The 72089-nt window shown below is 43.5% G+C and overlaps 2 protein-coding genes across 5 annotated transcripts; both read right to left on the reverse strand.

The window, feature by feature from the left end:
- Positions 1-4527: 4527 nt before the first annotated feature.
- Positions 4528-43757, reverse strand: GNAI3 (G protein subunit alpha i3). The gene is made up of 9 exons (XM_025996378.2): positions 43089-43757; positions 22163-22205; positions 21908-22049; positions 17609-17766; positions 14353-14481; positions 11130-11259; positions 10578-10731; positions 5780-5993; positions 4528-5690 (listed from the first exon to the last, which is right to left on the reverse strand). Exons 1-8 carry the CDS (start codon positions 43204-43206, stop codon positions 5803-5805), a joined length of 1065 nt encoding a protein of 354 aa, XP_025852163.1. The 5' UTR covers positions 43207-43757; the 3' UTR covers positions 4528-5690; positions 5780-5802.
- A 1233-nt stretch (positions 43758-44990) lies between these two features.
- On the reverse strand, positions 44991-56320 carry GPR61 (G protein-coupled receptor 61). 4 transcript variants are annotated; one of them, XM_072754395.1, is made up of 5 exons: positions 55816-56312; positions 49998-50110; positions 49555-49641; positions 47074-49315; positions 44991-46415 (listed from the first exon to the last, which is right to left on the reverse strand). In XM_072754395.1, exon 4 carries the CDS (start codon positions 48683-48685, stop codon positions 47330-47332), a length of 1356 nt encoding a protein of 451 aa, XP_072610496.1. In that variant the 5' UTR covers positions 48686-49315; positions 49555-49641; positions 49998-50110; positions 55816-56312; the 3' UTR covers positions 44991-46415; positions 47074-47329. The 4 variants fall into 4 exon arrangements, with proteins under 4 accessions (XP_072610496.1, XP_025852162.1, XP_072610495.1 ...); XM_025996377.2 differs by lacking the exon at positions 49998-50110 and having other exon boundaries at positions 55816-56320; XM_072754394.1 differs by lacking the exons at positions 49998-50110; positions 55816-56312 and adding an exon at positions 52475-52799.
- Between the last annotated feature and the right edge of the window lie 15769 nt (positions 56321-72089).

The following is a 72089-nucleotide window of genomic DNA, read 5'->3' on the forward strand; positions in this document are numbered from 1 at the left end:
TGGTGAAGGGTGAAGAGCTCTTACCTCCCACTGCCCTCTCTACCCGGCACAGCCCCCGGAGCACAGATTCCAGTAGGACTTCAGTGTTGGCCCAGAGACTGCAAGTGTGCCACAGCCACTGGTGTTCCTGCTAGGTAAAAGGATGAGGACATTTCTGTGAGGTCAAACAGACACAGTGCAGACTGCAGATGGGAAAGTTTCTGCCTTTTGGTCAAACGAGAAAGTAAGCACTGGTATGAACAGAAATAACTGGATTTAAACACAAAACAAAGCAAAGACCTTTCTTTTCACCCAGCTTGACAAAATTTAGAGCCACTTATAGTTAAACTTCATTTCAGGTATTCAAAATGAATATGGGAAAAGTGATGCTGAGAACACAGCCCCCTACGATGAATACATCTCCTGGTATTATCTTAAAAGATGACTTGTTTTGCTGTAAAGTATAATCTTGAGTATCATAAAGGATATCTACAAAGCACTTTTAAATGTTATTTCAATCGGATCAGAACCAAAGCACATCATAGCTGGAAGGAATAATTTAGTGCACCTCTAGGTAACAGATGAGGATTTTAGAAGACAAAGATTTCATAGCTGTTTGGAAGCAAGGAAAAGACGAGAACTAGGTGTGACAACTAGCTCTCCATAAGATTCTAAAAGGTCTCAGGACCTTTATACCCCACGAGCAAAGATGAAGAGTTAAAAAGAACAGGTAATTTCTTGTGTTTTGTTACGTCTGCTAGGAATCACTCTTATATTTAAACCAGCCTCTACGTAAAAAATGTTTGGATAATCCAAAGAGATATGGGGGCAAGAGCCAGGTAGTAGAGAATAGGAGATAGATAAACCACATTGTACAGAATTTAATATTCCATCTGTCAAAGATCTTAAATCTGGATGCTAAAACATTGAGATGGTGTATCCCAACAGCGTATTTACTAGTACTGGATTATTTCTGCTACTACCTTGTTGATTCCCACTAAATTTCAGGAAAACATTAGCAGAGAGCACACAAAGATTTTTCTATTCAACTCCTCATTTGCCTTCCATACCCCTTCCCAAGCCTTTTCTCAAAAAGACTTCCCAGTCTGCTCTTTACCCACCAACTGTAAATGAATATTCATATTATTACATATATATAGTTAGACCTCTGTCACAGGATTTTATCTTTACTTTGATGTATCTTTCAATTTTCACTGAATAAATGCAGTAACACAAATGAACCAAATGTTTGGAAACTCTAAGTTCTTGTTTTGTCTTAATTTATATAAAAACTAAATACTCTGTATCAGAAGTGTAGGAATGTTCTTTGACTAAACAGTTCTCATACTAATTTTTTTGGTGAAAGGCACTCTAAGGTCACATACAAAAGATGCTTCTTCTTTATTGGTAAATAAAATATGCCTCATTTACTAGTGACTTTATGGTTACATGTCTGTGTTGATCTTTTTTCTCTCAAAGATTTATTTACTTATTTATTTATTTTCATTTATTTATTAAGGGGGGGGGGGAGTATGAGTGGGAGGAGCAAAGGGGGTGAGAGAATCTCAGGCAGACTGAGAAGGGCTCAATCTCTGGACCCTGAGACCATGACCTGAGCTGAAACCAAGAGTCAGACACTTAAGACTGAGCCACCCAGGCACCCCTATTTGTGTTGATTTTTAACGCTAGGTCCTATTCAGTCATCTGCAAATGTTGGCCCAGGTTGGCTTCATCAGAACCACATAGGGAATTTATCTAAAATACATGTTCCCAGGATCTGTCTTCAACATCTCCATTTAGGAGATCTATACATGTTAATCTTGCACCTCAGGTCTCTGCTGTTATTATAACATTCTGTATTCTCTCTCATTTCTAAGAAAACTTCAGTCAAGCCAGGTAGGTAAGCCTGACACAGTATCAGAAAAAAAACTGTCCTGTCCTAACTTTTCTGGAGTATGTTCTCCTAGCAGAGGTAACTCATATAAGTTATGAGGAAATGGGGGGGAGGATAGTTAAAAACTAACCAAAGGTAAAGGAACAAAGATCACGGACCATCCAGTCTGTTCCCCAGTGCCTCACCTACACCTTTTACTTCCTGATAGATGACAGTAAAACTAACTTTCAAATTTCAGGCCTCAATGCAGCCTGGTGTTCTCTTGTGCTTAGATGACAATACAGCTATGTGGAGAGCCATGACTGGTCCAGGTGAGAACTCTGGCTTGTACTATGAAGCATGAAGAACACAAAGATGACCTGGTAGTACTGGAAAACTGAAGTTACTTTGTTCTTAAAATCGGTATAAGATATGAAAGATTTCACAAGCAGTAAGAATGAAGAAAATCTGTGCTTTGCTAGGTATGTTTAAATGAGTAGAAGATTGGTTTTTTGAACATCTGGAAAGGGAAAAAGATCAACCAAAGGGATGTTTTTAATTGGACTGAAAGACTAACTTTACCTTATATGTAGCAGCCAATACAGCAACTAGCTCTGCAAAAGGACACTCCAGAACTATGCTAAACAAATGTGTATATATATATATATGAAGTAACTACTCACGCTAGGCAAGCAATGTTCAAATAGAGTCACAGCTACAAATCAGAGAACAGTGGCCAGGATATAAGAATATAAGGTGGGCAAATAAATTAGAAGAACCAGCAGTTATTTTTAAATGCTCTAAAATGTGCATGTAGTAAAACACAAATAGAAGAACACATAAGAGTAAGAAACAAGGCAAGAAGATAGTTTTTTAAATTTGGTCCATCTATTCTTAGAATGCAGCACCTTGTAAAAAATAACAATCCATTACTGGAAATAATAATAAAATGATACACTGAACTAAAGATTTAGAATTCAAACTATCCAAAAGGAAATGTCACCCCAAAATCCACTATATAAGAATAACTGTAAAAGTCCTTGGAATTTTCATACCAGGAGGTGAAATCTGTTGCAAGTCTTGAACTTATATGCATAGTTGAGGAAGACTGGCTATTAAGAATACTTCCTCTTTACCTTCAGCCTAATGAATGGTATTTTTTTACGGCCCAAGATTTTAATCAGGTGAAGATGTGACTGTCAACAAAATAAAGCTATTGCTGCAGTCCTTCATACTGGGGTCTATTTACTGTTCTTTATTCATTAAAATTTAATTTTCTTATATATGCTGGTTTCTTAGATGGTCCAGAGCCTGGCCACATGAATACTGAAATGTGGTCCATCACAAACCTCCAGCATTCTCCACAGAAAACACACACAAGGCAAGTTTTAATTTCTTTGATTACAAATATCAATCCTTTTTCTCCAGGCTAGTACATGTTTCTTTACCCCCGCACGCTGACTCGCCTATTAGAAAACATCTTTTATTTCAAAATACAACAGTGATTTGCAAAGCCGATAACCAGAATCACTTTTTAAAAATTATAGATCACTAGCCCACCAACCAAGAGTTAATCGCTGAGATGGATCCTGATGATTTTGACTTAAGGCATATTTGAAAACCACTGGCTTGAATTGTGTTCCTGTATCCTCAAAGACTGTGCATTTAAATAAGTTATATGGACTGTAGGGTAGAGGGTGATCTTCATGTAAATATAGAACAAAGGTAAATGGTATAAAGGCAGAATAGTGGAGAACTATTTTTCATTAACATTAAAAGCTAAAAAATGAACATATCAGACAGATGTATTCAAATGAAATTACAAAGTACATTTCAAAGTATAATTAACTTACTTAGATTATTTGTTATTTTGGATTATCAAAACACCATCCTATTAGCCCTGACTATATAAAGACTATGATTAAAACAATATTCCACTAGTTCTCATTTCCAGATGATCTTCTATGACAGGATACAGTAGGAAAAGATATATTCAAAGTGAACAGGAACTATCAACTTATGTGTGCATAAGTTAATCACCAATTGGAGCTGATCATTTTTAGATCCAATTTTCCCAACCCTAAAAAAAGAGAACTGTTTAGATAATAACAGTTATACCATCTACATAGTTATACTTTCCCAAAAAAGAATAAAAATTCCAATAAAGGCACTGAACTGCTGTGGCTTGCTTTCTGAACCAGCTTTGATGATCAACTTTTTTTTTTTTTTTTTTTTTTAAACTAGTAAAAGGTCACTCAAAGATGACACAGAATCCAATCCAAAAAGACTGGACCCCAAAAGGCACTGCTCAAACTGCTGATCTGGAATGTTCAAAATACATTCTCTTCATCTGCCTTCCCCCAAAGGCCCATTCAATATTTAAGGACATTTGCTGTACATTATACAAAAGGCTGATGTGAATAAAGCTCTACACAAAACCAAAATGTAAACCTGGAAAATGGATTATGACTACATGTCACTTACACAGATGGGACATAAGACCCTCAGTCAGGCCATGATTCAACAATACTATTACACCAAAGACTAGCCTCGCCCTTCAGGGAACCCTCCACCTACACCCATTCTGAGACAAAGGCCAAAGCACATTTAGCAGGGACAAAAAGAAAGAAGAAAATATTTCCAGAAAGGACTAGTTACAAACAGGAACAAACCTGGACTCTTTACTCACCATTTTAATACTGCTGCCAACTATAACAGATTCAAATCTGTACACACAACATAGTGGAAAAAGTCCCAAAATGCAATCATTTCGGCAAAAGAAGGTACTAAGGATTACTACAATTAACATTGCTACAATAAAAACAATGGCAAACAGGGATTTGGCACCACATTTACAAAGTAAAAGCATGCACTGTTAATACACTTTAGATGTTTCCCAACAAAAAAGGCCATGGAAGATGGAAAACAAGGGGCATCTTTTACAGAACTCCCTATGACTGAGACAAACAAGCAAGAACCAAAGTGGTCAATTTAGTAGATCTGTAGCAGCAAAGTCACTGTTTCTGTTTGGAATTTAGCAATTTGCATTTCTAATCAACAGCTGCCCCGTGTGTCTGTATCCAAGAAGCTAACTTTACATACTACATCAGCATTTACCTAGTAATTTGGTAATCAGCATAAACCAGGTTAACCTTAAACCATAAGCTTAAACAAAACTTAGCTAGAATCTTATTATAGAACTCTCCAATGTGATTACCATTTAGAAAACATAATGGTACTTTGAGCAGGAGAGTAACATAAATTTCATCCAAAAAAGCTATAATCATAGCCCCAATAACCATAAAGAATTAATTATGGAAGTATTATGTTCTGACCATACCAAAGTTAGAAACAAAGAGTTCCTACTAAGAGGAATATTTTCAAGATGATCTGGCCACATCATGTGCATAGTTAAGGTTGTGTTTTAATAAAGATTCTTTTGCAAACAAAGAAATAAAATTTAGTCACATTATTCTCTTGGATGAAAAAAAAAAAACCTTTAAAAATGAACTACTGGTGGTTTGTTAAGAAGGAAAAAAAGAGTAAGCTACATATTAAAGTTCTGGAATGCAGCACCTCAACTTCACATCGGCCCTAAACATTTGAGATTATGAAATCCAAGTGATGTCTTGATGATCGAATCATACTTTACAGTTGCTCCAATTCCAATGTCTGACTTTAGCATCTCATGTCAATTAAGAGTTCCCTAATACAGAAGATTGTGCTAAAGAGTGCTAAGATTCTGCATGCTGCTGCCATTCCCTGGTCCCGTTCATGCTTGTAGCTGCCCATTGAGACAGCAAAAGAAGTCTGGTCTCAACACTCCACACTGTAATAACTAGAAAAGAAGAACATTCTTAATTAGAAAAGCTTACAATGTCAAGAGACATCACTATAGCACTAGAACTAAACTGTCTCAAGTTTTACCTTTTATTAACATCCAACCCTCTTCAGTAAAGTCCACATTCCTTTAAGTTGTTTTTAATGATGACATCTGTAACAGCATCAAAAACAAACTGCACATTCTTGGTGTCTGTGGCACAGGTGAAGTGGGTATAGATCTCCTTGGTATCTTTTCTTCTGTTCAGATCTTCAAACTGGCACTGAATATAAGCAGCTGCTTCTTCATATGTATTAGAACCTGAAGCAGACAACCAATATTCTCAGTTCAAATCCTAACAGCTGCCTGAATTCAACTAAGTCAGGCCATCACCTAAGGGAATATAACCCAAATGAATATAAGACAGATTTCTTTATTTCTGTAATCATTAGGTTATTCTACAATCATCAGACTTTTCTTGAGAGCGGACTAAGTAAAACAAAATTATCACAAAAAAAGATCTTGGGAAACAAAACCTTTTCTTTTCCTCCTTTCATTTAGATTTTTCAGCTAAAAAACCTAGAATGCATAAAGGAGACTAGGGAAGTAGCAGGACACATTGCTAGAACACAATTGTTTAAAAGGTCAGAGAGCCCGTGCTCCTCCGAGCGATCTTCAAACAATTCAAAACAGTTAATCACGCTTCTTTTCAAAATCATACCAGTTTTAAGGGGGCTTTAAAAAAGGGGGCCAGGGCTTAGCTTCAGAGTCTTTCAGCAATAACTCCAATGAAAGGTAAACCAGTACATGTAAAAGCGAAAGGGGCCTGAATTTACACACTTTAAAATGTATTTTTGTGACATATAAGTTACATCTCAATAAAGCTATTATTTTTTTTATAAAGGGGGGAGAGACTCAAAAGTAAACCTTATTTTCAACATTTGTAATTAACGCTCATTACCACATGCTTCCTACACCATCTCATCTACCTGTGAACCTTTAGAATAGCCCTAGAAACTGACTAGAACAGGAAACCTCAACAAAGAAAATACAAGTCTTCACTCCTGTAAACTAGAGGCTGTTTTCAACAAATAACATCTATGAAATTAAGTGACATTAAGCATGACAACAAATGCCAAAAACGGAGTGTTTAAAAAAAGACTAAACAAAGAAAAGCTTAAGAAAGAAAGGAGTGTTATTTAAACAGAATACTTAGAGAAACAATGGAAGATAGGTTGGTAGGTGCTTGAAATAGGTTTCTTGAAATGAGCAGAACTTCTGTAAATTCAAGGAAAGACAGCACTGAGAAGTGAATTCTGTCTGGCAGGAACAGACAGTGATCCTTGGGCAATGAGGACTGTTAAGACTTCTTAAAAGAAAAATGAAGTCAATGGAAAACAGTCTTGGAAGGTCGCCCCCTCTACTCCAAAAAAGGATATGACACTGAGGGCTCTTTGCTTTGTGGAAGATTCTCAGTCAGAACACTGGCAATCCTCTTACTTAAAGTAAGATTTCTCTCCGCTTTAAAACTTGGCTACTTTCTATGAACTCCCCTAATTCTCCCCTCCCTCCAGATTCTGGCCACACTGCCAACTTCCCTGAGAAAACAAGGGCCAGGGGCTTAAACTATACCTCGACTCTTGAGCCGACCACCTCACTTAGAAGTCACCTATATCCCCACATATTTCTACCTTTGGTCTTACAGTGGTCTTCCTTCCAGTTCTAAATTTAACTCCTCTACCAAGATTCTTTTAAGCTGAGGTGAAATTAATATAACATACAATTTTAACATGTACAATACAGTGGCATTTAGTGTATTCACAATGTTCTGCAACCACTACCTTTCTCTAGTTTCAAAACTTTTTCACCAACCCAGAAAAACACTCCATTCCCATTAAGTAATCATTCTTCATTCCTCTCATTCTATGCTCCCCCATCTCCCGCTAACCACCAACCAATCTGCTTTGTCTCTATGGATTTGCCTATTTGAGATATATCATATAAAAGGAATCACATAAATGTGACCTTTTGTGTTTGGCTTCTTTTCACTTGGCATAACATTTATGAGGTTCATACAAGTAAGTGCATGTATCAGTACTTTATTCCTTTTTATCATTCTATTGTATGGAATTCCACCTACTTACAAATCTTGCTCCATTAATTACATCTACTTTTTACAACTTCTCTTGTTATAAAATCTTACCTCTAAGCATATGAACATTCTTTTCTTTTCTTTTTTTTTTATTCATAGAGACAGAGACAAAGAGAGAGAGAGGCAGAGGGAGAAGCAGGCATCATACAGAGAGCCTGACGTGGGACTCGATCCGGGGTCTCCAGGATCATGCCCTGGGCTGCAGGTGGCACTAAACCGCTGCGCCACCGGGGCTGCCCACATATGAACATTCTTAAATCTTTCCTTCTCCTGTAATCCAAGCTGCTCAAGAGTAGGCTACACCTGTCTTCATTTCTTTACTTCCTACTCAAAAACTCACTGCCCTGGCTCTGCTCTCACTGACACTGCTCTCAATAACACTCACCATCTCCTGGACCACTAACTTCAGAGGGCATTTTTCAATGTGTATCTTACTTTGTCTGCACTAAACATTACTGACCACACTTCGCTTCTTAGTTTCTCAGTTTTTTATAATTTGGCTCTCCTGGTTCTTCTCTTTGTATCCAATATAAACCTTTCTTTCTCTCCTGCCAATAGTCTGGTATTCTCATTCTATCCATGGTCTTTTCTGTCCTCATTCTATATCATCACCCCATGTCATCTCATCCATTTCTATGTTGTAGTTATACATGATCTCCAATCAATATATCTAACCCCCAATCTCTCATAAAAGCTCCAAGGCCACGTATGTATCTACCTATTAGATACCCCCATCTGGATTTTCCACAGATGCTTCAAAATCAAGATTCCTAAATATCAATTCAGATCATAGCACCAGCAGCCAATCAAGGCAGAATTCTACGAGTACTCTTCCCACTTCCTTACCCTAATGACACTCTTCTACTTCATTACAGAAAGCCTTTACAGGGTCTGCTCAGCCAACATATGTTCTTCTTCCCTGAAAATACCCAACTCTGATCTAAAGGTTATAGTGGTGCAGCCCTGGCATTCATATTTGTATCCTTAACTTTAATTGAATGACTGGGCTAAGGATTTTTGCCTAAATTAATACTGGCCAGAATCTCTCTCCTAGGAATTTGAACTTGGGGCCAGCCACTATCAGTGTACCCTGGTCTTCTTTTTTTTTTTCTTTTTAAGATTTTATTTCCACATAATCTCTACACTCAATGTGCAGGGCTCAAAGTTACAACATGAGACCAAGAGTCGCATGCTCTACTGATTAAGCCAGCCAAGTGCCCCTAACCTGGTGTTTTGAATACAGGAGAGATACTGTGGCAGGGCCATCTTGTATTACATAAAGTGAGTAGCACAGAAGGCTGGTAAACAGAGAGAAGAATAAAGATACACAGAGAGAAGGAGAAAAAAAGAGACAGGGAAAAGGTGCTTCCAGAGTCCTTGACAGCTTTCTATTTCTTAGTTCTAAATGCATTCCTCTTTTTTTTTTTTTTTTCATTCCTCTTTTTTAAAGGAAGAACTCCCTTTAAAAAAAATTTTTTTTTCACTTATTTGAGAGAGAGAACACACAGGAATAAGGGACAGGGGCAGAGGGAGGAGCAGCCTCCCCACTGAACAGGGAGCCCAAAATTGGGCTCAATCCCAGAATCCTGGAATCATGATCTGAGCTGAAGGCAGACACTTAACCAACTGAACTGCCCAGGTGCCCTCTAAATGTTTTGTTGTTTTTTGTTTTAACATTTTATTTACTTATTCATGAAAGACACAGAGAGACAGAGAGGCAGAGACACAGGCAGAGGGAGAAGCAGGCTCCATGCAGGGAGCCCGATGTGGGACTCGATCCCAGGACTCCAGGATTACACCCTGGGCCGAAGGCAGGTGCTAACCCGCTGAGCCACCCAGGCATGCCCCTCTAAATGTATTCTTTTTTTTTTTTTTTTCTCCTAAATGCAGTCTTAAGATATGTCTGCATTCTTGCCCTTGGCTTCTAGGATATATCCCTGTATCTTCACCTAAAGTTTTTATTTGCATCCTAAGAGACTCCTTACTAATTCAACTCCCTACTATCTTTATTGCTATTTACTGCTTATCTTTCTAAAGCACAGTTTCCACTATATCATGTACCCCAATCAAAATCCTTCAATAACGCCCCACCATCTCCACATGAGATACAAGGCCCTCCATGAGCATCTCTGCCTATCACTCTAATGACTCTTTCCCATCACATTAAACTCTGCCAATATCAAATTCTTTCTAGGTTCCAAAAACAAATTTTTTTTTAACAAATTTACTTACTTTTATTAATAAATGCAGGGCCTGAACTCATGACCCTGAGATCAAGAACTGAGCTGAAATCAAGAGTCGGATGGTCAACCAACTGAGCCACCCAGGCACCCCTCATGACATTTTTTTTTTTTTTACCTCCCTATTTTCATATACACTATTCCTTCTTCCTAAGAAGCTTTTAATTCTCTGTCTGCCTAGTGGTCTCTAATTCATCCTCTCATTATCTCACTCCAAATGTCATTTCCTCTAGAAAAAAGAAAATACACCAAATTTTTATTTTTTTATCTTTCTCTATTTTCTTCAAAAAATGAGGATAGAAATATAATATACATAGTAAACTCAACTATATCTGGAATAGCACTTTAGACTTAAAGGGTCTTAATCACATGTTTAATGCTAATATCACTACCAGTGAACACTCTCCATAAGGACACACATACATTGTTCAAAATAAAAGACAAATTTAACAATGTCACTGAAGTGTTGATCTAAGATGTGTACCTCCAACAAAATCATTCAGGATCCCTTACCTGTGTATTCTGGATAACAGATAGTTAATGGACTCCTCTTTATTTTTTCCTCAAAAAGGTCTTTCTTGTTGAGGAAGAGAATGATTGAAGTGTCTGTAAACCATTTGTTGTTACAAATGCTGTCAAACAGTTTCATGCTTTCATGCATTCGGTTCTGAGGGGGGGAAAATGATGTCAGTAGCAAAAGGTAAAAGTGCATGAACTGTTCATGAAAAAAACAGACCAATAAGTTTTAGAAGAACTGAATGGCACTCACAGAAATAAGCTAGACACTGATAACACAAAAGCTAAATCAATCCTCATTTTCGTAATCCCTGGAGGTTGGGAAGTGGGAAGACTGGCTAACAAGAGGCCTTAATCCTGCCCACATACTCAATGTGCTGTCCTACCTCTTAAAGAATAAGAAGGGCACAGATCAATATTTTAAGTCTAATCTCACTGACAGGAAAAAAAATTAAGGAATCAAGATTTGGTTCAATGAGCAAATGAATGCACATCTTCCTAAGAATTATTTTCTACTTCCCGGCTACGTTAAACAGAAGATCCACATACCATCTCCTCATCCTCAGCCAGAACAAGGTCATAATCACTGAGGGCCACACAGAAGATAATTGCTGTCACTCCCTCAAAACAGTGAATCCACTTTTTTCGTTCTGATCTTTGGCCACCTACATCAAACATCCTGAGTAAAGGGAAAGAATGCACAAATTCAGCAAGGTCACAAATACACCTCTCCCTAAACTGAAGTGGTTAGAGAACTTCCCACTAATGTATATTCAAAACTCCATTTATAATAGAAAAGACAAACAAGGAGCAGATAAAATGCAGTCACACTAATACTGTGGTTAAAAGTAAAAGAGAACAACATGAGAAAATAAAATCTAGGAACAATCAAAATCCTCATTTTAGGTAACTAGTTGCACTTCCTTTAAGTTTGTTATCAGGAGTGCCAAAAGTCAGCAGAAAAAGCACTGAAATGGACTAAAGGAAGGAGGGGGGAAAAGGACAGGAAAAATAAAGAGCTAAATAATACAACTTAAAATAATAGTAACAAAATATTAACATTTATTGTTTACCATGGTACCAAACATGATCCTAAACATCTTAAGTACACTAACTCCTTTGACCCTCACAACACTGCTGCTAGTACTACTGTTTCCAGTGCACAGATGAAGAAACTGAGGCACAGGTATGGTAAATAACTGGGTCTAGGGCACACTACTAGCAAATGGGGACTGGGACTCTGAACCCAGGCACTGTAACTGCAGCACCCAGGCTCTTAGCCATAACACCATTCGACTCCCCAAAATGGTTTACCTCTTTAGTCAAAGAGAACAATAAAAAATAGAAATCTCCAACTTGCATTCTGCTTCCAGAAAGTTTGTTTTCCTTACTTTTTAACTTTCTTTTTTTTTAAACTGAGGTATGTTTTCCTTACTTTAAGGAAAAAATATTTCAGAGATTAATTACGGGGGGAAAGTAAACTGTTTTTCAGGGTAGGACTCTTAAGAGCCCAATATCTAGAAACAAAACGTAACCACTATTTCCCAACTCTATGTCCTAGTTGAATCTAATTAATAACAAAGCCTCAGCTGTTCACAGATTTTATGTTCCACTCCTGATTAGTTTCAGTACACCACTCCCTTCTGGGGGGCTTACTTGACATCCTGGCCCAACTACTGCGCTTCTGTCAACAGTGTCCTCATCTACCTCCTACAGTAAGAGGAACACCTGCAGTGCTCTACCTCTAGCTAGTACCAGCATCTGAGGAGGTATGTATACAAATGATTAGATGCTCTGAAGATAGATGTTTAATGACAAGGACAAAATTTTAAAAGGTAAACTTTGCCAAGCTGGTTTAGTATGCCAGATCTAAAGTGACTCAATGTCTATTTCCAAAGACTTTTCCCCTGAAGATCAAGAGAAATAAGACATAACTGAGTTTACAACCCAGTCTTTTCTTGTGGTTGATCTAGCATAGGTTTTTTTTCAGCCTTTGGACATGACACTTGGAATGATGCAATCACAAGTTGGCTTTAATACAAGATCATATAATAGGTTTTAGGAAAGCAAACATCACATATGCCACTACAGAAATCTTTCAAGGGGAGACACATGTTGGTACAGCAATAATTTCAGTTTATCCCTCTGTTGTCTTCTACAAAGTCCATAAAAGTAGCAGAATACCGTGACGTCCCAAGGGTTGGCTTTTAGCACATATTAACATTTACAATATAATTCACTAACAGATCAACATGTTATAAACATTACCTCATAACTGAGAGGCAAGTAAGCAATTACACAATGCCTTGCATATAGCAGATGCTCAATAAGTGTTTGAATAAATGGATAGTGGTTTTGCCTAGAGAGAAGAGGAAAAGGAAGAAGTGATAGTACTTCATAACAAGATCTCTATACCAACAATAAAGTGGGTGTAGCATCTTAACTAGAGCTGGCTACTGATTCTGACACAAGAAGACCAACAGGATTTACCCAACTAAAGATCAACCCATGTCAACATCAACAAGAATGTTTCCCACACTAAATAAAGTTCACCACATTTAATTATAAATGGATTACTGATCTTATAGTACACAAAAAGACATCTCATTCTTATAGGTTGCACAGGTGATAAATTCATATGGCCTTTGCTACTCTAGTTAAATATCAGTCTTAAAAAAATAAGCAGCTCTTCTATTCTACTAATATTCAGCTGAACTATTTTCCTGCACCATGTTTCAGATCTGTTTTGGTTTATTAAGATTTCAAGACCTCAAGTGGTATCTAGTAATACCTGAACTCTGTGTAGATTTCACAAATCCTGTGAAGTAACTGTTTTCAGAGAGAAGAACATGGAGAAGCTCTCAGCTAGAAATTACAGTTATGTGCAAAAGTGATGACTATCACAGACTACATACAAGCATAATGAGGTAGCTGGAACAAACATTGTATATTGAAGAGAAGTTTATTCCTAATCTTAAAGGTCACAAAAGCTGAAAACGGGAACCAAAAAGACAGTTATTTACAAAAGACCATTAACACAGAGACAAGATGAAGCCTATTTTAGAAAGACTAATGCTAATGAGAAAGTCCTTTGTATTCATGTACTAGAATTTTCTCTCTCTAAAACCACTTTTTATGTTATCATACTTTACCAAAATACCTCTATGTCTATATCAATTTTCCATTCATACTACATTAAGAACTTAGTTGTACATGACATTATGCACAAATCAGTCCAAGAGCCATGATAATATTAGCTCCATTCCACTAAACTTAAAGGGAAATGTGCTTCGGTAAGGAAGGATCAACACTGGTGAGTAAAGCATTTCTATTTTAATATCAAAATGGCAGAACAAAGCCACATCACTAAGTACCTATACTTAGTATTATTGTTACCCCTTCTAAACAACAAACATTCAATACCTGTTTTGATGATTCCAACAAAAAAGCAGGTGAAAAGACTAAAATTAAAAATAAAATAAATTGATAACCATGTGATTACTTTTATTGATATTTACAACCTAATTTTGAATTTAAATTTCTCGAATAGACAAAGGTATTTGATGCTATTTGGAGAAAGAAGAAAGGTTTGGGCCCTCATTCAGTTAAAATTCAAATACTGGCTGATGAATATGATGGTTGGTTAGTTGGTTGTTTTGATGATAGGTTTTTAAAGCAAAGAATATGGCCTGGAGAAATTTTACCCTGATTAAAGATACAAACTAAAGGAAAGATATTTGTAATTCACACATCTAGCAAAATAATGACTTACTTGAAGTATAGGTCTTTGAAGGTGAAATGAGTTTCCACAATGCCTGTGGTCTTCACTCTTGTCCGCAAGACATCTTGCTGAGTTGGAATGTAGTTGGTTTGGGATATCCTATCCAAATCATTTAGGTAACTAAATAAAACACATTTATTTTTACTTGGTGAAGCTAACCATGTACACACCAAATCAACAACCTAAACTAGTTCCTTGCCAAAAGTAGATTCTGAACCTGTCACTAAAGTGGCAGAACAAGGGATCCCTGGGTGGCTCAGCGGTTTGGCGCCGCCTTAGGCTCAGGGCATGATCCTGGAGATCTGAGATAGAGTCCCATGTCGGGCTCCCTGCATGGAGCCTGCTTCTCCCTCTGCCTGTGTCTCTCCCTCTCTCTCTCTCTCCCTCTCTCTCTGTCTCTCATGAATAAATAAATAAATAGAATCTTTTAAAAAAATACAAAATAAAAAATAAAGTGGCAGAACAAAATCAGAGCTTCAGTATCACAGAAATGATGAGGAAAAAAATGTGAATCTAGCAAAGGACAATTAATGTAGGTTTTATAAATGCCACACAAAGGGGGTTTTAATTCTACCACAATTAAGCTGTGAAGGCCAATTAAAAGGAAACAAATATGGAAATGTCATTCTTATTAAAAAAGATTTCTGGGGTGCCTGACTGGTTCAGTCAGTAGAGCATGTGACTCTTGATCTCAGGGTTGTAAGTTCAAGCCCCAATGTTGGGTGAAAAGATTACTTAAAAATAAAAAATTTTGGAAAAAAAAAATTGAGAAAAACCAAAACAAAAACCCTCAGACATTTAAAGTTAATAGGTCATTTGTATGTTCTGACATTTGATGGGACATTAGAGAATGGTGTTTGAATTACTAAAATTAAAATGAGAACTATGAAAAAAAAAAAGAAAATGAGAACTATGTTCAATAAGAATATTTTCTGGTTTTATTCAGGAAAAAAAAAGTTGTGGGTTTTTTAAAATCTAAGTCAAAAACATTGTAAATACTTCCAAGAAATTTATTCAGGGAATTAATTAAAAGACGGCTTCAAAGCTAAGTTAATTTTTTTAAATTTTTATTTATTTATGATAGTCACAGAGAGAGAGAGAGAGAGAGAGAGGCAGAGACATAGGCAGAGGGAGAAGCAGGCTCCATGCACCGGGAGCCCGACGTGGGATTCGATCCCGGGTCTCCAGGATTGCGCTCTGGGCCAAAGGCAGGCGCCAAACCGCTGAGCCATCCAGGGATCCCTAAGTTAAATTTTTTTTTTAAGCTAAGTTAAATTTTTGGTAATTTCAGATTCCTAAAGAGTTTTTGGCTAGAAAACTAAAGAACAGGTAGCACTATTATAAGTGAATCATTAATGAGCCTCTATAAAACTAAGTACTACCATCAATGTTAAGGAATCAGGCAAGTCTCAATCAAATATTACGGAAAAAAAATTATTTATTTTTATATTCTTATTTTTTAAAAGATTTTATTTATTGATTCATGAGAGAGAGAGAGAGGAAGAGACACAGGCAGAGAGAGGGAGAAGCAGGCTCCATGTAGGGAGCCCCAAGTGGGACTCGATCCTGGAACTCCAGGATCATGCCCTGGGCCAAAGGCAGATGCCAAACCGCTGAGCCACCCAGGGATCCCCAAGAAAAAAAATTTATAAATCGCATGTTCTCTGGTGTAGTTGAAGGATTTAGAGCTTAATGAATGTATGATAAAAAATAATAACAAAAGTCGGATCCCTGGGTGGCGCAGCGGTTTGGCGCCTGCCTTTGGCCCAGGGCGCGATCCTGGAGACCCGGGATCGAATCCCACGTCGGGCTCCCGGTGCATGGAGCCTGCTTCTCCCTCTGCCTGTGTCTCTGCCTCTCTCTCTCTCTCTGTGACTATCATAAATAAATAAAAATTAAAAAAAAAAAATAAAATAACAATCTAGCTTTCATGACTACTGGGAGAATTATTGAAACTACCAACATATGCAACTAAAAAATATTAAAAGGTGGGCAAGATTAGAAATGACAAATACCCACCATTTCTTCGACATGGATGGAACTGGAGGGTATTATGCTGAGTGAAATAATTCAATCAGAGAAGGACAAACATTATATGGTCCCATTCATTTGGGGAATATAAAAAATAGTGAAAGGGAATAAAAGGGAAAGGAGAGAAAATGAGTGAAAATATCAGTGAGGATGACAGAACATGAGACTCCTAACTCTGGGAAACGAACAAGGGGTGGTGGAAAGGTAGGTGTGTGTGTGGGGGGGGTTTGGGGTGACTAGGTGACGGGCACTGAGGGGGGCACTTGCCGGGATGAGCACTGGGTGATATGCTGTATATTGGCAAATTGAACTCCAATTAAAAAAAAAAAAAAAAGAAAAACGAAGAAACAAAAACAAAAAAAAGGTGGGCAAGAATCCTAAAATTTTTCTAAGGTTAAGTTTTCATTTCAAGATAACTAAGTTTTTCAAATATAATTTAACTTCTTCCTACAACAACTTAAATAAGAATGAAAGATATGAAAAAATGTGAATATTGGAGAAAATACCTTAATGCTTAAAAGTGCCTCCAATTAGAACAGAGATAGATACAGGTACAAAGAACTCACCAAGTTCCCAAAAGGCACATTAAAAACATACATTCAGAATATAGATCTTATATATACACATGTTGTATAAGAAGCAAATCACATCAAAGCCTCACACAAGTATTAATTACACATTCTCTCAAACTATTTAACACTTAACAGAATTCCCTTGACAAATAGATGCTTTGACTTCTTACTAAGACTCAACATTCTCTGTACAAAGTCTACTATTGTGATCTGGCCAAAGATTTATTAGTGGTGACTAGTACCAGAGAAATCCATAGTGCAGGCCAGCCACAGAGTTGGATGCATAAAAAGGGATATCACATTTCTAATTTCCCTCACTAGCTGGCAATTAATGCAAAGTCCTTATGCAGAAGGAACTGCATTGGAAGAGATCCAGGATCCAGCTGCAAAAGATTTCTCTCCTCTTTGACTTACTTATTATAAACTACCATGGAGCTACTTTTTCATGGTACCAATTCTCCCATTTACATTCCAAGAGGCAATGTTGTTCTCCAAGTCATACAAAATGACGAAGGGCTTTTACCCTAACCTGAAATCATGCAACAGACTTCTAAAAGTGTCTGTTACTTAACGTTTTGTCAAGGACAGACCCTGAACTTTCTTAGTGTCACCAAATTATTTTCTATTATGGAAAAATTACTCACTATGAAGCAGAATCATTGAGCTGATACTCCCTGGATCTGCTGAAACAAGCTTGCACGCCACCGTCTCGCCATAACCGTTTAATCACTCCTGCTAGTTCTAGAGTCATGACTCCTTCTTCGGCACTGCCAGCCAAAACAAATAATTGCCGGGCATCATCCTGAAGAAAGAAGTTAAGAGAGAGAATGCTTCTCCACTTCTTAAAGAACTTGACACGCACATTATATGTTTCATTATTTTAAGAGAAGTATTGAAGAGATCTTTCCAGGCAGGGCTGAGAGAATTTACAATGAAGTCACTCCCCCTACTCATTCCACTGTAGTTAGAAGTGCAGAGCTGAGCTGAGGAATGATTTCAGTCCCCCCACCACATACCACTATCTCCTAAAAAGATCTCTTCTGAGTAGTTTACATATCTCCACCCTGCTTACTCATAGCTTTTTGACAGAAAAAACCTGGTCTGTGATATAAACACATGTAACACATTACCATTTTGTTAACAAACCTACAATAAAAATAGAAACAAAAAAACTAGCATGTAAGAGGTAAAGTCTAAACACTTCAGAGTGAGTAAAACATTAATGGAGTTTAAGGAAAGTGTTCTCTTCTTCCTCCCTCAGCTCAGACAGAGGAACAGGAAGAGGAGACTGAATTATTTAAGAAGTCTAGAAGCCTAGGGGGAAAAATAAATCCCTGGGGGCAAAATTCAGTTTGTAGATTCCCCAAGGAATAATAATCCTCCAAATAAGAGAGGGGGAAAAAAGAGCAAGAGGAAAAGAAAGTTACAAAGAAATTTGATCAAAACTCATGAGTCAAAAAGCTTTATAAGTGGCTACCGTTTTTAAACCTAAAACATGAGCTGTAAAGAGGACAGAAAAGGGCTATGAGAACTCTGATTATTTTGCTTTATTCTACCTACCCTTACTTGTCAAATAGTTTAAAAACAAACCCAGGTCTCAATCTTTATAAACAAGAAAGAAGAGAAAGGAACAGAACAGAACCTGGCGCCTGGCTGGCTCATTCAGAGCATGCGGCTTCTGATCTCAGGCTTGTGAGTTTCAACCCAACACTGGGGATAGAGATTACTAAAATAAATAAATAAAATCTTTAAAAAACCCAATATACTGAAATCTCATGGGATGCTTTCCCCACCTCAAATCTCATATTTATCTGCCTCAGGAGAGTTCCAAATAACTATTAAGATGCAAATACTAAAAAAATACCCATACTTACTGGGTAAAGGAAAAGTAAAGAGGGAAAAGGAGCAATTGGGTGTATCGAAAGTTGTCATTAGGACAATAAACTAGCAAGCAAAAAGCATTTCAGACCAGAGGTGAAATCACAACCCAAAACTCCTAAGACTTGTGTGTTTCCAAAACTCATGCACCAAAAGTCATGCAAAAAACAAGACTAACCACTGTGAACTCCAGTTAATGCTGTCAAACTCAAGATCTTCAGCCAAGTAATAGCCCTCCTCTAGAAGCTGCCTTTCTTAATAATAACACTTTATGCCCATCCTTCTCTGGAACTTCATCTAACATCTATATTCCCCTCTTCTCTTTTCAAAGATAAAAATTTTAAATAAAGGAACAAATGACAGAGGAAAGTTGAAAAATTACACAAATTGGCAAACATACTCAATATTGAACATGTCCTTCTATGTCTAATGCTTTAACATGTGAAGACTTTACAGTCCATTCTGAAATTTGAACTATGCTCATACAGCTATTCAAAACCTCAATAAGCATTACTTTACTAGTGCAATTCTAATTATAAAAACTTTAAAAGAGAGAGAGCTATTGCTACATATTTCTGCTGTCCTGCCTTTGTAAGGACAATTTTAAGCAGAATCACTTTTCCCTTACCACATAATCTCCTCCACTGACCTACTCTTGCTTCTCCACAATAAACCCTCTTTTTAGGCCTTTAAGGAGGCCCCTCTTTACAATGAACTTCAAACCTCCACCTTTAAGCAGATATGAAAAAGCAACCTACCCCTCACCTGGCTCTATTCTTGTCCATTCACTCTCTAAACAGCCATAAGAAACTAGATAAAGAGAAACTTCAAAAAATTACATAGGGTTGCAGATTAGGATGGGTGGATGCTGGAAAAGCTAGGTGATTCAGGAGGCCTAACAGGAATGAAGGAGATGTTGACCGCATCTGGTGACATAGGAGTGTTAGGTCCCAAAGAGGAATGACACTCATTTGATAAAGGGAAGGAATGAAAGGAGAACAGATGCTGTGGTCTGAATGTTTGTGTCCTTCCAAAATTCATATGTTAAATGCCAATGCCCAAAGTCATAGTATTAGGAGATGGGGCTTTGGGGAAGTACAACTACAGTCATGAGGGTGGAGGTCCCATGAATGGAATTAGTGCTCTGATAAAAGGGACTCCAGAGAGCTCCTTTCTCCTGCCGTGTGAGGACACAGTGAGAAGTCTACAACTGAAGAGGACCCTCACCAGACCTCCCATCTGACCTCAGACTTCCTGCCTCCCGAAGTGTGCCCAATAAATGACTGTTGTTGATAAGCTACTAAGTCTGTGATGTTTTGTTACAACAGGACAAAGACAGAAAATGTCCACTGTATTGGTGACAAAGTAGTGTGAGGACCCAAACATTAATAACAACCAATTTGACAATGGAGAGAAAAGAAGGGAGAGGTTCATCAAGAGATATAAAAGAGGACAGTGAAAAATTAAAAAGGAAGGAATGAAGAGAAGACATAAAGAACTGAGATGGAGAAAAAGCCAACAAAGTGAGGGAAAGGACTAAATAAAGTAGCATCAACCAGTTATACCGGATCTGGCAAACAAAACAGACACGTAGAGCTGGGTGACAGGAAGGGATAAGAAAAGGGAAGAAAATAATATTGGGGGGGGCGGGGGGAGTGGCCAGAGGGAAGAAAAGAAAAGCAGGAGGCAGAGAAGGGACAGAAGGATGTAAGACAAAAATGCATTGTTCATTCTTACATTCACAATCCCATTTTCCCCTCAGATGCTTAGAAAAAGTCTCAGGATGTTGTGCTATGACATCTTTTGTTACAAAAACATAAAAGTCATGCCTCACATATTTCCTTGTCCCCTCAGGTTCTGCTACTCTTCTTTCCAGTCATTTTACAAACTTAGCCCAGCTCCTCTTCCCTTAGGTCCACTTCTAGTATCCCTAATTGAATACCAACCAATTACAACTATCCTTTAGTGATTTTTTCCCATCTACAATTTCTCCACTTGGGATCCCTGGGTGGCGCAGCGGTTTAGCGCCTGCCTTTGGCCCAGGGCGTGATCCTGGAGACCCGGGATCAAATGCCACGTCAGGCTCCCGGTGCATGGAGCCTGCTTCTCCCTCTGCCTGTGTCTCTGCCTCTTTCTCTCTCTCTCTCTCTCTGTGTGTGACTATCATAAATTTAAAAAAAAAAAAAAAAAAAAAAAAATCCCTCCAAATTAAAAAAAAAAAAAAAACAATTTCTCCACTTATTTACTGAATATTAATTTGCATTTATAACAGCTTGTTAATGGATAAATCAAGAGCAGCTAAGAGTTCCTAAGCTACTTCACAGACACACCGGCTTTGCCTTTCCAGGCAGCCTCCCCAAGTCACCCCCTTTTGTTGTCTACAGCACTCTGAACACAGCTGATGACTCCTTTAGTTCTAGGAAATCATTCTTAGGATCAGCATTCTCTCAGTGCAACTAGATATAAAAGATCTCCTGCCTTCATTTTGGCCCTCTTCCCATTGCAGCAAACGTCCTAATTCACAAATGAGAACTTCATGGTGCACCACGTATTATGATTCATCAACACAACTTTTGAGTATCTGACATGTGCAAGAATTGTCCTAGGACATGCAATAATCCAATTGTATAGGTTACAGTCCAACATAGTACAGGGATATAGTATTTTTGAATACCTAAAATTTTGACTTAGCATTCATGTCCTTCTCAAGTCTGATATTTGCCTTTTATCTTTACACCACAGAAAGCAGATCTACCTCTTTTAGATTATTTTAATTTACTAGTATTTACTACTTTAAAATAAAACAGTGCTATAAAGAAGCAAATAAAAAAGAGCTGTCACAGAAACCTACAGTATATCCACACAATTACATTTCTTCAATTCTTCTTTCTGGTGGTAATCTAATATCTCCTAAAGCAGATTGCTAATACTTTTCAAATGGGCATACAGTACTTTGCTCCATCTTATCTTGTTGCTTAAATTCATTTCCCTAAAACACGAAGAAAATTTTCCTTAACTGAATCTACTAAAAGAAAGCAAGTGAAGAGGAAATGAGAAACACTTACTGCTCTGGCAGCTTCCCCAAAGTCAATCTTTAGCCGTCCCATGGCTCTTATGATCGCAATGATGGACTGTATAGTATTGCTGTAGACAACTACTTTATATTGTTTACATTCTTCCTCTGAATAGCCATCCTCATGAATGATTCTTTAAAAAGAAAACCACAAATCATTACCACAGACCTAAAAAGAAAAAGATACTATGGGCTTTTGTGCATTATGAGGAACTGTAGTTTTACAAAAGGCCATGTTCCAACTTACTTCATCTGTTTCACAATGGTGCTTTTACCAGATTCTCCAGCACCTGAAAGAAAAGAAAATCAGACTTTGAATTCACCTGTAATCAAATACAAAGTATGAAATCAATGTGAGTGCTAATTCTAGATTAATGGAAACCAAGGTCCCAGGGAAAACTTAAGTGAGGCTATCTAGCAAGAAAAATTACTAAGCTTTTTTATCAGAGTTTTTCACTTTAGCATAATTCAGCGACCAAATATAATTCCCTAAAAGTAGCCCAGACGCTACTTGATATCATTTGTGTCAAGCAGGCATACCTAAGGAGATATGGCAACATAAATACCTCTAGGAACTCATCCTCTACATGGAATACCATGATACAGAAACTGAACATAGGCAAAAATGAAATTATTTGTTCCTGGCCTATTTGCTTTTATTAATTCTTCTGTCAGTATCTTGTGGATCTGAGGAAATATTCCAAGAGTGATCCATCCTCTCAACCATGTGACTAGAATTCAAAATAGAAGCAGAGGAGGCGTCGTCCCCACTTTTTAACTATATATGCTCTCAGGACCACATTTCTCTTGTCTGTCAACCGGAATCACTTTAGTGGTCACCCATGTCAGATCAGCCCTCTCAGAATTCCTTAACATTTCACCGGCATTTCCTTAGTCAATTCCTTCTCCCACATTCCAAGATGCCTATTTCACACCATTTCCTTTCTCTCTCAAACCTTACAAACTCCTTCCCACTTCTGACTTTCACCTGATCATCTTGCCTCTTTTATTGGAAAAATTAAAGCACTCAAAAAATGATCTCATTTTCCCATAACCAAATCCACCAATCTAACTGTATTCCCACTAATATTCTCTACCTTCATCAATGGGTGAAGGGTTCCTGCCAGCATCTAAGACTAATCTTTTCAATTGTGTCCTAAACCCCCTGATTTTACCTATTCAAGGTCTTGGCTACTGCCACTATCCACGTCACTCACATATGAAGTTTTCACTTCCCACTGGGGTACTCTCATCAGTATACAAACCTGTTGCACTTTTTTCCATTTTAAATCAACATATACTCCTACTCCAACCTTTCCTTGACTCCACACATATTCCTCTGCCACTCTAATTTCTCTCTTCCTCCATGTAGAAAAACCCCTCTAGGTTGTTGATACTCATATTCTCCAGTTCTGTACCTCCAATTCTTCTCCTTAACCCACTCTTATCCACCACTCTAACTGAAACCACTTCTCATGTTTTCCAGCAACTTCCAATTTAACAAGCCCACTGATCAATTCTAGGTCTTTGAGCAGAAATGATCCAATGATGACTTCTCCCCTTGAAATATTTTCTTCACTAGGCAGGCTTCCAGACCCCACATCCTCCTGGTTTGACCCCTATGCTCACTCCTCAGTCTCCTCCCTCGTGTCTCTGAGTCTTAAGGTTTGTACAATTTGAGTACTCCTTCCCTGGGCCCTTTTCTCCACCTACATTCATTCCCTAAGTCATCTCATCTAATCTCCTGGTCTTAAACACTATTCATAAACTGATAGTAATAGTTAATATCTAATGTGTACTGTGTGCCAGATGCTGTTCTAAGCACTTTGCTTTTATTAATTCATTTAATCCTCACAATAACCCAGTGAGGCAGACACTTATTACCTCCATTTTATAGATGAGGTAAATGAAGCAGAGAGATGCCAAGTTAACTTGTCCACAATTAGTAACTGGCAAAGCTGAAATCTGCATTCACACAGTTTGGCTCCAAAGTTGTTATATACTGCCTGTATGCAAATGATTTCCAAATTTGTATCTCTAACTTTGGCTCCAGAGTCATGCATCTAAACCACCTACCTGATAACTCTCTTTAGATTTCTAACAGTCATCTCAAACTTAAAATGCCCAAAAATGAGTTACTGTTTCCCCACTGTAAGGGTGGGGAAAACAAAACCTGCTCCACCCTGTTTTCTCATCTCAGTAAATACCAGCACTCACCTAGCTGCTTAGGCCAAAAATGGCAGGTCACATGTAAAACAGAATGTGGGTGCCAGTACCAATATATACATCAAATATTAGTAAAACTTAATTTTTAAAAAATAAGTATAAATATAGTTGTAACAGTTTCTTCCTGGATCATCATGAACACACTAAAAACCATAAGCCTAGATTACTATTAAAGCTTCCTGAATGGTCCACTGCTTGAGACCTTGGCCTTTCCTACAGCCAGTTTTCCACTAATAGCTGGACTGAATTTTGTGAGATGTAAATCAAATTATGTCACAACTCTGCCCCCAGGTTTGGACAACATAGGTCCACTTATACATGATTATTAAAAAAAAAAAAATACAGTACAGTACTATAATATTTTTTCATAAATAGTTTCTTTTCTCTAGCTTAAAGAATGCAGTATATAATATATATGGCAAAGTATGTGCTAAGTGACTATGTATTTTATCAGTAAGACTTCCAATCAACAGTAGACTATTAATAGTAAATAGGTTATTAGTAGTTAAATTTTGGGAGGAGTCAAAAAGTTATATGTGGATTTTCAAGTATGTGGGGTAGGAGGGGGTGCTGGCACCCTTAACTCTATACTGTATGTCAACTGTACACTCAAAATAAAAATCCATGGGCAATAAAGGTCAAACATACTCTGGCCCCTGCTGCTTACCACTTCCTACCACTTTACCCTCAATTCCTATCATTCTCCACTTCATTCTCTCCACTCTTGTCAGACCAGCTTTCTTGCTTTTTCTTCCAACATATCAAACTGGTTCTCAATGAGCTAGATCCTGACTCATGCTCTTTGCCATTTACTATTCCTTCTGCCTGGAGTAAGTTTTTACAAAATTTTCTTATTCCCTTAGAACAGCCTTCCCTGACTAATCTATTCCATCTTATTCTCTCTCCTCACTCTAGTTTATATTTTCACAAAGCACTTATCACTTCTTCACATTACAGATTTGTTCATTTCCTATTTCACTAAAATATAAACCCCATAAAGGATTATTCATCCCTGTATTCCCAGGGCCTAAAACTGGGCGTGTCATAAATTAGCTAGGCAAATAAGTACTGTTGAACAGATACATTACTAATGCTTAGTTAAGCATGATCCCTTACTAAATATTTCTCAACTCTATCAACCAAAGCTGTTAGTTAAAATTCAAATAATTTAAAAATCCAGACAACTACATTTTTACACACTCAAAAAGGACATTTCTATTTGACTTTATCTCTGTACTTATCACCTAATGATAATCAGGAGTAGCACTAAATATTTACAAAACACACAAGGAACTTTTAATGATACTGTTTCTCCAGGGGAGCCTGCGTAGCTCACCAGTTAGCTGAGTGGCCAACTCTTAATTTTAGCTCAAGTTCATGATCTCAGGGTCTTGGGACTGAGCCCTGCATCCCGTCAGGCTCTGTGCTCAGCAAGGAGTCTGCTTGAGGATTCTCTCCCTCTTCCTCTACCCCATCCTGCCACTGTCCCCCCAATCCCCTCACTTGCCTGCCTATCTGCCTGCTTTCTCTCAAATAAATCTTCAAAACAAGAAGTGCTTTCTCCCATGCATATCTACAAAAAAAAAAAACTTTTTTTATTCTGAAGAAAAGAATACAGAAATATAATACTAGTTTAAGTACTAGTTTAAAACAGAATTCCCAGATGATTCCATGTTAGCACCAGCTACTAAATTAACCAGGAAAAGCAGAGATTAATGAAGTAATGTGCACCATTCTTCTACATATTGCAAACAGGATTTCTACCACTTACATTGGACTAAATGAAATAATCAACAAGTCCATTATCCTCAGAATCAATTTCTACTCATCTCATCAAGTTCTATCCTATGAAGGTGATTTCAAAGGAGTATGTTGCCCTGTGTCTCTCAAGTTTTTTCAATGTTCCCTGATAAGATGTCAGTCTGTCCTTCTCTTTATTTTCAACTACATCTATTTACCCAAGGTTTTACTAAGCATCCAGTTCCTCTCCTTACAAGCATCTCTTACGGACTACAGCACTAAATACAAATACAAGATTTATCTTATTAAGTGTTCCAGGGCATTGTACAGAAATACAGAATGAAAAAAAAGAAAAAAGAAAAAAGAAAAAAGAAATAAAGAATTGGAAAAAAAAAAAAGAACTGCTTTATACCAAAAGTCTTTGACCCATTCAGCTTCCAGATCAGAAGAAAAGTGCCACCATCTTACCTTTCTTCCAAGTACGAAATCTAAGAATCATCTGGAACCCACTCACTCTTATCTCCTTACATGCTGTAACAAAATCTTTCTTCTTATTCTTTTCTCAAATTAATCCTTTCTACTCCTCAGATGGCTGATGTTGTGCCTACTGTATGTTACTGCTGTAATTTTCTCAACTTACAGCTCAAAGCCCCTCTTCTTTCTTATCATTTCTAAATGGCACTAATAATTCTCTACCATTTTCTATAACCTTTTCTTATTAGGTCTGAATTCTTCATTTTTACTTCAATCCTATGTCTCATCTCCCACCCCCAATATATGTGATGTTTGGAACTTCCTAGTTTTGTTTACATCTTCTAATCTATCTTCCTTCAAAATTCATCACAAATTTAAGGAAAGATTCATTTGTCCATCTTCAATCTACCAGGGTAATAATACTAAGGAAACAAAGAATGTAATGGATATAAAGGAATTGCAAAGAAACAACCTATGGTTAGGAGAGGAAGAAACTGAAGGTGACTCTAGGCAGGAGGGAAGGAAATGGGTGGGGGATAGGATTTTGAGAGGAAAAAAGTCTGAAAGGTCCCAACAACAGGAGGGAATGGAATCATCCCTAAAACAATATACATCTAAAGGATGTCTTATATAAAGAGGAAGAAAGGACTAAAGGGAAGCCACAGAGATTTCTGAGAGAAAAAGGAGAGAAAGAGCCAAGGCAGGCAATCTGCAGAGGATAAACAGGTAGAATTAATTTTGAAAATCTCTTATTAACAATCAAATAAAATGAGTAAGAAGTATGTGTGGCAGTTAAGTTTGATCAAGCAACAAGGTCAGATGAAAAGCAATTCACCAGTACATACTCTACTGTAAAATCATTATATTTACCTAAAAACATCCCAAGTTTTATTTTTAAGGAGCTCCTGGAAAGCAGGCACCATCACATGTTCCCTCTATTTCTTCCCATAACATATACTATATTATGGGTATGTAAACAAGAGATGATGATAAGGTCTTTGCAAAATTTTTATAGGCCAGTGAATTGGTAATCAAATAATTATCATGAGAAAACACATTCAACTCACATACACAATGATTTTAAAAATTAACTCTAAAAGATGGCTGATACTCAAAAACATTGTATCATCCAATAGTCTTCTCTTTTCTTTCACTTTCATTAAAAGAAAACTTAAAGCCAGTCTAAGGAAGTACATTATACCTGCGCCTTCAGGTACAATGAATTTCCTTATCTGCAAAAACAAGGGTCAACAGGAGATGCTTAGAACAATAGCTGGCATATAGTAGATATTCAATAAATGTTAACCAGCTGGCTATTATTTGGGAATGCTGTTTTCACTTTTTGGAATACCAACAAGTCATGTTAGGTCCCCCAAAGTTGGGGTACCTGGGTGGCTCAGTGGTTGAGCATCTGCCTGAAGCTCAGGTCATGATCCCTGGGATCAAGTCCCCCATCCAGCTCCCCAAAGGGAGCCTGCTTCTCCCTCTGCCTGTGTCTCTACCTTTCTGTGTCTCTCATGAATAAATTTTTTTTAAATCTTAAAAAAAAGTCCCCAAAAGTTTAATAAAAACTCTTTGGATATTGATGTTGGTTCAAAATCCCAGCAGAAATGGTATAAATACTTATCAGCTAGTTCACAATAACAAAAATCTAGATGGAGTCTGGATTCACACACTAAAACAGCAACTTAGAACCTAAATGCCACAGCAAACTATGTCAAAGCATTAATCATTTTTTCCACCCCACCATGAGGAACAAAAACACGCTCTTCCTCAAATATATTTTCAGCCCCTAGATACTCCTAACTACCTCCTCTCCCACACTTCTCACCCATCTGTATGTTCCTTGAATGTTCTTCAAAGGTTTTTGTACCACTATCATGTATACTAGCAGTTATTCCAGTAGAAACTGAAACATATCCTTTTCCTTTTAAATACTAATTTCTGTGGAGAAATCTTGAAACTTGTAAAAGTGCACATTATAACTAGGACAAAGCCCTCTTTCTAGAGGTCTGCATAACTTAAGTCCCAGTATAGCACTATTTTTAGATAATGCTCTAGCCAGGGCTAGATCAAAACACTCTTCTTGGTCTTTCTACAGCCCATCCTTCTCCCCCACCCCTTCTCAGACACTTGGGCAAATATGACTAAAACAGGCATAGACAGCCTTCCTCTCACAGCAGATTAAAAGTTTGATCAGCACATATATTTGATTTTTCTAACTTCACTTAAAAAGATTTTCTTAGTTAATGATACCATATAGTAATAAATTCAACGGAAGAGTAGATTTTATTCCTAGCTTTATCGTGACTAGCTGTGTGACTTGGGCAAGTCACCTAACTTCACAATGCCAACCCCCTAAATATAAAATATGAAAGACTTTGGCCTAGATGTGCCCTTTAACATCTTAGTTGCTAACATTCTATGACTACAATTATAAGGCTAAAAGCAGATTAAATCTCTACTCCTGACACACAGAGGCTTCAAATCAAACCATGAATCCGTATCTTCCTACTAACCCATTCATTCAAAATAGCTACCATAATATAATGACCAGCATGCTCTCCAATCATGCACTCCTGATCAACACAGAGAAGACAAAGAAGAGTACCACACTGTAATGAAGTAAGAGTTGTCCGGAAGCCAACCTTCTATATTCATGCTTGAAGGTATTCTATAATTACACAGTCTCAAACTAACAGAACATTCAAGTTATATTGCTATTTTTAAGAAAAAATGTATCTTTAACAAAAGGTCACAGCAGCACAGTTTATGTTATTTCCAATAATAAGCTTATCTATTGCTCCTATTGATTTGTTTACTGACAGGCATAACTGAGTAAAAATTCAGATTAAAGTTAAAAATGACATTTCAAAAAAAAAAAAAGACATTTCATTCAAAATGCTTTTCAAAGTACCAGACTTTTTTTTTAATTTTTTATTTATTTATGATAGTCACAGAGAGAGAGAGAGAGGCAGAGACACAGGCGGAGGGAGAAGCAGGCTCCATGCACCGGGAGCCTGATGTGGGATTCGATCCCGGGTCTCCAGGATCGCGCCCTGGGCCAAAGGCAGGCGCCAAACCGCTGCGCCACCCAGGGATCCCCAAAGTACCAGACTTAATACAAAACCAGTTGCTCCCTAATTCAGTAAAAGAAAAGGTTAGCAGAATTATAGATGTGAAACACATTATGGAACAAATTAAAATTGTTATTCATTAAAAAAAAAAAGGTCTCTTGTATGTATCTGGAACCACTAGACACAAATACAAATAAGGAATGTGTGGTCTCATGATGATGTTAGATCTATTTTATGTGTGAAATTATCAAGTTTCCATAGCCTAAAATATCAGAACAATTGCTTCACCCAGCCCACTGCCTCTTTAAGCATGCCAAGTCTCTACATATGAACATCCTTGAAAACCTTATTTAACTCAAACATCAACTTTTTGCTGAAGCCTTCTTCATTTCCTCTCAGCGAAGATATTACTGCCATGCCAAGTCTCTACATATGAACATCCTCGAAAACCTTATTTAACTCACACATCAACTTTTTGCTGAAGCCTGCTTCATTTCCTCTCAGCGGAGATATTACTGCCACTCTGATGGCTAATACAGATTCTTCCCTTTCAGCCTAAATCCTAGAGATTAATTTCCAAAACTAAGTCCCAAATTGTCCTTCCCAGGCTCTTTTTATCTCTAGCCAGGTGTGGCTACTCTAAAAAGAACTTATTTGACTGTCTTCCAGATCCTAATCTTGCTTTACATAAACTGCTAACTGGTTTTCTTGATTTTGATTAAAATGGTAATGAAACTCTTTCTAGTATGATCTGAAAACCCTTCCACATCCTGACAAGACTCAACTCGGCCCTATAGTTTAGTATCAAACACCATCACACTAATACTTGGTCAAATTACTGTGATTACTTGGGTTTGTACCTGTTTAGGACTCCATTAGTCCTAAACTCAAAAAAGCACACTCCTCGAAAGCACAAAACAGTGCCTTCTTTTTGTGTTTCTACTACCCCCCCCCCCCCATATCTAGGACAGAGTGCCAAGTACATAATAACTGTGGGATGAATGATTTGAGTTTCTATGAGATTCAGTAGTTGCCTAATCACATTTTGTAAATGCCAGCTGCAATGAATGGAATTTTCAATGTGGGCAGTTAATAGATTTCCATTCCTCTGCTATCTTTACTCAGCCCCACATCCATTCCTGGCTAGGCCTTCAGCTCTCAACCCACAACCATACCTGTAAATTTGGACTCATTCACAAGTCTCCTATTCACCTTATTCCCCTCTAAACCTCTCAAACCCTGCCACAGCTCCCATGCAATTGCACCCACCACCTACTTCAGTGAAATAAACTACAAATTTGTCCTGAACATCCTGTATCCCAAACCTAAAAGAGTACATGAAACATAATGAGTACTCAAATACCTGTTCAGTGAATGAATAAGTGAATGAATATATTAAAGGTAAAAGATGGCAGTTAGTTGTGATTGACAGATTATGGGTCTCTTCTGTGAAAGAGTTTTCTTCTTTGGGGGGAGGAGAGGAGCAGGGGAGAGGAAGAGAGAGATCTCAAGCAGGCTACAGGCCATGTGGAGCCTGAATTGGGGCTGAATCTTACAATCTTGGTATCATGACCAGAGCCAAAACCAAGAGTTGGATGCTTAACCAACTAAGTCAATCAGATGCCCCCGAAAAAGATTTTTCTAGGAAGCAATCACATACCAACAACCAAAAAGGCTTAAGACACATATAACAAGTTTTTGATAAAACTCTGCTGATATACAGGTGCCTCGGTGGCTCAGTCAGTTAAGAGTCTGACTTTAGGGCAGCCCTGGTGGCACAGCGGTTTAGCACCGCCTGCAGCCCAGGGCATGATCCTGGAGACCCTGGATCAAGTCCCACGTCAGGCTCTCTGCATGGTGCCTGCTTCTCCCTCTGCCTGTGTCTCTGCCTCTCTCTCTCTCTCTCTATGAATAAATAAATAAAAAATATTAAAAAAAAAAAAGACTGACTTTAGCTCATGCCATGATCTTGGGGGTCTGTGCTTAGAGGGGAGTCAGCGTCTCCCTCTGCCCCTCCCCCAGCTAGTGCTCTCACTCTCGCTGTCTCCCCCTAATAAATAAACAGAATCTTAAAAAATTATATATTACACTGATACATTAAAATAATTAATTAACTGATATATTAACTGTTTATATTAGACATAATTTCAGAATATATGCCTGCCCATAACCTCTAGAGAAATCCCTACTTAGTTTCCTCAGGGCAATTGCCTACTGAGCCACGCCCCTCTCTGTGATTGGATCAGGATACCTGACACAGGAATCACCCAGTCACAGGTTGACAGGGCCTACACCCTGTGTGACCTAGCTCCAAAAGATGGGTAAAAACACTCAGATTATCGAGGAATCTCCACTAGAAGATACAGAAAAAGTCTTAATAATTACAAGATCAAAATGTTTTAAATCCTAGATTAAGAGGGGGAGGCGGGAAGAGCAACTCACTTAGCCTCCTCCAAATGTTATCACTTGAGAATATGAAAAAGGTAACTTGAGTGTTGCTAAAGATCATGTGTACTCTTCTGGCAACTGGCCAATTAAGAGGGAGAAGCAGGGTTTCTTCTTCACCTTTGTGGAATATAAAAAGAATGCTTAAGGGAGCAGTCATTTGTGAGCAAGGAGGGAGATTATCCTCTGGCTGCCTCAATGTTCTAATTTGGCCCCTGGTGAGTAAGTTTGCTTTTATGTCTTTAAAAGCAGGGCAACAAATAGCCATTTTGATGCTAACACTAAATTATATAGTATGTACATAGAACATGACTGAACACTATTTTTGCAAAGATGTGTTTTTTTCTAGCTCTGCCTCAAAATTTTCTTGTGAGACAGAAATGTAAAATACTCAGTTTTAACCCATACAAATAAATTTTTATATACAACGGAGATGTCCTCCAAAGGTAACTGTAATGTTACATCCATTCACCAAAATCCATATATCCCCAAATTCTACACTTAAAGATGTTAGAATCAGGGCAGTCCCGGTGGCCCAGTGGTTTAGTGCCGCCTTCAGCCTGGGGTGTGATCCTGGAGACCCAGGATCGAGTTCCGCGTCGGGCTCTCTGTGTGGAGCCTGCTTCTCCCTCTGCCTGTGCCTCTGCCTCTCTCTGTCTGTCATGAATAAATAAAATCTTAAAAAAAAAAAGTTAAAATCATATCCCTAAGTCTCCCAAACACTGATGGCAGCACATAGCACTTTTCTACGGGTCTATTTAATCAAATGCAAATACCACATTTTGAAAATTCACAAATAGCGAAACATTATAAATTGAGTTGCCAGATCATAAGGATACCTACAATTTCAACTTCCCTTACCTTACAGATATTCATCAATGCACTAAGTCAAAACCCAGAAAGTTTGGGGTTCATACATATATTTACTTTTACTAACCTTTTGTGACAGCATAAATTAGTATAGCAATTTTAAAAAGGCAGTTAAATATGAGGAGAATACAAAGTCCCTAGATGATTTCCCCCAAATTATATCTATATTTATCTCTGTAAACTAAAATAGGGCTGAAAAGACAGCTACTAAAAATTCAAATCAACACCCTCCAAATCCCATGCACACCTTTCCAGCCTTATCTCCCACAGTCCTCCTATACCAACTCTTCATCCTAAGCCAATCTATTTGTTCATATTCCTGAGCCTTTATTCCCTGCCTGGATGCACTTTCTTCTAGTCTTTGTCTTAAGAGTTCTATTTATCCTTCAAGGTCCATCTCAAATGTTGTTTTCTCTGGGAAGACTTCCTGAGGTATTTCTTTCTCCTCCTCAAATTGGCTACTCCTGTAATCACATTCCACATACATTAGAATGCACCAATATTGTGCAGTGTTGACAAATATACCATGGCTATTGTAGGATGTCAACATTAAGGGAAACCAGGTGAAGACTATACAGATACTCTATGTACTATCTCTGCAACTTTCCTATAAATGTGAAATTATTACAAAATAAAAAGCTTATCAAAAAAACTTGTAGGGGCACCTAGGTGGCTTAGGTGGTTAAAAGTCTGCCTTTGGCTCAGGTCATGATCCTGGGGTCCTTGGTTCAAGCCCTTTATCAGGTTCCCAGCTCAGCAAGGAGCCTGCTTCTCCCTCTGCCTGTGTCTCTGCCTCTCTCTCTGTGTCTCTCATAAATAAATAAATCTTAAACACACACACACACACACACACACACACACACAAACTTGCAGGTAGTCTAGAAAAACTCAAAAAACTACAAATACTGAAGAAGATGTAAATTTTAGTTATAACCATAACAACAAAAATGCAAGGATAAGAAACATACTTCTGCGGGTGGCTGGGTGGCTCAGTTGCTTAAGCATCTGCCTCAGGCTCCGGTCATGATCCCAGATCCCTGGGATTGAGTCCCGCATGGAGCACCCTGCTCAGTGGGGACTCTACTTCTCCCTCTCCCTCTGCCCCTCCCCCTGCTTGTGTGCTCTCACTCACTCTCTCTCTCAAATAAATAAAATCATAAAAAAAGAAAAAAGAAATACACTTCTCCTCTGAGAAGTTGAGGAAGAGGGGTGCCTGGGTGGCTCAGTTGGTTAAATGTCTGCCTTCAGCTCAGGTTGTGATCCCAGAGTCCTGGGATCAAGCCCCATATAGGGTGTCTTTGCTCAGCAGGGAGTCTGTTTTTCCCTCTGCTCTCCCTCAACTTGTGTTCTCTCTCTCAAATAAATAAATAAAATCTTAAAGAAAAAAAGGAACAGAGGAAGGAAGGAAATTAGTTTTTAACAACCTGAAATGAACCAAAATACATAAGTAATGCTTAAAAATGATGAGAGAAATTTATGTTATTAAACTGAAGTAATTCAATGTCTATTTTCAAAAATAGATAACACTGAAATAGCTTCCATGGAAAGTTTAAAACTGCATTATCCTAACACATACATCAGACCTACATTATCTGTGTAAATCATGGTAGTAATTTTATCATTACATCAAACAGAACCTGGTTCATTTGTTTTTTTTTTTAAGATTTTATTTATTCATGACAGAGAGAGAGGCAGAGACACAGGCAGAGGGAGAAGCAGGCTTCCTGCATGGAGCCCGACATGGGACTCGATCCTGGGTCTCCAGATCAGGCCCGGGGCCGAAGGCGGCACTAAACCATTGAGCCACCCGGGCTGCCCCCAAACCCTGTTTTGAAGTTACCAATTCTGATGTTCTAACTTCAGGAAATAGAGAGGAAAATATTCTATCACAAGTATGTCACTCTAAAACAATCCTATAATTTACAGTAATCTTTAATATGTAATTTCCAAGGTCCTAGGCAAAATCCATTTCCATACAACATTCTCCATTTAATAAAAAAGTCTAAAAACTAGGGATATCAATACATGACTAAAACAAATCCAGATACAGTGTACCATTTCTATAATAAGCTCTTAGAGTTCTTTTTTTTTTTTTTTTTAAGATTTTATTTATTCATTCCTGAGACACAGAGAGAGAGAGAGAGAGGCAGAGACACAGGGAGAGGGAGAAGCAGGCTCCATGCAGGGAGCCCAAAGTGGGACTCGATCCTGGGACTCCAGGATCAGGCCCCGGGCTGAAGGTGGCACTAAACCGCTGAGCCACCCGGGCTGCCCAAGCTCTTAGAGTTCAATGGAATACTATTATAATTTTAAAATCCAACTATTAGGGATCCCTGGATGGCTCAGCGGTTTAGCTCCTGCCTTCGGCCCAGGGCATGATCCTTGGAGTCCCGGGATCGAGTCCTGCGTCGGGCTCCCTGCATGGAGCCTGCTTCTCCCTCTGCCTGTGTCTCTGCCTCTCTCTCTCTCTCTCTCTCTCTCTGTTTGTGTGTCTCTCAGGAATGAATAAATAAAATCTTTTAAAAAAATAAAAAAATCCAACTATTATAGGAAATTATAAAATGACAAGAATCAAACTACCTTGCTAATTAATTTTAAAGAAGTCTTATTTATATGGTCCCCATATCACCAGAGTAATAACTATAAACAGCAGGCCACATAAACAAAAGCAAGAGAGGAGCGCCTGGGTGGCTCAGTTGGTTAAGTATCTGCCTTTGGCTCAGGTCAAGATCTTGGGATCCTAGGATCAAGCCCCACATCAGGCTCCCTGTTCAGTGCAGAGGCTGCTTCCCTCTCCCCCTCTCCCCCTCCCTCTGCTGTGCTCTAATAAATGAATAAAATCTTAAAAAACAACAACAAAAAACAAAGTCACAAGATACAAGCACAATTTAAACACAAGAGTATGTTTTAATCATGATGAGACACACCTGACTAGACAGCTGTAGATTTAAACAAGCAACTAGAAAAAATTTAGAATATTATCTACTTCAACAAAATTTTTTCAAGGTGTAAAACATTAACAATTACCAAAAAAAACTCAGTCTTTTTATACAAATATTAAAAACATTTACCCATTGTGAATTAGACTTGGTGACAAAAAAAAAAAAAAAAAAAAGACTTGATGACAAAAAGAAGCCCATAACAGCAAAACAGTAATGGAAAAATGAACATACTAATGTCTTCAATAGCCCTTAACAAATCTTAGACTTTTAAGTATCTTCCAAGTCCAACTTGAAAAATCAAAGGAAATCCACTAAAGACTATACCCTCTTGAAACTTGTTTCTAAGATTACCAGGCCATTATTCAGGTACAAGTCAAACAAATTTGGTCATTCTAGTTCTTCTTATTCATTTGTTACAACTTACTAAATATCAAGACATGAAAAATAGGGAGAGCACTGTATCAAAACTGGGACAATTAAACAGTGCTCCAAAGACAATGTTATTCAGCTCAAGCAGCTTGAATTACAGATATGACACAGATGATTGCTAAGCAGGTAACAGAATAGCCTGGAGAGATAAAGGTTTAAAGATAAACTCTAACTTGCTAAACACTGAAAAAGAATTTTACTAAAATGAAGACAGTTGAAAATCAAACACTACAACAGTTTCTTCTCTTTTTATTCTCTTGAACATTTACATTATGGGCACTTTACAAATTTATGTCTTTCAGCCGTTTAACTATCTTCCTAAACAGTTTTATTACATTACACTAATTTCAGCCAAACTAAAGAATAAGAGAAATAACAACACAAAAGCAGCCCTCTTTATAAACCCTGCTAAAATATTTCATCTGGTTGATAATACTAACATCATAGACAAGAGACCCCTGAAATCAGACTTCATTGTACAGATACACAAAAAATGAAGCTCAGAGATTAGAACAAATCCCCCAATTTTCAGCATCTTTGCTCTTAATCCTATACTACATGGGATCTCCTATTTACGAATTAAGTTACCAGTTCAAAGAACTGTCTTTCATTAGTGCTAGTCTACTACATTCTTTGACTAGAAAACAAATTTTTTGTTGTTGTTGCTTTTTTTTTGTTTTGAGTTTTTTTTTTTTTAAGATTTTGTTTATTTATTCATGAGAGACAGAGAGGCAGAGACATAAGCAGAGGGAGAAGTAGGCTCCATGCAGGGAGCCTGATGGGGGACTCGATCCTAGGACTCCAGGATTGTACCCTGGGCCGAAGGGAGGTGCTAAACCGCTGAGCCACCCAGGAATCCCAGAAAACAAGTTTTATTTTTTATTTATTTATTTTTTTTTCAGAAAACAAGTTTTATTTATTTTTTATTTTTTATTTTTTTAAATTTTTATTTATTTATGATAGTCACAGAGAGACAGAGAGAGAGGCAGAGACATAGGCAGAGGGAGAAACAGGCTCCATGCACCGGGAGCCTGATGTGGGATTCGATCCCGGGTCTCCAGGATCGCGCCCTGGGCCAAAGGCAAGCGCCAAACCACAGCGCCACCCAGGGATCCCAGAAAACAAGTTTTAAAACAAACTTCAGTTACCTGAACAAATTTAGTATCCACTGCTCTAAATAATTCTCATAAAACCCATATTTTGGGGGATCCCTGGGTAGCTCAGCGGTTTAGCGCCGCCTTCAGTCCAGGGCGTGATCCTGGAGACCTGGAATCGAGTCCTGCATTGGGCTCCCTGCATGGAGCCTGCTTCTCCCTCCATCTGTCTCTGCCTCTCTCTCTCTCTGTCTCTCATGAATAAATAAAATCTTTAAAAGAAAAAAAAAGACCCATATTTTTATTCTTCGGTCTTTACTGCTAATATTCTAGTTCCTGAGGACTTAAAACATCTTTTCCTCCCCACCTTCCCTGACAAGCCCATTCTCCAATAAAATAAAACTAAGCTAAACTAAACTAACTAAATATAAGACAGATCATGGACAGTCTTAGGAATAATTAAAAGGTCACATGCTGGGCAGCCCAGGTGGCTCAGTGGTTTAGCGCCACCTTCAGCCCAGGGCCTGATCCTGGAGACTCGGGATCGAGTGCCATGTCAGGTTCCCTGCGTGGAGTCTGCTTGTGTGTCTCTGCTTCTCTCTCTCTGTCTCATGAATAAATAAATAAAAATTAAAAAAAAAAAAAAGGTCACATGCTTATCAAATCTATTAAGTACGAAGACCCTATTCTATGGTCATCTCTGTACTTCAGAATTAGCATACTTAGGGAAAACTGCAATATTGTAATTCCTGAAAAGGACCATATTTTCAGACTAAACAAGTAATGATATATATACATTTAAGAACAAAGAACAGTTAAGTGCAAATAAAAAACAAATCTATCTCTGAACTGTGACTTTTTATTTTTTATGCCAGTTCATTTTCCCCCCAGACACAAGATGCATCTTCACAAGAAATCTAATAACTGCTTATGAATCTTCTGCCAAATAAATGGCAAACCTTAAAGAATACCATCCTATAAGAATTTAATTTAATCAATATAATAACAGTATTATTGTTATTACTAAGGCAAAACGAAAGCAATTGATTATAGGTATTATAAAAAATTCAAATTAAGTAGTATGGGCTAAATTAAAGGAAAAGTTAGGTATTATAACTCTATCAAAAACTCTTATTTTCAATAATAAGCATATTCAGCCGGTAAATACTGATATTTATATATGAGTAATAAATTGTATAAGGTTTTTTTTTTAAGATTTTATTTATTTATTCATTCATAGAGACAGAGAGAGGCAGAGACACAGGCAGATGGAGAAGCAGGTTCCATGCAGGGAGCCCAACGCAAGACCGGATGCCAGGTCTCAATCCCAGGTCTCCAGGACCACACCCTGGGCTGCAGGCGGCGCCAAACCCCTGCGCCATCGGAGCTGCTCAAATAGCATAAGGTTTAAGTCAATTAGAGGATTCCAATCCTCTGCATGCAACTTAATTTTTGCCATACCACCACCAAAAAAATCCTAAAGAACAAAGCATTAAAATTATTTTGTATAATAATGTTTTCTCAAGATCTCCTAAGGGGAATTATCAAGAAATAAAAATCTAAATATAGCACAGGAGTAAATCAATAACTTATAAAATTAAATTATAATATTTAATTCCTTGAATCTCTGAAAAGAATATATTATTTTATTTTTAAAGATTTTATTTATTTATTTGAGAGAGAAAGTATGAGTACACCTGCAAGCAGGGGGAAAGGAAAACACAGGCTCCCCGCTGAGCAGGCAGCCTGACATGGGGTTCCTCCACGCAAGGGCCTTGAAATGACCTGAGCCTAAGGTAGATGCTTAACTGAGCTGCCCAGGATCCCCAAGAATATACTATTTTAAAAAATCAAATTACTGGGCAGCCCGGGTGGCTCAGCGGTTTAGCACCACCTTCGGCCCAGGGCATGATCCTGGAGACCCGGGATTGAGTCCCACATTGGGCTCCATGCATGGAGCCTGCTTCTTCCTCTGCCGGTGTCTGCCTCTGTCTCTCTGTGTCTCTCATGAATAAATAAATAAAGTCTTTAAAAAAAAAATCAAATTACTTGTCTGAAACACCCTTGAAAAAAGTAGCTAAATGATAAGCTTTCACAGACATTATCATAATAAAAGAAATTACCAATACTGAATACTTGTTTGCTAAACATTTTACATATATTTTCTTATTGCAATATTATAAAATAAGCATCATCATGCCCTCCTTATATATGAAAAATTAAGATTCACTGGCTAAGTTATATGCTCTGGGTCTCACAGCTAGTAAGTGAAAGGGAACTGAATCTAGTTCTATGAGACTCTGAAAGCAGTGCTCTTATCTATTCATTAAACCAATGCTTCCCAATTTCTGACACATGATGGCCACACTGAAAAAATGATATTTGTAAGGCTTACTAAGGGAAGCTGGCAGGGCTTGGTAAAAATAATATATATTTTCTTTATATCACAAAATTATGACATGAAAATAAGATACAAAGTATTACAGATGATATTAAATACTAACTGACATAAACCTTCCTAATAAAATATTTTCAACTACCATCTTCCCAAAGTTTAAAGAAATCGTACTAAAAGTGTTCAAATATCATTTCAACTGTTGCAAAATTTTGAAAAGTTATGAAAATGATTTAAAATCTCAAAAATATAGGGGTGCCTGGGTTGCTCAGTCAGTAAGTATCTGCCTTCAGCTTGTATCACAATCCCAGCGTCCCGGGATGGAACCCCTGCACCGACATCAGGCTCCCTGCTCAGTAAGGAGCCTGCTTCTCCCTCTCCCTCTGCAGCAACCCCTGCTTACGCTCTCTTGCTCTCTCTCAAATAAATAAATAAAAATCTTTAAAAAATAATAAAATTTCAAAACTACAAAAAAAAATTTACAAACAGCATACTTGTATGCCATCCTATGCACTGCATTCTTGTTGGGAAGCTTTGCAATAATATAACTTTGTCTTTCCACCTACTATTGTGACTAAACATTACTTTGGCATTTTCAAGATCTTCTCAAAAACATACCTAAAGGAAATTCAAACCAAAGGTAATCAAAAAATTGTAACACATTAACTATTCCTTAACTAATTTATTTTTTTAAGGTTTTATTTATTTATTCATGAGAGAGAGAGAGAGAGAGAGAGAGAGAGAGAGAGAGAGAGGCAGAGACACAGGCAGAGGGAGAAGCAGGCTCCATGCAGGGAGCCCAATGTGGGACTCCATCCTGGGTCTCCAGGATCCCGCCCTGGGCTGAAGGCGGCACTAAACCACTGAGCCACCAGGGCTGCCCTCCTTAACTAATTTAATTAGAATTTGAAACACTCTGACTTCATAGTCCACCTTGTTAATCACTATACTAAACTGCATCTCTCCAAAAGAGAAAATACAATACACCTATTGTGTGTCAGGAGAGACAAAGGTAACCAAATACATCCCAACTTAGACAAGTTTGTTAGTTTCACAGCATGAAGTAAAAACTTGCATGTACATCAAAGGACGTATTCTATAGCAAAAAAAAAAAAAAAAAAGGTTGTATGTATATTGTGATGAGTGTGTTCTGCTTACTGAAAATAAGGGGTAACTTTAACTTCTGTGCATTATGATACGGTTCAAGCAAGAGCATCTGTGTTTGCAACTATTTATATTTGTTGACTTGCTCAAGAATATTAAAAAATCTTACTTAAAACAATGAAATTGATAAAAATTAAAAGCAAATGTTTTAGTACTTTGATTTTTACTTACTGTTTTTGAAGTTCGCTAAGTCATCATGTGTTTAATTTTGTTTTTAATTAAATGCACTATTTATAAAATCCCAAATAAAGATTTTTTCCAGACATTTGCTTGCCTAAATTCTCCCTGCCAAATCCTGCCATTTGGAAGAAAACCTCACAGTTTACAACTGTACTACAATAGGCTAATGTCCTGAGGAGATCTCTGATGGTCAATGTAATTCAAAACATTTACAGAAGATGAAAATACACCTTTAATTTCATAACCAATCAATCAATACAGACATTAATGCCTTGAGTATTTTTTTTTTTTTTTGCCTTGAGTATTATATAATGGTTTGTATTAAGGATCCGAAAGAGCCCCAAGAGCAATGTCCAACATTAGGTTGTTCATGCTAGTAAATATGTAAGAAGCACCTACTATGTGCCATGGACCATGCTCATCCACAAATGATACCTGTTAAACAGAGAGTGGCAGTCTAGAACTACAATTCAAATTCTTGTGTTATGAATATCACATTAGATATTCAAACCAAAAGCTCAAGCTCCAATGCATAACTTTCTTCCTATATCCAAGGAGCTATTCCTAGGGCTTCTGCAATCTACAAACCACTAAATATGCTAACATGAAGAGACTAGCATGGGCACCCAGCACAACCCCGAGTACAAAATAAGCCTTGGGTTATGGTGGTGTATTCTGTCCTCTGGAGCTTTACACCATGAAAATTTGGCACTTCTCCTAACGTGACTTGTTTTTCCCAAAAATTGTTTTAAAAAGTTCCGTTGCAAAAAAGAAAAAAAAGGGGGGGGGGGGGCTTTGTTGCTTACAAAAACTATTACTCCTACATATTCTTCTCTAACAGAACTTTAGAAAATACTAATAGTAAAGAAACAGTGACAACTAATTAGTAAGCTGATGCCAGGGTACTTTATATGACTTACTGAGCCTCTAGAAACTGGTCTCAAAAATGCTTAAAAATCATGCTGAGTGGGACGCCCAGGTGGCTCAGCGGTTGAGCGTCTGCCTTCGGCCCAGGCGGTGATCCCGGGGTTCTGGGATCGAGTCCCACGTCGGGCTCCCTGAATGGGGCCTGCTTCTCCCTCTGCCTGTGTCTCTGCCTCTCTCTCTGTGTGTCTCTCATGAATAAATACATAAAATCTTTGAAAAAAAAAATCATGCTGAGTAAAACGCATCTGACTGTACCTAAAAGCTGCTCAAAAAGAATGTCGGGTAAAAAAAATAGTAATTTCTGAAGCCAATATTTTTAGTTTGGAGAGACAGCTCACCAGAAGTTTGTCACAGCTTTTATAGTGTGTCCAATTCCATAATCTATCCTAAAATAACTCCATTCCCACTGCACATCATCCCTAGCAACTATTCAGCAACTCCCAATATGTAATCTATTGTCCACTGTATCTTTGACCACAAACCTCAAACCAGCCAGTCCTTAAATTTCCTCGGCTCACAAAACCTCCCCCTTTATATAAACAAGAGGAGTTACAAAAACCTTCAGAGAGTAAAAGTGACATAAGGCGGTGAAAAAGTATACACAGCCCGTGGACGCAAGCTCTTCTACTTTGTATCCAAGAACGTGTCATGGATCCCAATCACACACCTTCGCATTCCTGGTTAATCCAGGGTTCCTCCGCCTTATCAATAGTTGAAAACGCCCACGTGCTAATAAAGGAGAGTCCTTACACGTCCACTCAGTCTCAGACCCTGTTTACATTACTCATTCGCGCATCCCAACTCCATCCGGTTGAGGTATCGCTCCAACTCCTAAGCCATCACACGAGCCTCACCCACACTCTCCCGTCCTCTTCGCTATCAACACGCTCCAACTCCCTGCAAAGCCTTCCCTACCATCAGCTCTCCCTTTATGAGTCTTTCCCGGGTCCCCAACACAGCCTCCACGTCCTCCAGCCCAGCGCCGACTCCAGCACGGAGTCACGCCCTCCCCGCAGCCTAATTCCTACAACCCCAAACCCCACCCCTTCCTCGCGCCCGCCGGGCCTCCCGCCCCACGGCCGTCACGCCCCCAGATCCCTCCGGGGTCCTTCCAGCCGGCCGGGCCTCCCCCCTCAGGGCTGCCTAGCGCCCGGGCCTCCCGCCCCCCCACCCCCCGCCGGCTCCGCCAGCCCCGCCCTCAGCCCCTCACCAAGGAGCAGCAGCTTCACTTCTTTGGCCGCTTTCTCCCCGTCCTCCCGCAAGTTGCGGTCGATCATCTTGCTCCGCTCCACCGCCGCCTTGTCCTCGGCGCTCAACGTGCAGCCCATGGCGGCGGCGGGAGTGGGGACCGAGCCCGGGCTCACTCACACACCGCAGAGACTGCGGCTCGGCGGGCGCAGACGGCGTCTACTGCTGGGCGGCGGCCCTCTCCGTCAGCTCCTTGAGCGCCCGAAGCAACCGGATATCCGGCGTGTACGACACTTCCGGCGACGCCCCACGGCGGTGACTGCTCCGCGTCTCCCGCTGGAGCCGAGGAGGAGCGACCGAAGGCGGAAGTGCGGTGCCGGGCGGGCGAGGCGTTGGCCAGCCCCGGGGACGCCGCACGGCTTACAGCCTCTTCTTCTCGGCTGCTTTATTTGGATAAATGTAGAAGAACCAGGGACTGGCTTCCCCAGTTCGTGGCGCCCTCCTGAGTCCCAGCCGGCCTTGGAGGGCGGCGGGGTTCCCAGGAAGAGTCCGCTCCCCGCACGGAAGTTCCTGCTGGGGGCTTCTCCCCGGCCAGGAAGCCCCTGTGGCCCCAGGCTGTGGGGAGCCCGAGCGTCCTCCCGAGGGTGCCCTGCCGAGCTGTGTCGGCCCGGCCGCGGTGGGAGCTCGCCGCGCACCCTAGCCCCCGCGCCTGCGTCCCCCCGGGGCCCGCCGCTGCCCCGGTGGGACCGCCCTCCTGGACGATCCGGTGCTTGTGCTGCTACCTGCGGCTTGCGCGGTGCCCGCGCCACCTCTCTCCAGTGTGAGCCAGTTGGGCGCGGATAGAGAGAGGATCCTGCGTTAGGCGCCTCGGACTCCTACCAAAATCAGTTAACCTCAGGCCCACGCCCCAAAACACACCAGCGCATCCTGTCAATCTCCCCGCTGAAATCTCCTGTTGTAGTACCACACAAAAAGGGAAGTTCTGGTAGATTTGTCTTTCAGCTCCTGCGTCACCTGAAAACAAACCTCTATGAAAGCCCCCGACTTTTCACTCCTAGTTCTGAGTACTGCCTTCAAAGTGACTCTGAATTGCCTTGATGGCTAAATAGCTGCACAAATACCCTCCACCCTACATTCTAGAGATGAGAACTCTTGTGGTCCCCAAACCTTTGCCTGGGATTAAAAATTATTTCCCTAATAGAATCTCAACCTTAGCGTATAAGGTCCCAACAGAAAGGTCTATATGGCGATGATTCATTCATTAGAGGGATTTCTTGAGAGCCACCTTAAACAACTTCATCCCCTATAATTTAGTAGTGCCAGTCCTTCAAAGTTTGAAGAGACTCCTACTCATTCCCAAATGACTGTTACAATAAGAATGATGGCTTTCCCATAATCGGTACTTATGGGAGAGGAGGGCAAGAAGAAAGGGAAGAAAAACCAGTATTTATGGAGCACCTATTTGCCAGGTATGGCTAGGTGCTTCCACGTGCTCTTCTCTTAACCCTCACAACAACCCTGGGAGGTAGGTAATCTCACCCCCATTTTTTTTCAGTTGAAAAAAATAGGCTCAGAGAAATTAAGCATCTTTCCCGAGTTCACACAGTAAATAGATGTCTGACTCCAAATTCACCCCCTTCCAGCCATGCCGCTGGAAGATGTTACCTGGGGAGACCTGACAACAGAAAGTTGTCATCTATGCTTGAGAGCTACCGCCCAACACCACCAGGTGCAGGAAAAGTAACTAACAAGACTGTAACTAACAAGCTGTCTCAACCTGTTGAGTCTTGCGCCCACTAGAGAGGTCAGATTTTATCCAGGAACAGCTTTCCCAGCCAAGGATTACATAGCAGACTCTACCAAGCGACCCTGGTGACTAGAAAACAACTGGAAGGTGGTCACGGCAGAAACTATTGGGAGAATACTCAGCATAATAGAAATTTTATTTCCTTCATGTTCCCCTGCGGGGGGGGGGGGGGGGGGGGGGGGCAAGTTGAACCAGCAGCATGTGTCAGATTCTGTAATCAACACCAGTGAGATCACAGTGTCAGGAAATTTCAGCCTGAATTAAAGATACCCTTGCACTTCAAATTTTCTTTTTTGATGTAGGTGAAGGAAGGGTTGGAGGGCAAAGTCAAAGGAAAAGCAAAGTAAATGAACAAAATGGCTGCCAGGCAATGTTTCCAGTCCTCCCCTCTCCCCACTCCCTCTCCCCACCCCCAGGCGCGCACCTTTCCGGTTTCCACTGGACTCACGCTGCCACCTGCTGGCAATGCTTAGGGCCTACGAGCTGATCCCCGGTACTTGAGGAAGTTTACCCTTACCTAAGAATGAGATGCCTCCCTTATGAGTTAAAAGGGAGGAGAGCAAGAAGAACATGTTTCTCAATCATGAAAAAAGATTCTCCTTGGTAGATATACTAAGGGATTTCCTCAGTTTAATAGGTTCTAGACTAGAGTAAGTCGGATGGTAGGAAGACGGAAACCCATAAATTTCCCTAGATCTAAAGGGGGAAAGCTATTTGCCCAGTTTCAATTAACAAATTCTTTTCCTGGACTAGAGTTGCATCTACGACCCTCACACTTTCCACAATCCCCAGAAAGCTTCCATGTAGGTATCTTGCTGCAATGGACTGAGCTCCAATATATTTCTCAAACATTCCTTAGTGCTTTACCAGATATAAATGCTCTGTAAAAATACAAGGTACCTGATCAAATTAGACAATTCCTCAAAGGCAGTGACTCTGTGTGGGCCCTGGAGAATACTAGGTCTTCAACTATTATGCACTGACTTGAACTGAAATAGCAAATGTTGATATCAGTATAACTTTTTATAATAAAAAGTATTTATTGGCCATTCAGAGGGAAACTATCCCACTCCCACCAACCCATCTTACCCTTTAATGTTCAATGAGCCAGGAATTTCTTCACATACAGATCAGAGCACCCTCTGGTCCTGCCTCATCCCTTTAATATTACTTGATTCAATTGAGGGAAATGGATGGACAGGGAGTCCCAGATGGGTGTCCTGTCCAGTTTGCAACTAACTATTCCTCTTCCCTTGAAAATACCACCACTGATACCAACCGTCAAATTCCTACAGCCTCAATCAGTGAACAGCTGAACCCAATTCCTGTGCCCTCTCTCCAACCCAGGGCTGCAGATAGGAGAGAGATTTAAGTCTTTGTCACTGAAGCTAATTTTGAGAGCGATGAATGGGAGTAGGGAAGCATTTAATGGATCATGGAAACCCCACCCTTCCCATTCCCAACCTTAGTCTCTTGTACCCGATTGTCCAGGGGGCTGGAGGTGGGTCACTGCCATGAGGAGAGAGATCAGGGAGGCCAATCCTGGGAAGAAGAAGAAAAAAAGATTTACAGTATTATTGGTCAAGGTGATCATCTGGCCTCTGTATCCAACCATCTTAGCAATTCAAATGCTAACCCCACCTTCAGCCATCTAACCCCAGTCTTTTCTACTTCTTCATTCTAAAAAATAAGGAGAAAAGAGCCATCCTGTTGTATCCTTGCTTTACTGAGATCAAGCTTCCGGAAGAGAGACTGCAAAATAGAACAGAAGGGCTGTTCCCAGAGGGTGGGAGAGAGCGGCAGTCAGCTTTCCTGCCTTCTACTCTTTGTACCCTGCCTACTATTTCCCCTTGCTTCTGGCCAAACTCAGGAAAGGAATATACTCAACTGGCCCTCTCACTTTAAGGAAACATCACATCTAAAACTAAAAAAGACCCATTAACCCAAATGGAAACACTTAGCTGTGTTTTATTTAGTTCCTTTTAAACCTAGCAAGGAAAGGAAAAAACACAGGTCATTTTCTTACCTTGCTTGGGTGCAGTTCGTGCCCTGAACAATTACACTGAAATGAAATATCCTAAAGGATCCCTGAGATAACTCCAGACCTGGCCTGCCGCTCTATATCCTCCAACTCCTACCCATAGAGTTTCCCTGCTTCCTGAGGCATGGAAGGTTCACTGGTTGAAAGGCATCATCTCACCTTCGTGACCCTTTATTCTCATAACCATTTCACCAGGTTCCCTCCCCCAGTAGTCAAGGATCAAAGCCATGTCCAAGGTTTGTGCCACACGTTCATCCCGTTGGCATTGTTCCTGATCCAGAAAACACGAAGCAAAAGCCGTGTGCAGAGACCCCAGCCCCAGCCCCTGCTAGCCGGGAATAGGTGACTCCACAAGGTGTTCCTTCAGTCACAAGCAGCCCCGGCCCCATCTCCCTCCGGGTGTCCAGCAGCCCAGTCACGATTCCTGTCGAGGTGAGGGGGCCGGATGGAGGTAGCTGTCCGACATGATGATGTCGCTGGTGAGTTGCTGCTCCAAGAACTCAGAAGTCTCTTCAGCTATCTGGCCTGGAATTCTAAAGTCTACAGCAGGTGTCTCCTGCTTGGGGCTGGGGAGGGGTCGGGCAGCCCAGGACTCCGTGGGACAGCCAGTACCCTGGAGGAACTGCAGAAAGTTCTCCTCGATGGAGCCCTCCCGGCTGGGCAGCCTCAGCTCCTCCTCTGGAGCTGGCTTGAAGAAGCAGACAAACTGCTTGCTGAGCTCCCCCCTGATCTGTCGATTGAGACACCCATAAAAGAAAGGGTTGGAGGTGAAGCAGAAGTAGCCGATCCAGGTCACCACGTTCTCCACCTGCCCAGTGGAAATGGGCTGAGCACTGAGGGCAACGTAGAGGTGGAAAGAGAAGTAGGGCAGCCAACAGAGCAGGAACTGTCCACCCACAGCCAGCAGGACCACCGCAGCCTTCCCTCCCCCAAACGTCCGGTGCGGGGTGGTCTGGGGAGCCCCGGAGCTGGTGACCATGGTGGAACGGCTGCTGAGGGACTCCGAGCGTTGGCGGGGCGTCTCCATCCAGGTGGGCAGCGGGCCGCGCTGCAGGGCGGCCACCCGGGCCACCCGGAACATGCTGCAGTAGACCACGAGGATGAGGAGCAGAGGCAACAAGAAGTAAAGGAGGGCGAAGACCACCACGAACAGCTGGCAGTAGGCGCCGCGGCTCCAGTGCAGCGAGCAGCCCGGGGGGAGGCCGGGGGCCCCCTCCTCCCGGGAGGCCCGGCCCAACACGGGCACGGAGGCCATGGCCAAGGCCTTCACCCACACGCCCACCAACACGGAGGCCACCAGCCCCAGCGTCATGCGCACCTCGTAGCGCATGGGGTGGACCACGTAATAGTAGCGCTCCACGTTGATGGCCGACACCGAGAGGATGGCCAGGCTAACGAAGCATATGCTCAGGAACAAGTAGAGGCGGCAGGCGACCTCCCCAAAGAGGTCGTGGTCGAAGAGGGCAGAGCTGGAGAGCATGGCCAGGGGCATGAGGGTCAGCGCGGCCAGCAGGTCCACCAGGCAGAGGTGGAAGACGAAGACAAATTTTCGGAGGGCGGGGGTCTTGGCGATAACGGCCATCACAGCGGCGTTGCCGGCCACAGCGATCAAGTCCAGCAGGAGCATGAAGAACAGGGCCACGGACTCTGAGGCCACGTCCCGCAGCCCCACCTCCGGCACCCCGCTGGCAGTAGAGGGACCTGGGGTCTGAGGGACCCTCCCCAGAGTGGAAGAGTTCCCTGATGACTGGGGGATGGGGGAGGACTCCATGGGGCCGAAAGAGGACACCCAGGGCACCTCCTGTCACAGGCCCATCCCCCATCCTAGTCCGGTGACCCTGGGATGGCCAGCCCAGGCCCAGGCTTGCCGAGTTTGAGTTCAAGTTCCTGCGTGGGGATGGGGGCAGGGGGTGCCTCCTGCTGGAGCCTGCCGGGCAGGCTCTAATCGCCAGCCTTCCAGGCCGGGCTGTGCATATAAGGGAACGGAGGACTCAGCAGCTCATCTCTCCTCTCAGGCAGGAGGTGGCTCGGATCTGCCTTGGTGACCTCAAAGAAGGAGATGTGAGAGATGCCAGAGCCTCACCCACTCAACACTCCACCTTCCGAGTGGTCTCCAGCTCCTTCTTTTGCTTTTCCTTTCCACTGTCCTCCATGCCCTTCTCTTCTCTCAGGGACTGTTATCCAGAGATCCTAAATCCTCTGTTTCCCTCTCCTAGGGTCCCGCTGAGCTCCGGATCATGCCCCAGTTTTCAAGTAGCTTATGTAAATTTCTTGATTTCTTGTCTCAGAATGGCAGGAGCTGTTGGGGCACAGAGGGGACACAAAATCTGGTTTCTAGTCCTAGGCCTGGGAATGATGGACTCTGTGACTCTGCTGGACTTCAGTTTCCTCATGAAGCCATCTGTAAAATGAAGGGAACAGCAACCACTTCACAACTGTGTTTGGAGGAGCCTGTGAGACTTAATAATAATACCACCCATATGTAGTAACATGTTTAAAGATGCTTTCCAGGTGCCAAACCCCCTTCTAAGCACTGTACCTAAATATGCTCATTTTAATGCTCACACAACCTATGAGTATTACTCTCATCCCCATTTTGCAGTTGGTGAAACTGAGGTCCAGAAAGATTAAATAACTTACCAAAGGCGGCAAGGTCCAGGTACGCGCCCGTGTTGTCCGGCTCCAGGGTCAGTACTCCAGCCCACCTGATGGTGCCCTCTACAGCAACTGGAATGCAATAGGCATTCAATGGATAGTTATTGCATCTGAATCATCTCCAAAAATGTCTATTAGTGCTCTGGGGCTACCACTGGGAAGAGATCACCTGAAAGAGGGAAGGACTGTGTTTGGTGTCCTGTGACATCACCACCCCCAAGACAAAGAGCTGCCATTTGGGGAGTGTTGAGGAGGAACCATGAAAACAAAACATTCCAGCTGGAAGGAAACTGGGATGCCAGCCCATCCAGGCTCTACTGCCCCCCAAACCAGAAGGGCATAGGTCACTTGAAAGCTGCCCTTCTTTACCCACTCATTAGCTTTTCCAAGCCACCGTACCCCTGCTGGTGGGGGAGGAAGTGCCTAACCTTCCACTCCTGGGGTCCTCAGATCTCTGATCACTGGAGCAGATCCCTGGCCCAGAGTCCTCTTGATCCTGGACCATTAGCACATTCCAGAGCTAGGAGGGAGGAGTAGGTGTCTGGGGGGTGGGGGAGGAGTAGGTGTGAAAGTGAGTAGGTCACTGTGATGGTGGAAATGGGTGAGCATAAAGCAGAGAAGACAACTGGAAGGCATTGAGAGGGGAAGAAGTCTGGGGTTTCAGCATCTCTCATTTTTCCCTGCCAAATGGCAGATCAAATGTTGTATGTGTCTCGTTATCCACATTAAGTTTGCATATAGTTGAAATAATAATGCCTTTAAAAATTTTCATTTCCGGGATCCCTGGGTGGCGCAGCAGTTTGGCGCCTGCCTTTGGCTCAGGGCGCGATCCTGGAGACCCGGGATCGAGTCCCACGTCAGGCTCCCAGCGCATGGAGACTGCTTCTCCCTCTGCCTATGTCTCTGCCTCTTCTCTCTCTCTCTCTGTGTGACTATCATAAATAAATTTAAAAAATTTTTTTTCATTTCCATGTCCTATTCTTGCAGTCCAGTTTCTCCCAGTATAATATGTGAAGGTATGCAAACTCGAGGCAAACTATAGATATGCCAAGTCTGTAGCCAGGTCACAAGTTCTCTGGATCACGGTTTCCTCATCTGTAAAATGGGAAGATTGAACTGGATGACCTCCAAGATTCCCATCTCTGACAACATTTGATGACTCTGTGAGTTCCTGGGCTGCCAAGGGCTTGGTGGTGGCTGAATTTAAAAACCCATCATTTCTCTGACTGCAATGATGTGGACCACGTGGGGCAGACCGTTCCCATTCCCTCTCCGTAGTTACAGCCTTACAACCACCCTTGGGTTTTGGTAACCACCGATAGTGTATTCCTTTAACTTCAAGCATGCCATGCATGCAATGGGTGCTCAGTATAACTTTGTGAATTGTATCAAACTCAAACTGATCTGTTGAGTCCCTGCCCCTTAGTACCTGCCCCTGCCCCTTCGTACCTGCTCCAAGTACACTCAGTAGGGCAGCTGCGTGACAGCCAGAGGACTCTGCTCTGGAAAGGGTAACCTGGTCTCCTGGACTTGGCACAGCCCTAACTTTGGACAATTGCCTAGGGATTTGCCTCTCCCCAGGGATAACAGGAAGCTCATTTCACAGTTAAAATGGCCACATTGACCCAGGGTCTATAGAGAAGGTAAGGAGATGCTTCCAAAGTGGAGACATCAGCTTCTCATAAGACACTCTACCAGGAAAAATGCAGAAAGCAATGCTAGGGGAGGCATCCTTGCCCCTTACTTTCCATGCCGGGCTTCATGTCTTTCTCATCCCTTCTACCTGGGAGTGGAGGCCTGAAGATGTGGCTCTGAGGCCCAGGGAGCTAAAGGAGTGAATGCCCTCCATGTCTGCATGAACATCAAGAGTCTGCCAGCAAGGCCCACCCAGGGCCCCAGACCGAGGGAAGCAGACATGGTTTCCACGTGGAGATGGAGGGGGCACTGTGCAGCCATGACAGAGCCCTAGGCAAGAAGGCACTGGACGTTTCTCGTTTCCACAGCCCCCTCAGCCTGGGCAGGATCTCCACACTGACTCCTAAATGCCAGGATTCCAGTTTCTGTCCTAACAGATGGACCAACGTGCCTGTTCCCCAGCACTCCCTACTGATGGATGGGGGTCAGGGAGGGGAGGGTTGTGCATCACGGTGTCAGAGGGGAAGCCCAGAGAGCCTCACTCCACTCCTAGCTCACAGCATCATGCCTTCTCACTTGCTCTCATCTTGCCACTGCTTCCTGACAGCAAGCCCTCCCTCACCTCCAGGACCTCTCAGCACCTGGCAGGCTTTACCACCATAGGGGCCAAGGTCTGGCCCCCTGGCCAGGGCATCGTCAAGTTACAAATATCTTTGTTTCAGGATGCAAGATGTGCATAAGTGCCCACCCCAAGGCCACAGAGATGTTGCTGGGATTCGAATGCACCTGTTTCCTAAATACAGAGCTTCCAACCCAAGGACCCTAGCACGGCCTTCCTTCAAACAACAGTATGTCCCTCCTAAGCCAGGGGAGATTTCCAGGGGGCAACCACACCTCTACCCAGCAGAGTTGCCCATGCCCCGGACGCAGAATTGCCCATCAGCCTACATGCCAAGGGACCCATTCCTAGGATGCGGGGGACCCATCTCTATGACATGGAGGAAGACAGATGGGGAACCCTGTCTGCCTGCAGGATGTGGGTACTCCCTCTGGCAGGAGATCAACCCCCATCTCTAGGTTTCAGAGGTGCCCACACCCCAATACCTGGGAGCCCATCCCTTGACGAAACTGTGAAGGGATGGGCTTCACAGCCATAAGGTAGGGTGGGCTGGTCCTGGGGAAGCAGAGCTACCCTCCTGCAGAGTACCTCAGCACTCACCATCAGGCCCTGGGACAGGCCCCTATTCCTGGCCTAGTCGACAACTCCTACCTTTGCTGAGCAGCTCCCGGCTCCCATGTGATAGCTCCTCTCAGCTGATGCTTCTCCAAGGCTGATGAAGCCTGAACCACTGCAGTGAGTGGTGAGAGGCAGCAGGCAGAGCAGGATGCTCCAAGAGCTTCTGGGTCCTAATGGCCTCCTGCTTCCCACCCAGCCCCTTGGAGCCACTTCTGAAGCAAGGAGCCAGGCACCAGTGCCCCCAGGGAAAATGCTCAGGGGTGGAACATTTCTCTTGGATTGCTGGAGTGGCATCTCAAAACCTTGGGGCCAGTGACCATAGTCAGGGGAGACTCTCCTGGCCAGCCTGGTGAAGTATAAAGGCTACTCAGAATCAGAAAATCCCAGTGTAAGGGCTGGCTCTGGTACTTATGAGCTGTATGACCTAGGGCAAGTCACTTCCCATTTCTGGCCTTGATTTCTTATCTGTTCAAAGAGAATATAGGATAGATGATCCTGAGGCTCCTGACAGCCCTGCCATCGCATGCTTCTGTGTGACATCAGAACCATGCAGACACAGAGTACCAGGTTAGGCCTGGCAGGGGCCAAGGTTCCAGGGTCAGCTGCCAAAAATGTACAGGGGATAGGTTCAGGAGTGGCATTCAGGTTCGACAGGGAGCTAAAGGCCTTTTCCTAACTCTGCATTATCTCTCAGGAGTCACATTACTATTGTTTTCTTAGATTGTATGTTTATTTGGTGTGGGCTGTGAGAACCAATGGAGGTGGGGGGATCTAACATCCCCGTGAGCCACCATAGTGGTACCACCATAACACTGTTCCCTGAAGACAGAGTGGGCACCAGGAACTCAGGAAGGCTCAGATTGCTCTGGATCTGTAGGACTGGACTGAGCTGCAGGACACCATCCTTAGAGTGTCCAAGGCCATGTGATGAGCCTTTGGAGGCGAGATGGAGAGGCATAGCCTCCCACTATAAAGAAACCCTGCTCCCCTAGGTACATGCCTGACACCCAAGGATAGGATCCTAACACTGCAGAGTTGAAACACACCCCACAGGCCAAACTACCCATGTTTCTGAGGCCCAGAGAGGTGAAGACATTGTCCAAAGCCACACATGGCAAAGCCATGAGCCTAGGCCAGGAATTCAGGCATGATACCTACTCCCGAGCCCTCTGCCCTGAGACTTGCCCATCCAGAAACTCTTTCTGCCTCCAAAAGGAAAGAAAGACCAGACTCAACTGAAAGAGCCATGAAAACACTGAGTTACCCAGAAAACCCAGAGAAGGCAAGGTCTGCCCTGGGCTCCAGGTTAACTGTGAAGAGGCCACTGACCAGCCCAAAGTGCAGAGTGATCACCAGTATCCCCAAACACATTTTCTTGAGCTTTTACAAGTGCCAAGTCCTTTATATACAGTACCTTCAATCCTCACATAAATTCTATGAGGCAGCCTTTATTCACCTTATTTTATGGATGAAAACATGGGAGCCAGAGACTCCCATAAGGGACTTTCCTGAGATCACACAGAGAGGAAGTGCCAGAGCCAATATTTGAACCCAGGCCTGTTTGAAGCTAAAGCATTTACTCCTTCCTCCATGCCCCCGTGGCCTCTCTGGAGACCTGACATGGGACTCTGGGCTGAAGCCCTAAAGCCTATTCCACAGAAGTGGCCGTGGCTTTCCAGGAGACAGCCTAAAATAAAACACATACGTTACTTAGTACAGGGAAATCAAATTAAAATATCAAATGTAAACCTGTAGACAGCAAAATGATTTTTTTTCTTTTTCTTTTTTTTAAAAGATTTGTTTATTTATTTTATGATAGACACAGAGAGAGAGAGGCAGAGACACAGGCAAAGGGAGAAGCAGGCTCCATGCCGGGAGCCCGACGCAGGACTCGATCTGGGGACTCCAGGATCGCGCCCTGGGCCAAAGGCAGGTGCCAAACCACTGAGCCACCCAGGGATCCCAGCAAAATGATTTTTATTAAGCCCTGTGCTGACATGTTGGCAAGATCATCTTGAGATCGGCCAAACCCTCTGGGATCAGGTAAGGCATGATCAGCACCCGCATGCTTCCTGAAAGGAAGCCAATGGCCCCTTCCAAGGACTGAGAAAGAACCAGAACACACACAGGCTCACCAGCACAGGATTATCCAAAGGGCACTGGATTGGGAGGAGAACCTTGGTTCTAGTTGGGCTCTACTCTACTGGGTTGGTGGTAAGCCCTTGGCCTGTGAGTTGGCCATTTGTGCCTCAGTTTATCTACCTACTATAGTTTTTTCTATCTCTAAAATTGGCAAAGATTCTTCACCCCCCAGTTTATTGAATAGGGATAGGAAGCCTGCAACCCAAATATAGTCTTCTTTTCCGGCTTGGGGGAGCTCGTACAGTTTGCCCAAGCAACTGGCATGGTGGCCAGCGGGCCAAGTCTCCAGGTCCCAGAGAGCTGTTAGGAAAGGTGGTTCCAAGCAGCCAATGGATCCTGGCGCATCCTCCCAGTTGCTGGAAGACATTTTTGCTTGGGAACATGGAGTGAGAGAAAACCGCCTATCCTGGCCTGGCGGCAGCTGATGAACAATAAAGGCACATGGGTGGCTCAGTCAGTTAAGCATTCGATTCTTGCTTTCGGCTCAGGTCATGATCTCGGGATCCTGGGATCCACCGCCACGTGGGGCTCCACACTCAGTGGAGAGTCTGCTTGGGGAGTCTCTCCCTCCTTTTCCCTCTGACACTTCCTCTGCTTGTTCTCTCTCTCTCTCTCTCTCTAATAAACAAAGAAATATTGTTTTTAAATAATAAAGACAGTACTGGAGATGATGCCAGTTTTTGAGTGCCTAGCCTGGGGAGGCACTTCTTACGCTGTATCTCGTTAAATGATCTCAGTCAGGGTTTGGAGTAGCTATTGGCACTACATTCCCCCCACCCACTCTGCCAATCCCTCCTTTCAGACTTTAGTGCAATAGACGATGTGGGAGACGGAGGTAGAGAAACTGGGGTGGCCTCACAAGCCACATCAGAGGTGCAATGGCCCACCATGCCGCGTGGAGCCTGGGAGGGGACTCCTGTCCACTGGGGCGGGGGGGCGGCCCTCCCTCAGTATCCTGGTGGGGTCCCTGGTGCTGAGGTCTGATATCTCCATCCTCGACTTACTCCTCGAAGTGGCCCTGTCCCTCCCTTGCCCACCAGTGCCTCTTGACAGGGTCACGTCCACCCCCACCCAACCTCTCCCACCCCCTCAGGAGCAGATCAGAGCTAACCAAGTTTATCTTCCATCCATCTGTCTGTCCATCCATCCATCCATCCATCCACTTATTCAATAAATATCTCTCGAATGCCTTTTAGGCTCCCACAGCACCCTCCCTCACAGTAGCCCCTCACCTGCTTAGTGGCACCCATTGCCCTCCTCTGTTGTCTCTGCCTCTGTCAAAACCTGCTGTCAAGGAAGAGGCTGATAAAGCCACTCGCGCGGGTAGCAGCTAATGTGTTCTCTCTCCCAGGGATGTTAACAATCTAACAGGGAACAAAGGGAAGAAGCTGAAGGCTGGGATTCCAGCATCCACCAGGGGTGTCCCTGAGATCCCACGACACAGACTGTGGGTTCAACCGTCGGCTCCCCCAGCCTGGGCTTGCCCCCAGGACGCCAGCATCGCATCCTCTGCACCCCCTACATCCGCATGGACACCCAGCTCTCCTCCTGAGACAGCGGCCTCACAGCAGGGCCCTCCCCACCGCAGCCCCGGCTGTGCCAGCACTAGCCATGCCTGCTTCCAGGCCCCCACCCCCATGCCCCCCATCTGGGGGTCAGGCTGAGGGGCTATGGAGGAAAGCAGGGGTGAGAGCCTTTTCATTCCCTTTATTCCCCCACAGTCTGGCCTACACCCCCTGCCAGGAGCCAAGATCCAACGGTATATTCAGCCTGCAGCTGCCACTGGTCATGTGAGCCCATTGCTAGGTTACAGGGACCCAAAAATAAATCCTTCCCAACCAGATTAGAAACTGGGGGCCTTGGATGAACCAGGCTCAAAAGAGTGGCAGGAACACCCACAGTGCGTGTGCAGGCCAGGCCTGCTATGAGACTGGGGAGCCTTCCCCACACAGCCCCCGCTTCATCCACCAGCTGGGGCTCCATGCCGGACCCCCAAAGAAAAATATAGAGAGCTCCAGGCTCCTTAACGACTACGCAATAAGTCAGTCTACAGGGGAATGGGCCTTCCTCACTAGCAGTCGGGGTTTGCTTGGACAACAGCCCTCTCCCTCTTCTTCCCAGACACACTCCCCACCTTCGGCCTAGCCCTCGGATGCCGCACCCCCAGTGCACCTGCAGAGCACTGTAACCCTTGGCCCTGGGGCCTGTGAAGCAATCTGTATCAATTCTCCTTTTGCAGACTCAGAAAGGGAGATCCAGCAGGAAGCACAGTACTGGGCACTTTCACAGAGTTTCTCGACCATCTTCCGAGTAACCCCATTCACAAATATGGAAACTGGGGCTCAGAGAGGTTAAGTGATTTTCTTTGAGCCACACAGTTGAGCAGCTGGGCTTTGACTCCAAGATCTATATTTACTGAGTGCGGGGTTGTGGCAAGGAAGAGGACAGGGAAGCACAGCAAAGAAAGGGGAGTCCCTGAAAACCCTTCCCTGTGGTCTGATAACTGGCCACTTGACTTGCTCTGAATTGGGCACACTGTCTTCCACTGCCACCAACCTCTACAGCCTCTGAGTCAGGCCACAGCTGTGGGCTCTGTCACCTTCTCCGGGACTGTCCAGGACTTAGGGTCATTCCAGTGCTTAGGCCTGGTGGGAAAGAGGGCATGTACACCCTCCCTCCCCCCCCCATAATCAAAGGGTCATAGGAGGTCAGGTACCTATTTTACAGATGAAGAAGCCCAGAGAGGAGAAGCAACTTGCCCAAGGCCACCCAGCTGACCAGTGAAGGAGACGAGGATCCAAGCCTTTGGATTCCTACTCCCTTTTCTGCCTGTTATTAAGGATGCAGACAGTTGGGGTCCATCAGACCTGATGCTGTGGTCAACCTGTGGTCCCCTATCACCAATGCCTTTCTCTAACCCACCGCATCCCCAAGACCTGCCCTATTCTCCTCAGCAAAGTGCTCCTCTTCTCCACCAAGCGTCTGAGGGTGCCCAGACTCCCCCCTCACTTCCCCATATAGGTCCTTGCCTCCCCATTCTGAACACATTCTGATGGTCTCCTAAAGCTTCAGAGCACCCCATTCCCACCTCTCTCAGCTCTCAGCAGCCCAAACAGCAAACTCCACTCCACCTAATACAAGAAATGCGTATTGAGCACCTACTATATGTTTGGGGGGGGGGGGTGAGAGAGAGAGGTATGAGGATGAAAGGAATACAAACCCTGACCTCTTGGTGTTTACAATCTAAGATGGGGATGAAGCAGGCTGTAAGCTTCAGCTTCCAGTTGTCGTGGAAGATTTAAAGGAAAAAAGGTGAACTTACTCCCTCAGGAAATCTGGGCAGGCTTCATGGAGGAAGCAGCATAGGTCTTAAAGGAAGGTAGAATTTTGACTGGCCATAAATGAAGGGGGTTGGGGAAGAGAAGAGTCAAGAAGGAAGAAGGTGGTGTGGAAAAAAACATGGAGACAGGCAAGCTTAGGGAATATCAGGGCACTGTGACTTAATCCACGTGTAGGGAAAAAGAATAGAGAGGTAGGTTGGCAGGGCTGTGGGCAAGCCAGTCTGAAAAGCCAAAACCAACACAGCAAAATGTTTTTTTTTTGGGGGGGGGGGATGAAGGGCCTCACTCCCGGGACCATCCCCTGTCTTCTGAGTGAGTCAGTCAATCAGTATTTACTGAATTCTCGAGTTCCAGAGTGAGAGGTTGAACTCCAGGCTGGGAGTTGTCCTTGTCACTCAGGCCTGGAGGGAGGAGGGAAAACATATAGGTCACGTCAAGGACGTAGCGTCTGTGAATATATGACACAGTCAGCTCAGAGGAAAGGGGGGGGGGTCAGAGAAAGCAATGAGCCCATATGGCCCTCGTGCCCCGGGGGGCATTCTCAGAGCCACCAGTGTGTCCATTCCACGGGGAAGAGGCGAAGGGTGGAGTGCTTAGGTCATTTGAGGGCCTGGAAACTCTCTCCTCGAGATTCACGATGTCCTAAGAAGTTGCCCGGCCTGATGTGCACGGACACAGCACCCTGGGCCACCTGGCCGTCCACACCTGTGGGAATGACATCCTCGCTCTGGCCTGAGAACAAAGAGCTGGGCTGGGTTTCCCGACTTGAGCTCCACAGAGCAGACCAGCCGTGCCAGGTCTCTGGTCTGGGGTGGGGGGGGGGGGGCGCCCCGATTTACATTTCTGGGGCAGTTCCATCTAAGAGAGGGGCCCTCACCCCACCAGCCCCCTTGAGGCCCCAGGCAGCCTTCCCTTCCTTCTGTAAGCGGGGCACAGAGATGCAGGCTCTGAGGCCTCTTTCCCAGACATTCTCTTTTCCTACAACGTCCTCCCCGTGAATTTCTGATCCACCTAAACACAGGATCCTCCCCGCGTTCAAGTCTTACGCCCCTCAGTCCAAGGAAAGGCCAGGACTCCGCGGGGATTTGGAGAGATGGCTTCTAAGTGCCTCCCCAGAGGGGGTGACGCCCGCCTGAGGGCCCTCAGCGCTGTGTGACAGCTCCGTCTCCCCGAGGCCCAGGCTGGAAGGACAGCCCTGCGGTGGCTAAGTCGGCCCCCCTGAGCCCGGTCCCGCGAGGGGGCACCGGCCGGGAAGAGGCCCCATCCCCAGGCCGCCCTGAAGGCTGGCGGCCGCAAGAGGGCAGTGTCGGCCACAGAGACCGGTCTCCGGAGGCCAGGCTTCTACTTCGGTCTCTCCTGCGGGGCTCACTGTCCCGCGGGTCCCGATCTATTCACCGATCTGACTTCCCACAATGTCTGCTGGGAGGTCCAGGCAGGAGCGCCAAGCCTCCAGGAGAAAATCCCTTCTACTCCTAGGAGATGCCGTGGGAGAGATGGACAGACTGGCGTCCTGGAAGGAGCTCCGAACTCGGGAGTCCAGGAGCTGCAGGTGCGCAAGTGAACAGCGCCCTTGGGGCTACCCTCGTAACGTCTCTGAACCTCAGTGTCAAAGGAGGGCTTGGGAGAAGCTTGTAGATGCCCAAGGTCCTTTGCAGCTCTAGACTGAGTCTGAATCTGCAGCCATCCCTGAGTGCGGCTTCTCTGGCCAGGGCCAGGACAGCTCGAAGGATTCAGGGCCCCAGGGCCAGGGGTCAGTGGCGGGAAATAGCGCTGGGCACTCCTACTCTCCACAAACCAGGCCATTCCTCCGGGAATCATAGTCAGGAAGAAATGCAGTGCTGGCACAGTCCCGCAGGAGAGAAATGCAGTGCTGGCACAGGAAGGCTGACCAGGGTCAGCTGGGCCCCAGAAAGACCCCTCCTCTAAGCAGGTCCAGCTGACGATTTGTACATGACTGTGTGACTAGTAGGAAGGCTGGAGGCTGCCTGAACGATGTCACCTGCTTAGGCCCAGGCTACCCAAAAAGCCTTGGGGCAGATTGGGCCTCCTACAGTGGAGGCTGGAGAAAGCCTAGATCCCTCCCTCCCAGGCCTTTGCACACCACACTCCCCAGTAGTCACCTCCTCCCCCACCCACGTTGCTCTGACCTCTGCTTCCAGCTCCCTGCCCACACCCTCCCAGCCCCAGAAAGCAGAGCCCACAGCCTGGATTCTAGGGGAAGATCCTTGCCCAGCCCCAGACAAGCCCTGTTCCCTGTGCCTCTTTGACCCCAGCCATTCTCACAACACCTGTAATTTCACACCAGGCACCTGGACGCAGGGACCAGACCAGCTCCTGCCCTGATTGGGCATCTGATCAGGCACCTGGGGCCTGACTCCACCCAGTACAGGGTGTGTCCTGCTGCTTGGATCCCATCCCTTTTTTCCCCCATGGCCCCATTTCTCCCTTTTCTCTCTCTTATTTGGCTTCCCTCTTTTGATCTCTCTTGAGAGTTCACTCTCAGCTCTTAGGACTCTCCAAGTCCCAGGACCTCTTCACCGTGGGCCTCACTGCCCACCTCTCTGTTGTTTTGCCTCAGTGAACACCTTTCCCTTTCCATCTCCCTCTCCACCCTCACTTCCTCCTCTGCAGTGAGCACATTGAGAATCTGATCCATCCTTCCCTGGACCCAGGATATAAATAGCAGAGGGAGGCCAGGCCAGGAGCCAAACTTGCTCACAGCCTCTTCCTCACGGCCCCAGGGTTGGACGTCCAGCACCAGTGGTGGGGTGGGTCCCAGGCAGGATCTTGGGGGCAAGGGGTTGGAGGGTTGGGACTGAAGGGCACAGAGTGCCAGCCCCTGATGGAGAGGGGGTGTGACAGTACACTGGGAGTCCAGAGCTTCCCCTGCAGGCCCAGCTCTCCCAGCGGCGATCCACCCCCCCACACACACACACCTGACTCGGTGAGAGAAGCCCTGCTTCTCCTGCTAGAGAGAAGTCTGGGTCAGAAGACTCCCCAGGGCCACTGGAGGGCCCAGCCCCTCCTCCAGGGCGCAGATGCGTGGGCCCAGGTAGCTGCCAGCAGCCAGCAGCTGGGGATGAAGTGGAAGTGGTGCCCTCAGGAAACAGGCCGCACTCTCACCCTAGCCAGCTCCCTGGCCTAATTAGACACCGGAACGGGCATTGATCGTCCCTGAGCTCATTATGTCACAGCTGGGGAACAGCTGGCCAGTTTTTTCCAGGCCATTAACTGCACAAGGAGGGGGGCGCAAGCAGGATCAATACCCAGTCTGTCTGCGGGGGAAGCGGCCTGCGGCTGCCTCCGTTGGCACTCGCCTCGGCTCTCTCGGGGCTGGGCTGCCAGGGGCTGAGCCCCTTGGAATTCTCATACAAAGCTAGTCTCCTTCCTGCCTGGAGTGACAGACCCCTGGCTCCTGAGCTGACCCTGACCTGGCCCACAGGTACCCTCTGAGTCTTCTCTCCCAGGGCCTTAGTGGGGCAGGGAGGAGGTTTGGGTTACGGGCATTGGTCTCAGAGGAGACCTTCAAAGTCCAGCTTCTATCCACCCCCACAGCAAGATGACACCTCGTGCAGCTGCTTCTGCTGGCCTCAGGCCCACCTCTCTGTGCCCCAAACCAACCAGCTTTGGTTTCCTGGGAGGTGGGGAGATGGCAGGGGATGCTCTGATCCTTAGGGGATTGGGAGGGGGTGGGAGGAGGGAGGAAAGAGGTGATAGTTCTCATTCTCTTTCTCTCTCCTCCTGGCCCTGGGGAAGCAGGTCAACTGGGTGGCACCCAAGCAGGAGGAAAACTATCCACACTGCCTGACCCCAGGAGGCCCACTATCAGAGGTGAGTTCAGGGTGAAGTGAACTGGCTTTTTATTTATGGACTCATAGAGTGTCAAGTCTGGAAGAGACCTCCAAAATATCCTGAGCTACCCTCCAGAGGCAGGAAGCAAGCTCTAAAATGCCTTAAGGTCTACTATGCCTGGCTGACTGCTGTCAAGTGGTGCTGGTCCCCTCGGTTCTTCTGTTTGTTCTATACCATGCTCTAACCTACCCCAAGGTCTCTCTGGGCTTGTCCTCAGGCTACCGGTGGAGGCAGCACTCACCAGGAGAGTTGTGAAGACTGCTGGACTCTAGACTCCCCTCCACCCTGCTTCCACCCCTGCCCCCAGCCTCACCGCACCACCACACCCATCGCTGGAAGTCCTGTTGGGTCCAGATGCTGAGTTCCTGGGCAGTTTCCCTGCTCCACTCAACATACCACAGTAGCCTTGGTTTCCAGAATCAGCAGTGAACAGAGCGTGAGAGTCAGAAGTTCTGATTTTCAGACCTGAGTTCCTTCCAGCCAGGCTCCAGCCCTGAAGAGCCTGCAGGATGATACTAACCAGAAATACTGAAAGGCCAAAAGGGCCCTTAAAATGTATTCCTCATGTTACAGATGAGGAAACTGCCCCAGTGTGGAAAAGTGATTTGCTCAAGGACACCTCACTGGTTAAGGTAGATCTGAGACAGGTTTGCCAACTGCCAGGTGATTGGTATTGGTTCCATTCCACCACAGGGCCTGGTCTCTAAGTTCCAAAAGTCACTGATCAAGGTCTAGTGGATCACCCATGACCCATCCAGCATGTCCCAAAAGCCCAACAAGTCTGTCTAACAAACTCAGAGTGCACCCTCTTTCTCAGGGCTCTCAGAAAACAGAGGGCACCTGAGGCCCATCAGAATGCTCCTTGGTCACACAGACACCAACAGAAGTAGCCCTTTCTCCAGTGAGCCTCCATCAGGTCAGGAGCAGCTGCTACTCAAGGGATCAAGCAAAGACCAGCTGCTCTGCTGTGTCTGATGTTTGTCTGTCTGTCTGTCTCTCTGGGTCAGAGGACAGCGGGAGCCTAGAGATAACGTGGCATTGCTGGAACTTCCTCCAGCCTGAGTCACTGGGATGGAGTACATTAGAAGAAATCAAGTATTGCTCCTTCTGCTGGCACTGTGAGGAAAGAAATATCTACATGGACTAGAAGATGATGCAGCAACTGGCCTGGGAATCAGAGAGGGCGTGAGATGAGCTCCCGGGGACGGCTTCCTAAAGCCACTGGCAGGAGAGCCTCATCCTCACTCTCTTCTCTTTTGGCTCCAGATAGGGAGTGACATCCTTAAGCAGCAGGTGCAAAACCCTGAACCCTTGTGTTTCTAGCAAGGCCATGTGGGAAAGGAGATGGCCAGACGGCCTGGAGAGGAATTCTAGCATAGGATGCTTTGCAGTAGCCCACCGTGGTAGCGAGCTCTGGGAGGCAGAGCAAGAGGGGAACAGCGCCCGGAGGCAGGCCAGGGGTCATGGAAAGGGAGTGAGAGAGGTGCCAGCGACAGACCATCTCCAGTCCAAGTGTCATGGAAAGGAGGACGATAGTTAAAGTCCTGGCTTGATGTCCCATCAGTGTCATTCATTAGCTTTGTGGACTGGAGCCAGTCCTGGACTCCCAGACCGTCAGCTTTTCCTGATCTGTGAAAAGATACAGGGAGCAATTAGCTGTGCAGGTTGCTGTGGCTCCAAGGCCCATGTGAGGGAAGGTCAGCGAGAGGCTTTGGGAAGGGTACAAACAGGAATGGTGATTTTCATTACCCCACGCTGCTGTCAGCTCATCGCGGTGCGTGGCATAAGGACACTGATTCCCAAGCTGCCAGAGAATGGTTTGTATCGTAACATTGTGTGCACAAGCATTTTTGTCAGGAGTGACAGAAGCAAAGGGGCTTTCCTTCTAGAAGGGACTTCCCAGGCCCCACTAGCAGATGTTTATGAATCTATAACAGCATTCATCAGTCCCCACAGGGTCTCTCTGCTTGCAGAGAAGGCGCCTAAAATTGAGGCTTCCAGGATGTGTATGCACACACATGCAAAGGATACAGACCCATGAATCATGCCAATCCCCGGTGGCTTTGTCATCAACTGTCCCCCTCCCTAGGTGCCAGGCCTCCTCGGTTCTCAGTCCATTAAAAGAGTAATGTTTTTGAGAATAACAATGTCCTGATGGTAACCAGATGAAGAACTGAAAGAGTTACCAGGACTGAAGGGGTAGTTTTGCATTCGTTCGTTGTCGTTGGCCCAGGGAAAGAAGCTACCTCTCTAATAATTATATTTGGTATCATGTTTCCTGAATTTCAAAGGACTGTCATATATATTATTATTTAAGCCACATGGCATTCTTGGGAGACACATACCATCGTCTGAGGCTTATAGATGTGAAGTACCTTTTTCCAGATCACCCAACTGCTAGGTGACGATCTAGGTCATTTATCCCTAATCCTGTTTGCTTCCTGTGACACTTTACTACTTCTCACCTCCCGTGAACCCTCAACCCTCACCAGTGTCTCTTCTGCCCGAGACCAATAGCAGAGTGTTATGCTACTGCTACTGAACACCTACTACTAGAGTCTGTGATGTTTTTAACTTTTGGATTTGAAATAATTGCAAACTTAGTGAAAAGTTGCAAGAAGGGTACAAAGGACTCTTCTATACCTTTCACTGAGTTCCTAGATTTGTTTTATGTTTCAATTTTACCACATTTGCTTCATTGCAGGTATGTCCCTTTCACTTCCCCTCTCTCCTCTCCCTCTGCACCCCATATATATATATGTAAAATTTCTGATCCACTCAAGAGTGAATTACAAGTATGATGCCCCATTAGCTCTTAACACTTCAGCGTATATTTCCTAAAAACAAAGACATTCTCCCACATAACCGTAGTACAACAATTAGAATCAAGAAACTAACATGATACAAAACTACCATCTATTCCAGAGACCCCATTCAAATTTATCATTTGACATTTTAATGCCTTCCCTTCTCCCCATTTATATATCAACTCAACCATTCTTATCCAGTGAGTCACAACCTAATAATAAAATTATTTATTTTGATGCCTTAGTTGTCCCAGTCTTGGCCTGTAGATAACTCTTCAATCTAGATTCTGTGTATTTTTGACATGGTCCGGTCATTCTTTGAGCACATCCTTACTTTATAGCACAACCAGATGCTCCAGGCTCATCTAGTACTTTCCAGGCTGATCAGTCCTGGTTCTTTTTAGTGGAAAATGATATTTAGAAGCCAAGATCTGGGTGTTGGGTGTGCTCACTGCTATTGGGTTATCACTGCTTCTAGGACCTCAATACAGACAGAGCTAGAAATACATATGTGTGCACACACACACACACACACAACTCTATATTAAAAACATGAGTTCAAAGTAGGTACCCCAATTCTGATCTAATACCATGGAGTGTATTCCCTTTCCATAATGTAACTCCTTTCACTAACTAATGTAATAAATTTCCTGGCCACATAGGCCATCTTCTCTGCCCTAGATTCACCAAACATGCCGGTTGGCCCAGCCAAATCTTGCCCCCAACTCTTTGGACCACACTAGCTGTGCTGGCTAAATCCTCCATCCAGATCAAAGGGAAAGAAGACAGGAAGGCGAATTTGCCATATTTTTTTTAAAGGATTGGATTTATTGAAGAGTTTGTCTTCATCACACATTGAAATCAATTTCACAATCATTCAAATACTTGTCATATACCCTAAATATACCTGTTCCAATAATAGAGCACTTTTAGTATGTCTAATAGAGTTAAGGGCCAATTATTTATGAAGTTATTTCTGGATTAATCTGAAAAAACAGATTATAATGTATGTGTATATGCTCATTCTGCATCTCTAAAACTTCTCATAATCTAATTTATATTCATGCTGACTTGTAGAAATGGCAATGCAGAAGCCCTTTGCCTGTACTGATAAGTTTGGAAACAAAAGTTCAAAGAAAGTATGTTTACCAAACCATTTTCTTTTACCTACTGCGTGCATAGCTTGACTACATTTCCCAGCCTCCCCCGCAGCCAGATGTGGTCACGTGACTGAGTTGTGCCCAGTGGAATGTGGGCAAAATTGGTGAACACCACTTCCAGACCTGGCTGGGAAAACTTTCCACAAAATTCTGCACGCTCCCTGTCTCTTCCCCCATCTGCTGATTGAATACAGAGGATCCTAGTAGAAGATTCCAAAGCCTGTAGCAGTTAGCAGGGCCGCAAGATGGACAGTGCTGGGTACCTGAACCATCACATCAGTTGAAGGCCATCAACTGAATATCAGTATTAAATAGTCATGTGAGGCAGCCCGGGTGGCTCAGTGGTTTAGCACCACCTTCAGCCCAGGGTGTGATCCTGGAGACCCAGGATAGAGTCCCATGTCTGGCTCCCTGCATGGAGCCTGCTTCTCCCTCTGCCTGTGTGTCTGCCTCTCTCTGTGTGTCTCTCATGAATAAATAAATAAAATCTTCAAAAAAAATTTTTAAAAAATGGTCATGTAGGTGAGAATGTCAACTTATATTGTGATAAGCCACTGAAACTTGGGAGCTATATCAGTTAGGTCACCCTAACCAATACAGCAAGTAAATGAATTGTCCAAATTTACCCTTGGGATGCAATTAAGCATTGGGATACCTGGCTGGCTCAGTCATAGAGTGTGCAATGTTTGATCTCAGGATTGTAAGTTTGAGCCCCACGTTGAGTGTGGAGATTACTTAAAAATAAATAAAAATAAAATCTTAAAAAAAAAAAAAAAGGCAATGAAGCATAATGTTGAATGAAACCTTCCTATCCCTACCTAAGGGTTCTTCCCATCAGGTAAGACCATGTGGCATGCACTTGATACCTCAGGACACTGTAACTCTATCTTTCAGAATCTCTCAGTATTCTGAAAGTGACCTTTCCCTCCTTTGCCCAACTCTAAACTAGTGCCTCCCCCTTCCTGCCCCTGCTTCTCCCTTTTCTTTTCCCAAGAGGACTGTGGCATGGAGTTTGCTCTTTCATGGGTTTATTTTTATCAGATGGAAACATCTGGTTTGTCTAACACCTGATCTCAGGCATAGAGAGTCTTACCTACCCTGTAGAGGTGAGTATCCCTGGTGAAAGGGGACAGCCCTTTCATTTCCTTTTCTTTTTTTTAAGATTTTATTTATTCATCCATGAGACAGACAGACAGAGAGAGAGAGACAGAGACAAGCAGAGAGAGACACAGGCAGAGGGAGAAGCAGGCTCCATGTAGGGAGCCCAATGTGGGACTGGATCTCGGGACCCCAAGATCACACCCTGAGCCAAAGGCAGTCGCTCCACCGCTGAGCCACCCTGGCATCCCAGCCCTTTCATTTCCTATAAGCAGATTCTGTGGTTGGTGTGGAGGTAGTGACATCTGTAGTCTCAGGACGAACCCAAATACTCGGAGGTGCAAGTTGATTTCTTCCTCTGAACACGGTAGGTCAATAGCAGTTACGGGTCATCTCCACATCCTGGCTTTTCATGGGCTGATAATTGGTTCAGCAAGTTAGCATAGCCCAGGCTGCTAGAAACTTACATCTTCCCAGAAAGGTTGTTCTTCACCCTTTTCCTTCTAGGCAAGACAAGTTTTCAAGTTTTGAGAGCACAAGAGAAGTCAAGTAAAGTGGGAGGGGAAGGTGGAGAACAGTGCAATTACAGGAAAGGAAAACAGCCTAGAAATGTGGACGTATGAGGTATTGAGAGCTTTCCTAACATCACAGTCCAAATTACAGAGTTAGAGTCACACGGTCCTATTTCTAGAGTTAGCCAAAGCCCTGAGAGTCGCCTCATCTTCGTTTCATAGAGAGGGAATCAAGGACCAGAGTGATGAAGGAGCAGGTCCACGGTCACAGAAGGAGTCAGGGGGAGGACTAGAACCCAGACCTCTCAAGTCCCAGACCAGCGTTCTTTGCACTTTTCTTCTCTGCTTACAGGTCTGATGGGAAACACTCAGTTCTAACAGTTGGAGCAGCAGATGTAATTAGGATACTAAGTGCTGGAGAGTGTGGTCCCTGAGGACCTATCTCTCCATGACCTTGGCCAACCCCCAAGCCTCCCTGAAAGCCTTTCCCTGCTTCTACCAGGAGCCAGCTCCCATCACCCACCAGGGTCTGACACAAACAGCCTGTCTGGGGTGAGTCTCTCAATTCCAAGGTGAAGCTCGAGTGAGAACATCTCCACCCAGAGCTCCAGAGTATCTGGGAAGGGAAAGTTTCCAGACTGGAAAGGCATGGAAATTTCCTTGAACCCAGAAGCATGCTTGGAATAGTATCAACTGCCGCATCACCACTCCAGCCTGGCCTTGTTAGTGAGGCAAGCCACAATCAGGAGATAATTAGCTTGCTGTTATTTATTCCCTACACTAATCAGCAGCCCACTGCTTGCACAGCAGAGAGGGCTCCCCCCCCCCCCCCCCTGAGCTGTGGGGGTTCTCAGGGACCTTTAGTTACCAGCCAGGAAACAAGTAGCAGACAAAGGGCTGGGGAGAAGGGGAGAGGGAGGAGGAGCCCCCACCACAGGACCTGAGCACCAACCACAGGACCTGGGCGCCGCAGGCTTCCACACAGCACAAAGCTCCCTGGGGAGAGGTAGCCCTGGGATCACCAGGAGCCCCAGGCAGTGCAACACCCCTCTTCATTTTGGTCTTGGGGTTGGGCTCTGGTCGATAAAGGGCGGCTGGCCTTCAGCTCCTTGTTCTGCCTCACTGCAGTCAAATTGCCTTTTTCCAAGGCGACTTTCAAAAAAAAAAAAAGATGACATTTATCAAAGCCTGCTGAGTGGTGACCTTGGTGGGAGGGAGAGAGGGCGGGTGTACTTTCCGTGGAAGCAGGCAAAGAAAATAAGAAAAACCTGGAGGGAAGGAAATGCTTTCAAACCTCAAAGTTTTTGGAACAATCACGGAGAGATGGCTGGAGGTTTGAGGACAGCCACTCCGTGCTCACCAGTACTCTGTCCTGCCTCCTTCCTCATCCTCACCAGCACATTCTCACTGGCAGTCCTGTCATTCCAGCCCAAATAGGAGACCAAAGGTGCTCCATTCAAATAACAATCTCGGGTAAGGGCTCAGATCTCTGACTTGATTGATAACTTCACGAGATACTGAAGCTTAGGTCAGTAGTAATTCCAAAATGCCTCTACAGCACAAGCTAGGAGGCTGCCATTTGGTAGGAAGGTGGAAGTAAGGGGAGGTGAAAGGCTTGCCCTGAAGCTATGTTTGAATTGCAAGCCCATCAGGGTTGTTTCCATATATTGTACATCTTTCTGGATTGGTGTAGATAAAGCCCTTTGATGCCACTTCTTGGTCCCATTGCCACCCAGAGGACTTTGGGGGACATCTGGTCAACCTCCACCCTTACACAGGAATCCCTACAAGTTTGCTTAATACTCTTCTCTGGCTTTCTAAGCCCTCTTTATACATGGGCTCATATATTACCTGTCACCATGTATCATGACCACCTGTGTCTCAGTTTCCTTCACCAAAACATGACACTTGAGAACAGAGACAGTTTCTTATGTGTCTACCTTCATATTGCCATTTTTCTACTCCTAAACACTCTCAGGACTTCTTGCTATATATGAATGAGGTGTGTGTAATAGAATGAATGAACAAACACGTGAAAGGACATCTATGCAAAGTAGTCATCCAGCCTCTGCTTGAATGCTTCCTGCAATGGGGAGATCATTACCTCAAGATGGAAAAGATCCATTACTGGACAGTTGAAATGTCAGAAGATGTTTCTGCATGGGATAGAAATCTGCTTCTCTGACACTTCTACCCAGTAGCACAGTTCTTCCCTTTAGAGGCCCAGAAGAACAGAGAAGTCCTCCACCTAGGATTCCACGGATGAGCCTTATGAGATCTCTGCCCCCAAGAAATGTGTGTAAAATTGTGTGTGCCCATGTGCTTAGGGGGAGGGAATCCACTGGTTTCACCAATGAGTCTGTTACCGAATTTTACAGCCACACTACATTTGTTCACTTCCTCTTCCCCATGAAAATGTATATTAGACAAACCAAGCAGCTTCAAAATGCTTGCTTTTGTAAATTTTTCCCTCCTTACTCTTCCAAAGAAAGCAGATCTGGGCAAAATTAACTCTGCTACTCTAACCACAGATGATTGGATGGGGATCAATTCACATATTCTAGTGGACCAGGTATGGGAGGGACACACAGGAGGCTGAAGGAAAGGGTTTGATAGGACTTCTGCTCCAAAGGGTTCTCCATACTGGATGGCAGCAATCTGGCTCATTCAAAGCCTCTTACTGGAGAAGCACACATCCTAGTGGTACCCGCAGAAGGTAGGTACATCTGGGCCTACAAACCTCTTTCTGCCATTTCAGACCACTATTTCAGCTCTCCAAGTCTTGGAAACATTGGGTTCACAACCCCTATAGCTAATAAAGCACCTCCCTAGCTACAGTAAACCTCTCGGTGGGACTCTGCAAGCCACCTGTCTTCGGAGCACTATGAGGGGTAACTCTTCTTTATGGTTCCAAAGATTCTGACTAATCCACAACCTTTCAACTTCCCAAAGTGGTTATTATGACGTCCTCCCAAAGTAGAAGGTCTCATTGTTAAGGCACCCTTCATACATGAACTACCAAAGGATTCACATGCATTCTCATTTAATCCTCATGAAACTCCTTTATTTTCTATTTTTTAAAAAAGATTTTATTTATTTATTAAGAGACAGAGAAAGGGGGGTGGGCAGAGGCAGAGGAAGAAGCAGGCTCTCCATGGAGCGGGGAGCCCAATGAGGAGCTTGAACCCAGGACCCGGGGGTCATGACCTGAGCCAAAGGCAGATGCTTAACTGACTGAACCACTCAGGTGCCCCACAGAACTCCTTTAACAGTGGTTTTCAAATTTAGGGGTACCAAGAATCAACGGGCTTCTTACAAACAGATTCCCAAGCCCCCATCCCCGGAAGTTCTAAGCAGGTCTGAAGTGGCCTCAAAATCCTCTTTTTAATCAAGTTCCTTGGAGATTCCTGGTGCAAACAGCCTGAGGCCCACCCAGGGAGAACATGACCCTAAAGGGTAATGTTTCCTAATTGCCCTGATGATCAAAATGCTTTCTAGACTCCTCCTCAAAGATTTCTAGTTCCGTGGCTCAGGGACTCTGGAATTTGTACTTTTAATTGAATAGGTATTACAACTTCCATTCTATAGATGAGAAAGCAGAGTCTCAGAGTAATTTATCCATAGTCTTATAACTAGCTGATGACAAGGGTGAAATTAGAACCCAGCTCTCTTGACACTCAGTCCAATGCTCTTCCTACTAGGCCACAGAAGCCACCACTTATATAGAGTCCTGAATGTAACAGCCAATTGATAGATGTTTGTTAAATTTAATAGAATCCACATATATACTTTCTAGGTCCTAGGGGAAAGAGATGATTTCTAAGGCATATTTGCATCCCACTCCACCCAGCCTCACCCCAAGGCATACAACACAGTGTTCTGCCCCAGGGGTTCCACAGATGTTTGTGAGAGAATGCATTATAATATGATTACTGGACTGTGTATCATTCCATCAGCTACCTCTGGCTGTGCTCCAGACTGTAAATGAGCTGTCCAGAACTGAACCTGATATTCCTGCTCTGGTCTGGCCCTAACTGAGCATAGCAGGAGCTTCTTTGCCCATGGTTTTAAAGGAACTACTACTGCCTGTTCTGGGAAGTTGGGCCTTGCCCTTCTTGCGGGTCTAGTTCTGTGTGTCCTCACAGAACTAATAGGAACTGACTCCGTTTTGCTAACCCTGGGCCCTCCTCAACATCTTTAGCTTCTACTGTGAATCCTAATCCTAGCCTCCCACTCATTAACACATAGAATTCTGCTAGGCTCAAAGTCTGGGCCCGGAACCCCTGGAGAACCTGGGCCACGGATTCAGATTTCTCCTGTTTCTATTTGCTTTGCATTGTCCCAGGAAGTGGTATCATCAGACTCCCAAACAAGGATGAAGGATGCAGCCCACTCCTACCTCCTCACACTTATAGAGTACCTACTACATGTTAGAGACCATGTTAGGTACATGAACTCAGTGAATCCCCACAACAAATCCATTAGGTAGGGCATCTTACTGTACCCATTTTACAGGTTAAGTAATAGCTCAAGTCACACAGTGAGTAGCAGAGCTCGAATATGATCCCAAGAAGCCTGGCTCCAGAGACTATCTCTTAACCACAAAGCAAGACTCCCTCTCCAGGTTAACTCAGGCCTGCTGTGAACCAGCTTGTGAACTTGACTGCTAAGGTATCTTCTAGGCCTGGTAGTCTAAATGCCTGTCATTATGGGTATGGGCCAGACAAGCTAACATT

The sequence above is a fragment of the Vulpes vulpes genome, chromosome 3 (assembly GCF_048418805.1).
Source record: "Vulpes vulpes isolate BD-2025 chromosome 3, VulVul3, whole genome shotgun sequence".
NCBI classification, from domain to species: Eukaryota; Metazoa; Chordata; class Mammalia; order Carnivora; family Canidae; genus Vulpes; species Vulpes vulpes.

Coding starts and splice junctions, on each gene's coding strand:
- GNAI3 (XM_025996378.2), bottom strand. CDS start 43,206: ATGGGCTGCACGTTGAGCGCCGAGGACAAGGCGGCGGTGGAGCGGAGC. Junction 10,732..11,129: donor TGGCTGAGGATGAGGAGATG/GTATGTGGATCT, acceptor TCCCCCCCTCAG/AACCGAATGCATGAAAGCAT. Junction 5,994..10,577: donor CTGTTATCCAGAATACACAG/GTAAGGGATCCT, acceptor TGTCTGCTTCAG/GTTCTAATACATATGAAGAA.
- GPR61 (XM_025996377.2), bottom strand. CDS start 48,685: ATGGAGTCCTCCCCCATCCCCCAGTCATCAGGGAACTCTTCCACTCTG.